General features: G+C 41.3%; 1 protein-coding gene across 1 annotated transcript; it reads left to right on the top strand.

Annotated features, from left to right (window-relative positions):
- The first annotated feature begins 21585 nt into the window (after positions 1 to 21585).
- Positions 21586 to 63727, top strand: LOC122561837 (rab GDP dissociation inhibitor beta). Its single transcript, XM_043714064.2, has 11 exons — positions 21586 to 21743; positions 45176 to 45283; positions 49875 to 49974; positions 50921 to 51055; positions 52406 to 52604; positions 55490 to 55621; positions 57009 to 57108; positions 60063 to 60234; positions 60800 to 60944; positions 61760 to 61814; positions 63044 to 63727. The coding sequence occupies exons 1-11, from the start codon at positions 21699 to 21701 to the stop codon at positions 63197 to 63199; spliced, it is 1347 nt and encodes a 448-aa protein (XP_043569999.1). The 5' UTR covers positions 21586 to 21698; the 3' UTR covers positions 63200 to 63727.
- Positions 63728 to 63933: the final 206 nt, after the last annotated feature.

Here is a 63933-nt window from a genome sequence, read left to right as displayed (position 1 = left end):
ACTTGATTAGATACTGAAAGCTGTGTCATCAGGAATGATTCTGTTGACATGTTTAACCATGGTCCAAGTTCTCTGTTCGGGTAAATGTAAAAGGGAAAAATTCAGCTATTTGAAAGGGAACAGAGTTATCTGTTTCTGGACCACAATCATCTCTCAACAAAGATCATCTAAACTTGTTTAATCATATGATATTTTTAATACTTTTCTAAGTACAAATTCAATGTGTTTGCCTATTTATTTGTAATTGCATTGCAAAATAGTTCATTAACTGTGAATTATATAAGGACATCCCAAAGATATAAAGGTGCTACCTACAGCATATATTAATTTTTTAACTTTAGTGTAAATTGTCTCAAGGAAGTATAAATTAACAGGAAACTGAATGTGAAAGATGCCAAAGGAGATTTTAGGGCAGGGAATCAAATGCTGCATCAAAGATGTAGGTTTTGAGCAAGGTCTGAAAGAAGCAGAGTTGGGGAGTCAAAGATTTTGGAGAGAATTCCAGGGCTTTTGATTTAGTGAACCCAAATTATTTGATTGTATCTAATGTCCTGTCATTTTGTAAACATGGTAACTGATGGAAAGTGGAAAGCAGGATAGTTAGCAGAATGAGCAAATGCACTTGCAATGCAGTGGGGATAACTACATTGTGTTCCCTTCACCAATGATTTACAAATCTCTTCATCATGAGATAACCATGTAGTTGGCAGGAACCTCCATGTTTGTGTATAAAAGGACTAAGTCAGCAGTTTCATAAATCCTTTCCTGTCTCTGTTGTCAGCACCAATCGCTGTTATCTTAATGCTTTTGTCTCTTGTGTGAGGAATGCTGCTGACAAGGTCTAAACATTTTTCACATCAACACAAGCAACAAACTTCATCCCTGTTCATGATTTATATGGATGCAGCCAGTGTACTCACCTGCGTAACTGAGGAATTTCCTGTCTGCTCTTTGGCGTGAGCTATTAGGATGAATTTCCACAATAGTCATCTTAATAAAATGAGTAATCAAGTTTTTATGAAACAAAGATTGGGAGGAGAGTAAGTTCTGAAATGACATAAGGATTCCACAAAAAAAATTGACAATTAAAACAAAGAAATCCAGATACTGGAAATCTGAAACGAAAAGAGAAATTGCTGGAGAAACACAGCAGGTCTGGCAGTATCTGTAGAATGAAAACAGAGTCAACATATTGACTTCAGAGACTTGAGCCAGTGACTCAAAACAGTCACTCAGCTTTTTCTCCACAGATGCTGCCAGACCTGCTGAGTTTCTCCAGCAAGTTCCAGATAAGTTAATTGATTGGCAAAGATTAGACAGATGGAGTATAATGTGGGAAAATGTGAAATTTTATATTTTGCTAGGAAGAATGTTAACGAAGAATCGTATCGAAATGGTGAGAGATTGCAAAGATCTGTGATTCAGAGAAAGATCAAGGCATCCTAGTTTGCGAATTGCCAAAGGATACCATGTAGGTACAACAAGTACCTATTAGACAGACGAGACCTTTGTCCACTGGAGTTTAGAAGAATAAGAGATGACCTGATTGAAATATATAAGATCCTGAGGGACAAGTGGTAGATAGGCTCTTTGTATGCAAGAAAGTAAAAGATAATTAGAGGTAGACTGGGCTAGAATTTATTTGTGATCCTTAGTTATCTTGAGAAAGTGCTGGTGAAATGACTTCCTGAATAGTTGCAGTCCATTTGGCAGTATGTGCACCCTCAATGCTGTTAGCTAACGTGTTTCATGGTTTTGACACTGCAACACTGAAGGAAAAGCAATATACTTCAAAGTCAGAATTCTAAGTGGTTTAGAGGGTAACTTGCAGTTTGGAGTGATCGATATATGTGCTGCACTTGTACTTCAAGGTTTGGAAGGAGCTGTCAAATGAGACTTGGTGAATTTCCCCAAAGCATCTTATAGATGGTACACATTGCTGTTTCTGTGCAATAGTGGTGGAAGGACTTCATGTTTGAGATGTCAATCAAGCAGATGGCTTTGTCCCGGATGATGTGAAGTTTCTTCAAAGTTGGTGTAGCTGTGCTCAACCAGGCAAGTAGACAGTATTCCACCACAGTCCTGACTTGTGCCCTGTAATGGTGGACAGGCTTTGGGAAGTCAGGAGGTGACTTACTTGCTGCTGGTTACCTAGGCTACGATCTGTTCTAATAACCATTGTATTTATATGGCTAGTCCACGACAGTTTCTGGTCAATGGTAACCCCGTACAGGATATTGATGGTGGGGCATTCAACAATGATCATATCATTGAATTTCAAGATGTGAAGGTTAGATTCCATCCTGGAGATGATTATCACCTGACACTTTTATGTAATGAATGTTACTTGCCATATCAGTCTAATCTTGAATATTGTCTGGGTCTTACCACCTTTCGGTATGGACTGCTTCAGCACCTGAGGAATTGTGAATAGTGTTGAATCATCAGCGAACATCCCTACTTTGACATGATGATGAGGGAAGGTCATTAATGAAACAGTTGGAGATAGTTGGGTCGAGGACGCCACTCTGAAGAACTCCTGCAGCCATATTCTAGAACTGAAATGATTGACTTCCAACAACCACAATCATTTTTCATTGCACTAGGTATGACTCCAGCTGGTGAAGAGTTTTCCTCTGATTCCAATTGACTCCAGTTTTGCTTGTACTTTTTAATGACATTCAGTCAGCTGCAGCCTTAATGTCAAAGTCATTCACTTTCACCTCACCTTTGGAATTCAATTATTTTGTCCATATTTAAATCAAGACTGTACGGAGGTCAAGAGCTGAGTGGCCTTGAACCCACTTGATATCACTGTTGATGATTCCCTCCATCACTTTACTGGGCAGTAATTTGCTTGGTTGGCTCTGTCCTCCCTTTTGTGCATAAGATATACCTTGACAATTTTCCACATCGTAAGGTAGATTCTAATGTTGTTTACACCTATTGTGTTGTTTTGAATGAAAGTTGAGGATTTTAAACCAGTAACAGTGATGGAAGGATAATATATATCCAAATCAGAACTTTGAGCTTTGAGCAGAACTTTCAACTGTTGGTACCCTTGTTCATCTTGGTGGGAGGGTTTGGTAGATTTGTCAAAGAAGGCTTGGTAGGCTGCTGCAGTGTATCCTTTAGGTATTGCATCCTGCTGCTTCTGTCTGTCAGTTATCCAATGAGTGGTACATAAATTTGTCTGCATCGCAATGCATGAAGCATTCTGGAAATCATAAATAAAAGGAGAAAACCTTAGAAGTGTCTTCAAGTATTTCCTAAGCAATTTTGGCAAAGTAGAGGCAACATGAGAAAAGCATTATTTTTGTCCGAGAGTGATAAGCAATGAATAAGTTCAATAGCAGCCTTTGAAGGGAATGTCTATGACTGTTGTGGATGGATTGGGATACCAATTGTCATGACTAGTCAAAAAAATCCATTATCATTGTACCATGTGATATCCAGATTGGTAGATGGCGAATCTCTAATTGTTGTGGTTGATCTATTTCCACTGTGAGATAGATTTCAGTACAAATCCTATACTTTGTTTGGAATTATGTTCAACATGGACTGGTTGGACTGAAGAGTCTATTTCTGTGCTGTATGACTCTATGTGCTTTAATCTCTAAATCAACTATAGTCTCAGTGGCAAATAACAAACATATAACTTTTCCATGGAGCAAGTGAGGACTACAGATGCTGGAGATCAGAGTCAAAAAGTGTGGCACTGGAAAAATGCAGCCAGTCAGGTAGCATCTGAGGTGCAGGAGAATCAATGTTCCGGGCATAAGCCCTTCATCAGGAATGTTGGGGGGTGTGAAGGGGGCTGAGAGATAAATAGGAGGGTGGAGTCGGGGTGAGGTAGCTGAGAAGATGACAGGTAGATGCAGATGGGGGGGTGATGGTGATAGGTGATGGTGAGCAGAAGGTGGAGCAGATAGGTGGGAAGGAATATGGACAGGTAGGACAGTTCAACAGTGTGGTGCCAAGTTGGAGGGTTGGATCTGGGATGAAGTGGGGGGAGGGAGAAGCTGGTGAAGTCAATGTTGATGCCATGTGGTTGAAGATGACACCTTCTTCCTCCAGGCATCAGGTGGCTTGGATTTGGTGGTGGAGGAGGCCCAGGACTCTCATGTATTTGGTGGAGTGGGAGGGGGAGTTGAAGTGGTTGGCCACAGGGCAGTGGAGTTGTTTGGTGTGTGTATCCCAGAGATGTTCCCTGAAACATTCCATGAGTTGGTGTCCTGTCTTTCTATTGTAGAGGCGATCACATCGAGAGCAACAGACATAGTACATGTTTGGATATGCAGGAAAATCTATGCTGAATGTGCAAGGATCCTTTGGGGCCTTGGACGGAGTTGAGGGGGATGTGGGTGCAAGTTTTGTATCTCTTTCAGCGGCAAATGAAGCTGACAGGAGTGGAGGGTGTGTTGGTGGGGGGAAGGGTGCGTGGTGCTAGTGAAGGAGTTAGGGAGGGTGTGGTATCTGCGGAATGCCGATGGGGTGGGGAGAGAAATATATCTCTGGTGGTGGGGTCTGATTGTAGATGGCAGTAATAGTGGAGGATGCTGCGCTGTATCCGGACAGTAGTGGGGTGGAAGGTTCTGTCCTTTTTGCAGTTGGAGGGGTGGGTTCAAGGGAAATGGAGAATACATACTGGAGGGCATTGTCGATTACATGGGAGGGGAAATTGCGGTCCTTGAAATAGGAGGCCATCTGGGATGTCGTGGAGTAGAAATGCTCCTCCTGGGAGCAGGTATGGGTGGAGGGATTGGAAGAAAGTTATGGCAGAGGAATTGGGAGCAAGGTGCAGCAGAGATGGAGGAATCCCACAGTTACCTGGACTACACCACCTCCACCCCACCCCCCCCCCCAACCCCCACCCCACCCCCCCCCCCCCAACCCCCACCCCACCCCCCCCACCCCCCGTAAAAATGCTACCCTCTACTCCCAATCCCTCCACCGTATCTGGTCCCAGGAGGAGGTGGAATTAAACCTGGGTCCCTGGTTCTGTGAGGCAGCACTGCACTGAGCCACTGCATAGATCTTCAAGACTCCAATCATCTAACAGTGATATTTTAACTAAAATGATTGTATAATTTTCAACAATCTCATTAACAGCTGAGAAGTACCTGATTTATCAATATGAAATTGATATGATTCCAGAAAATGGTGCTAAGGCATGCCAGTTGGCAGCAAGGGTTAACTGTGTGGCAGTTTTTCGAGTCCCTACTACCCACATGACCATTTCCATGGTTTCCACTGCTTAACATACCACAGCATGATGTTTGTTGTGTGTGAACAATGGCTGTTAAATCTCATCAGTCATTTGTCTTTGGCAATTGTACGATTGCAGTAAGGAACTGCTCTACAATGACAATGCAATCACAAAGCAAACTGGGCTGATTTTTGTCAGAAAAAAGGTTATCTTCAACATATGTCAATAGAGAGAGAAATAGCATATAAATTGGGCATGAAGACTAGCAGACTGAACACCGTGTTCCCATTGCTTGAGCCAAAAGAATAGGAGCAAAAGAAGGCAATTTGGCCCTTCAAGCCTATTCCTAACTGAGCCATCACGCTTTTAAAATGAGAACTAAAGTGAAGAGTTATGGTCTTAGTGAATGGAAAACGGAGGATAGGTAAACCAGGACAAATGCCCCTTTCCTGGTACTGTTAGGTGGAATTGAAAAATATGGTGATGAAAAAACACAGCAGGCCAGGCAGCATCTGAGGAGCAGGAGAATCGACGTTTCAAGCATAAGCTCTTCTTCAGGAATGAGGCTGGTGTGCCAAGTGGATTGAGATAAAGGATAGGGGGGGAGGGAATTTGGGGGAGGGGCGCTCGGAATACGATAGGTGGAAGGAGGTGAGGGTGAGGGTGATAGGCCGGAGAGAGGGTGGGGGCGGAGAGGTCGGGAAGAAGATTGCAGGTCAAGAGGGCGCTTCTGAATCCAGGGGTTGGGACTGAGATAAGGTGGGGGGAGGGGAAATGAGGAAGCTGGAGAAATCTACATTCAGACAAATCTACATTTTACTGTGAGGTGGACCCAAGGACCAGCGTCTTCCCTCAGCACAGCTTGGTGGTGTAGTATTACATATGCATCTGCAATAGGCCAATCAGCCTCTCAAGCTTGCTGTCATTCAATAGGATCATGGCTGATCTGTTTGTAATCTCAAATCCACATCCCACCTACTCGTCATAACTTCTAACCTCTTGCTTAACAAGAATCTATTCAACTCTGCCTTCAAGCTATTCAATGACTCTGCTTTCACTATCTGTTCAGGACGAGAGTTCCAAAGGCTCTGAATCCTCTGAGAGAAAAATAAATTGCCTAATCTGTTCCAAATAGGTGATCTCTGATCTGAAATTGGCTAGCTGATAGAAGACAGGGGGTCGTGGTTGATTGGAAATGATCATCCTGGAGTTCAGTTACTAGTGGTGAAATGCAAGGATCTGTTTTGGGTCCATTGCTGTTGGTCATTTTTATAAATGACCTGGATGAGGGCAGAGAAGGATGGGTTAATAAATTTGGGGATGACACTAAGACTGGTACAATTGTGGATAGTGATGAAGGATCTTGTAGGTCACAAGCAGACAGAGATAAGCTGCAGAGCTGGGCTAAGAGGTGGCAAATGGAGTTTAATGTGGAAAAGTGTGAGGTGATTCACTTTGGAAGGAGTAACAGGAATGCAGGATACTGGGCTACTGGTAAGATTCTTGGTAGTATAGATGAGCAAAGAGATCTCGGTGTTGAGGTACATAGATCCCTGAAAGCTCTACTCAGGGTGTTAGGGTTGTTAAGAAGGCATACGGTGTGTTAGCTTTTATTGGTCGAGAGATTGAGTTTCGAAACCATGAGGTCATGTTGCAACTGTACAAAACTCTGGTGTGGCCGCACTTGGAGTATTGCATACAGTTCTGGTCACCACATTATAGGAAGGATGTGGAAGCTTTGGAAAGGGTTCAGAGGAGATTTACTATAATGTTGCCTGGTATGGAGGGAAGGTCTTACGAGGAAAGGCTGAGGGACTTGACACTGTATTCATTAGACAGAAGAAGGTTGAGAAGTGACTTGAGACGTTTTAGATAGTCAAAGGGTTAGATAGGTTGGACAGTGAGAGTCTTTTTCCTCGGATGGTGATGAATAACACGAGGGACATAGCTTTAAATTGAGGGGTGATAAGACATAGGACAGTTGTCAGAGGTAGTTTCTTTACTCAGAAAGTAGTAGGGGTGTGGAACACACTGCTTGCAACAGTTGTACACTTGCCAACTTTAAGGACATTTAAGTGGATAGGCATATGGACGAGAATGGAATAGTGTAGGTCAGACGGGCTTCAGATTGGGTTCACAGCTCAGCGCGACATCGAGGGTCAAAGGGCCTGTACTGCACTGTAATATTCTATGTTCTATGTTCTTGTAATTAGTGACCACTAGATTAAGAAGGAAACAACATCCATCCTGTCAAAACCCCTCAGGAGTCTGCCTCTTTCAATCAAGTTTCGTTCTCTTCCAAACTCCAGTGGATGCAAGGTTAGCCTCACAAGGCAACCTACCAATTCCTGATATTAGTTCAGTGAATATTCTTTGAACTGCCTCAAAAACATTCACAACCTTCCTCAAAATAATTACCAATACTGTAACAAAGACAGAAAATGAAGGAAGTCAACAAGTTTGGCAGTATGTATGGAGAAAAAAGTATTAATGTTTCAAGTTCAGTGACCCTTCAGCAGAACAGATTATGCAGATACAACAAAGAGGAAAGCTAATAATTTATCATGAGGGTAAATTAATACAAAGGAGATGTTTTGCTTCAGTTATACAGAGAGCTGGTTAGAACACATCTGAAGTACTGAGGTGTTGGTCAAATAAAAAAGAACTGCAGATGCTGGAGATATGAAGCAAAGATAAAAGGTGCTGGAGTAGCTCAGTAGGTCCAGCAGCATCTGTGGAGAGAAAAACAGAACTAACCCTTCCACAGTTCTTTCTTTGATTTAATCAATGTTGTACTTGGTGCTCCAGATGTGGTTTCACCAGTGCTTTGTATAACTGAAGCATGACTTGCCCACTTTTGTATTCAATTGCCTCATGTTAGTTTTCCTAATTAATTTTTGTACCTGCATAATCTTCAGTGTTTCGTGCACAAGGACACCCAGATCCTTCTGCACCTCAGAGCTCTGCAATCTCTCATCATTTATATGCTTCTTTTTTATTCTTTATTGATCACAGTTACAAAGACAGAAACCTTGCAGCGACTGGATCCTTACAGACATTAGCACCACTAATAGGGCAGATACAACTAAAGCCCCAATGAATTCCAGAAATCAGTCCATTTTATTTGGAAGCACTAGCTTTCGAAGCACTGCTCCTTCATTAGTTGGTTGTGGAACGGGGCCATAAATCGCAGAATTTATAGCAAAAGGATGACAGTGTCATGCAGCTGTTATGATGTATTAAACAAATTTAGATTAAGTCTTTCATCCTTTAGCATCGGATATGCTAGATTCAGTTCTTTGCTATGTAAATCCCAGAACTCCTTTTAAGTTACATTCTCAAGATAACTTCAGCTTTTCTAACAATAGGTGCCATCTCCGCTCAAACAATGCATGAAAGGTGTGAAGTTAAAGTCTGTCTGTGTCCCAGTGTTGAGTCAGACTGGTTCTATTTCTAAAGCTAGTGATTCCAAATAAACCTCATGATTTGGAGATGCCGGTGTTGGACTGGGGTGTACAAAGTTATAAATCACTCACCATGAGGTTATAGTCCAACATGTTTAATTGGAAGCACACTAGCTTTCAGAGCACTGCTCCTTCATCAGGTGATTGTGGAGGACACAATTGTAAGGCACAGAATTTATAGGAAAAATTTACAGTGTGATGTAACTGAAATTATACATTGAAAAATACCTTGACTGTCTGTTGAGTCTTTCATCTGTTCGAAAACCATGATAGTTTCACTTCTTTCATGTGTAAATCACAAAACGTTTTTTTACAAGTTCCATTCTCAGGTTAGCTGTAACAATGGGTGTTAGCTAGACAATATGTTGAAGGTGTTAGCTCCCATGTTCTCTGTCTATGCCATGATGTTTAGATTGATTCTAATCTAAAAAGTGAGATGACAGAGTTTTACATGAATTCATGCAATTTTTGAGCAAAGTACAATGTAACTCTGCAAGTACAAATTCACCCCAAAACATATGTGTGCATGTGGGTCTTTGTGTCTGTCTGTCTGGGTTGGGGGTTGTGAGTGTGAGAGAGAGTGTGTGTAGTGAGTGTAGAGTGTCTTAAGTCTGTGAGGGGGTGCACGTGTGAGTGTGGGAGTGTGTGTCTGGGGTGGGGTTGTTGTGAGTGTCTGTGAGAGAGAGTATATGTATGTGCATGAGTGTAGAGTGGTGTAGGCCTCTGAGAGGATGCCTGTGTGTGTGGGAGTGTGTGTGTGTTTGTAAGGGTGTGTGTATCTGTGTGCATGTCTGTGTATATGTGTGTCCATGTGTATGTGTGTGTATAGGAGTGCCTTTGTGTGTGTGTAGGAATGTCTGTGTGTGTGTGTGTATAGTGCAATGGTGGTCACCTGTAGAGAGACATGAACCCAAGGTCCCGGTTGAGGCCCTCCCTATGTGTATGGAACTTAGCTATCAGCCTCTGCTTGGCCACTTTTCGCTGCTGCCTGTCCCGAAGTCTGCCTTGAAGGATGGTCACCCAAAGGTCCGAGGTCAAATGTCCTGGACTGCTGAAGTGTTCCCCAACTGGGAGGGAACACTCCTGTCTGTTGATTGTTGTGTGGTGCCCATTCATCCATTGCCATAGCCTTTGCTCGGTTTCCCCAATGTGCCATGCCTCAGGGCATCCTTGCCTACAAAGTATAAGATAGACAATGTTGGCTGAGTCACATGAGTACCTGCCACGTACATGGTGTGAGGTGTCCCCACGTGTAATGGTGGTATCCATGTCCACACTCTGACACATCTTGCAGCACCTACCGTGACAGGGTTGTATGGAGTTGTCCTGAAAGCCAGGCAGCTTGCTATGAGGTTTGGCGGTTGTTTAAAGGCAAGCAGTGGAGGTGTGGGGAAGGTCTTGGTGAAGTGCTCATCCTCATTAATAATGAGTTGCAGTTTTGTGATTTACACATGGAAGAAGTGAAACTATCATGGTATTCAAACAGATGAAAGACTCAACAGACAATCAAGGTATTTTTCAATGTATAATTTCAGTTACATCACACTAAATTTTTGCTATAAATTCTGTGCCTTACAATTGTGTCCTCCACAATCACCTGATGAAGGAGCGGTGCTCTGAAAGCTAGTGTGCTTCCAATTAAACCTGTTGGACTATAACCTGGTGTTGTGTGATTTTTAACCAAATAAACCTGTTGGACTATAACCTGGTGTTGTGTGATTTTTAACTTTAAAGTAAACATGTCAGACACTGTGAATTGCATGTCCAAAGCTTGAAATTCAAGCCAAAAAGAATGTTTCAAGTTACCCCGCACCCTATTATCTCTCCCTGGTCATGTTCCTGAAGCTCTTCAACCATGTCGTGAAACAAACGCGCTACCACAGCCACATCTGCTTATGCTACTCTCTCCCCACCCCCACCCTCCCCTAGCTTATCTCTCCACGCTTCAGGCTCTCTGCCTTTATTCCTGATGAAGGGCTTTTGCCCGAAACGTCGATTTTGCTGAAGCTCCTCGGATGCTGCCTGAACTGCTGTGCTCTTCCAGCACCATTGATCCAGAATAAAGAAATTGAGGGTTTGGTTAAGAAAAAGGAGGAAGCATATATAAGGTATAGACAGGATAGATCGAGTGAATCCTTAGAAGAGTACAAAGGAAGTAGGAGTATACTTAAGAGGGAAATCAGGAGGGCAAAAAGGGGACATGAGATAAAATAGAATTAAGGAGAATCCAAAGAGTTTTTACAAATACATTAAGGACAAAAGGGTAACTAGGGAGTGAATAGGGCCCCTCAAGGATCAGCAAGGCGGCCTTTGTGTGGAGCCACAGAAAATGGGGGAGATACTAAATGAGTATTTTGCATCAGTATTTACTGTGAAAAAGGATATAAGAGATATAGACTGTAGGGAAATAGATGGTGACATCTTGCAAAATGTCCAGATTACAGAGGAGGAAGTACTGGATGTCTTGAAACGGGTAAAGGTGGAGAAATCCCCAGGACCTGATCAGGTGTACCCGAGAACTCTGTGGGAAGCTAGAGAAGTGATTGCTGGGCCTCTTGCTGAGATATTTGTATCATCGATAGTCACAGGTGAGCTGCAGGAAGACTGGCGGTTGGCTAACGTGGTGCCACTCTTTAAGAAGGGTGGTAAGGATAAGACCAGTGAACCTGATGTCGGTGGTGGACAAGTTGTTGGAGGGAATCCTGAGGGACAGGATGTACATGTATTTAGAAAGGCAAGGACTGATTAGGGATAGTCAACATGGATTTGTGCATGGGAAATCATGTCTCACAAACTTGATTGAGTTTTTTGAAGTAACAAACAGGATTCAGGGCAGAATGACATCCATGATCGATATGGTCTTCAGTAAGGCATTCGACAAGGTTCCCCATGGGAGACTGATTAGCAAGGTTAGATCTCATGGAATATAGGGAGAACTAGCCATTTGGATACAGAACTGGCTCAAAGGTAGAAGACAGAGGGTGGTGATGGAGGGTTGTTTTTAAGACTGGAGGCCTGTGACCAGTGGAGTGCCACAAGGATCGGTGCTAGGTCCTCTACTTTTTGTCATTTAGATAAATGATTTGGATGCGAACATAAGAGGTGCAGTTAGTAAGTTTGCAGATGACACCAAAATTGGAGGTGTAGTGGACAGTGAAGAGGGTTCCCTCAAATTACAACAGGATCTTGACCAGGTGGGCCAATGGGCTGAGACGTGGCAGATGGAGTTTAATCCAGATAAATGTGAGGTGCTGCATTTTAGGAAAGCAAATCTTAGCAGGACTTACACGCTTATTGGTAAGATCCTAGGGAGTGTTGCTGAACAAGGAGACCTTGGAGTGCAGGCTCATAGCACCTTGAGAGTGGAGTCGCAGGTAGATAGGATAATGAAGAAGGCGTTTGATATGCTTTCCTTTATTGGTCAGAGTATTGAGTACAGGAGTTGGGAGGTCATGTTGCGGCTGTACAGGACATTGGTTAGGCCACTGTTGCAATATTGCATGCAATTCTGAGCTCCTTCCTATCGGAAAGATGTTGTGAAACTTGAAAGGGTTCAGAAAAGATTTACAAGGATGTTGCCAGGGTTGGAGGATTTGAGCTATAAGGAGAGGCTGACCAGGCTGGGGCTGTTTTCCCTGGAGCATTGTAGGCTGAGGGGTGACCTTATAGAGGTTTACAAAACTATGAGAGGCATGGATAGGGTAAATAGGCAAAGTCTTTTTCCTGGGGTCGGGGTGTCCAGAACTAGAGGACATAGGTTTAGGGTGAGAGGGGAAAGATATAAAAGAGACCTAAGGGGCAACTTTTTCACACAGACGGTGGTACGGGTATGGAATGAGCTGCCAGAGGAAGTGGTGGAGGCTGGTACAATTGCAAATTTTAAGAGGCATTTGGATAGGGATATGAATAGGAAGGGTTTGGAGGGATATGGGCTGGGTGCTGGCATGTGGGATTAGATGGGTTGGGATATCTGGTCAGCATGGACGGGTTGGACCGAAGGGTCTGTTTCCATGCTGTACATCTCTATCACTCTATGATCATAAAGACTTTAAGCAAATCTTTTTGATGGATTACACTTTTCTGGCTAACAGGTCCCAATCATTCAACTTATCATGGAAAATGAGGGCCTTTAAAATAAGAAATATTCTGTGGCCTTCTTCACATTTTATGAACAAAAAAAGGTTTCGTAATAACCACAATTAACTGTGTGGTTAATTGTGCACTCTAAACCCGAAGTGCACTTCCCAAAAAGCAGCCTCGTAGTTTATATACTTTCTTTTGCACAGAACAGATTTTACTTGATGCACTTCAACACATTTCAATTTGGCTATACATCAACAGTATTCAAAATTCAAAAGTATGTACAAACTATAATTAATTTCCTAATCATTTGCTCACATCCTATTATTTCAGTTATAGTGGAGTCTGAGCTATCATCAGTGCAATGTTTGTTGGTAACTATCATTATCATATTTGACTGCATTGAATGAAAATGTCAGTCTTTCAATTTAATAAAAAAGCATCAAAAGGTGGTGGAAGCTGGTCTTAACTATTTTTATGGCAGAGGTAAATAGATTCCTGATAAAAGGGTGACATGTTAAAGGGGGTAGGAGGAAGTGTGAAGTAATCAGATCAGCCGTGATCTTACTGAATGGTGGAGCAGGTGTGAGGGGCAAGTGACCTGCTTCCATTCTTAGTTTGTATGTTCATAATCATGACTTTAATGGTTAACTGACTTCTATGTGCTTTTCAAACAACCAGTTGCAAGTCTGATACTTCATTGAAATATACTCTTAAAACACACATTTCCCACAAAATACATCAAACTTCTGTCATCCTGCACATACTGTGTATGCATGCTGGAAACAAAAGCCGAGAAGATATAAAATTCAGTCTATTTAAATAGTTAAGTTTCCATGCTTTCAACTTTTTAGTATGGACATCATTTTACAAAGTTTAATAACACAGCAATTGTCATTTTTAAGCTGCAACTTTGCACTTTGGATCTGCAACAATTCTAGTAAATAACATTGTATTTTCCCAGAAATGTGGCAGAGCAATGTTTATCCTGTCCACTGCAGTAAAGCTGAGTCTTGGTGTGACACATGGCTGTACAGATAAAACCGACTCTCCATCGTGAATTCTTCATCTTCTTCAGCAAACGTCAATCACCATACACTTTGAGCAAACCTTCATTTTTACCCTCTTGAGAAATGGTGCTTGAAAGGTGAAACTGAAAGGTTGCAAAAACAATGAAGGACGACCTCTGTTCAGAATTTATATTTAGGATTTGAACTTTGAACAATCCCTAAATTTGATGGATGAGACCAAATAGGGAAGTGTTAATTAATCCTGAGGAGAATTGAATGGCAAGAACACATAAACTGAACAGGAGTTTTTTGATAGTGCCTTAGCTAGTACAGTTTATCAGCAAAACCCAAAACATGCAAGAGTACATAAGTGGGCTTAACAAAACGCTCCTTAGCACTAGCTGACAACACCGGCCAGCAACATGAGATGCCTACATATCTTTGCACGTCATTTCCAAAAATGGCTGCTCAGTCTTTCATATCACCAATCATCTCATTTTCTTTCCTCCTTTATTTGTGAAACGATAACAATCATTTTATAAAGTGCCTTATAGAGTGGAGGTGTTTCACAGGTAGTAAATCAGGAAAATAATAAATAAAATCAATACAAAGGAAGGAATATTTGGACAGTGGCCTGATGTTCAGTCAAAGAGGTAGTTTTTGACGAATTTCTTAAAGGAAGGGAGAAATGGAGCAAAGAGATTAGATTAGATTACATTACAGTGTGGGAAACAGGCCCTTCGGCCCAACAAGTCCACACCGACCCGCCGAAGCGCAACCCACCCATGCCCCTACATTTACCCCATACCTAACACTACGGGCAATTCAGCATGGCCAATTCACCTGACCTGCACATCTTTGGACTGTGGGAGGAAACCGGAGCACCCGGAGGAAACCCACGCAGACACGGGGAGAACGTGCAAACTCCACACAGTCAGTCGCCTGAGGCGGGAATTGAACCCGGGTCTCTGGCGCTGTGAGGCAGCAGTGCTAACCACTGTGCCATTAGGTGAGAGATATTTAGAGTTTAATATAAGGAGGATCTGACAAAAAACCAGGACCGCAAACATCAATGGTGTATGTTTATTTACATATTTATCATCCAATTCTCATAAACTGACCAATTTTAATAGGACTCCTATCCAAGGATATACATACTATTGAAAGGAGAGGTAGATGGGCATAAGGCGCAGAGTTACCTTGTTAAAAATACAATTAAATCAATAGCACAAAGTGATACAGAATCAGAAGGAGTAGAATTTTTGTGGTTAGAATTGAGGAACTGCAAAGGATAAAAGACCCTGGTGGGAATATGTACAGGCCTTGCAGCAGTAGTCAGGATGCGAGGTAGAAAATAAATCAGGAGAAAGAAAAAACATTTAAGAAAAGCACTTTATCATGGGGGACTTCAATATGCAGATTGACAAGGAAAATCAGGTTGGTGACAGACCCCAAGAAAAAGAACTCTTGGAATGTCCACAAGATTATTTTTTGGAGCAGGTTGCAGTAGAGCCCATTCAGGAATAGTCAATTTTGAGTTTAGTGATGTGTATTGAGGCAGACTTGATTAGGGAGCTCAAGGTGAAGAAAGCCATGGGGCCAGTGATCACAATATGATAAAATTTGTCCTGCAGTTTGAAAGGGTCAAGTTGGAATCAGATGTAACAGTACTACAATTGAGTAACGGTGACTACAAAAACATGAGGGCGGAGCTAGTCAGAGTCCAAGACAAAAAATGATGGACAATAAATGCTGGCCTCGCCACCGATGTCCACATCCCTTTCAGGAACAAATAAAAAAGGGCCTATTTGGAAAAGTACATATACCTTTTAATGTAAAACAAACTTGTTTCTCGAAAAAGTTCTAAGTGCATAATCTCCCAACACTGAAATCCTTATCCTTGTATTTAAATACTTCCAGGTGTCAGCCCTTCCCCCTCTCTGTAATTTCTCCAACTATACAACATCACAGGTCCTATATCACTGCCCTGAACTTTGAACTGCATATGTAACCACACAACAGGTGAGAACTCCTACATTTATATAGATGCCATTAAAATGAATTCATTCATTTCGAGTTGCTCTGAGATGTACTTAGAATCTGATAAGGTACCATAAAGATGCAAAGTTTTCCTTTCCTCCATTGCTAACGGACACAGCTGGATCTGTGATCTCTATAGTGCCCTACCATGGCTATTTGAAATTTTCAGGCCTCCTTGACCACATCATGAGTATGAGAGGGAGCATAAACTTCCTCTGTTTAAACAAAAATAACTATCACTTGGGAAAATATGGGTAATAAATGATAGCCAGCACAATTTATTGTTCAAGGTCCCTTTCAAGTTGCACACAATCAGATTTGGTTTTAACATTGTTTCTCCTTTCCTGCTAGGTTGAAGTCCAGGAACCTCCTATCTAACCACAAGTAGGAGTAGGTTCACTATTTGGAATGTTCATTGCCACATCCTCCTCAAGGGTAATTAGGCAACCAATGCTGGTTTTGCTAGTGATATCGTATTTGAAAATTTGAATTTAAAAAGTGTAATAGTACATTCCATGCTCCAGTTCAAGAAACAACTATTTATGATTAGTCTTTGCTTCCTCTGTTAATCTGGTATCCACTCTGCTACTGTCCCTTATATTTCATTGACATACACTTTGCCTGCAATGCCAGCTAACACAACAGCTCTGACAATAGATATACATTAAGATTGTTATTCCGGTCTGTTAAATTGTCTATTTTTTCAAAAACGTAAAGTTGGTCACCTTTGTATCTTAACTCACATTCTTAAACTACATCATAAGTAAGATTTCATAATGATTGTCAGCTTGGTTTAATGATCATTGAATATATTCAGCCTATCTAGTTTAGTCTGCTCCTCTAAAGCAGCAATTCAACTCATGCCAGCCCCTTGTCTTTTTCCTATATTTCTGCAACTGCGTTTTCAGGTCCAATAAATTCTCATTCAAAACCTTAATTGACACCACCTTGAACACACTCTCAGGAAGTGCATTTCAGATTTGCACCACATACTTCCTGGGGAAAAAAATTCTCATGTTGTCATTGCTTTTTTTTCCCAATTACCTTAAATCTGCGTTCTCTGGTTTTCGATGCTTCCATGAATGTGAACAGTTCCTCTCCATCTATTCTGTCTAAACTTTTGATGATTTTGAAGTTGTCAAATCTCCTCTCAATCCCCTCTTCTTCAAGAAAATTCACAATCAACCCTCCCTCTGAGCTGCACGGCTGCAGTTATGTGCAGCCACTCTGATGTTCTACATGTGGTGACTAGCATCAGCATACCAATCGCAGTATTGGCTGTTGGTTCCAGAAGTTTCTGCCACACAGGCCCATGCAGCTGGTTAAAAAAATTAGAAGGAATGCTGCTCACATGTTCTGCAATCTTTCTATGTGAATGAAGTTCCACATCCCTGGAATCATTCTCAGATTTTCTTTTCTGATGCCTTCACTGCTTGCCTCAAGCATGGCACTCAGAATTGAAGACAGTATTCCTGTTGAGACAGCGTTATGCAGGTTTATCATAATTTTCTATTCTACATCTTGTTTTACAAAGCCCAGATGCTGAATGTCCTTTTTACCACGTTTTTAACTTCCCCTGTCACCTACAATGATTTGTGCACCTGTTCCCCAAAATCCCTTTGTTCCTGCATCTCCTTAGAATTGTACTTTTTAACTTATATCATGTCTCCTCATCTTCCCACCAAAATGAATCACTTCACACTTCTACAAATTAATCTCATCTGCCATCTGCTAGCCCTATCCACTGACGACTATGTCCCTTTAAAGTTCTACTTAATTCTTCACAACACTTCCAAATATTGTATCATCTGTAAATGTTGAAATTCTGGCCAAACACTAGGATACAGATCATTGATATATATCAGGAAAAGTAGGAATCTAAACATTGATGTCCTCAACTTGTAAATGAATTTAAACAAAGTAAAAACTGTTCCAGTACATTCTTTGCTCCAGTTCAAGAAACAACTATTTATCATTAGTCTTTGCTTCCTCTGTTAATTTGGTATCCACACTGCTACTGTCGCTTATTTTTCATTGACATAAACTTTGCCTGTAAATCTGTTATGCAGCTCTTTATCAAATGCCTTTTGGAAGTTCACTTTCAACACACCAATAGCATTAACCTTAAGCATTATTTTTAATTCTTTCATGGAATCTGGGCATCACTAACAGGCCAAAATTTATTGTCCATTCCCAAATGACCTTGAAATGGTGGTGAGTGATCTTTTTGAATTGCTTGGGATGTAGGTACGCCCAATGTGCTGTTAGTCAGAAGGTTCCAGGATTTTGATGCAACAAAGTTCTTGGGCGGCACGGTGGCACAGTGGTTAGCACTGCTGCCTCGCAGCGCCAGAGACCCGGGTTCAATTCCCGCCTCAGGCGACTGACTGTGTGGAGTTTGCACGTTCTCCCCGTGTCTGCGTGGGTTTCCTCCGGGTGCTCCGGTTTCCTCCCACACTCCAAAGATGTGCAAGTCAGGTGAATTGGCCAAGCTAAATTGCCCGTAGTGTTAGGTAAAGGGGTAAATGTAGGGGTATGGGTGGGTTACGCTTCGGCGGGTCGGTGTGGACTTGTTGGGCCGAAGGGCCTGTTTCCACACTGTAAGTAATCTAATCTAAAAAGTTGCATGAATAGTGATAATAGCTCCAAATCATACTGGTTTGTGATTTGGAGGAGAACTTGGAAGTCAGTTATCCCACACATCTTGTCCTTCTAGATGATAGAGATTGTTGCTTGGAAGGTGAATTGTTGACACACGAAGCGTAAAAGATACACATATAGTGGCACTGTGCATCAATGGTGAAGGGAGTGTATGCTCAATGAGATGGATGGTGTACAAACGGGCTATATTTCCCTGAGTAGTTGTCAGGATTTCACAGCATCCTCAGAGGATCTTCAGCCTATCATGTTCACATTAGTCATCAAGTACTTAGCTATTGTATTCCCATTTTCCAGTTCTTGGCCCATGTTTTTGTATTCTTTAGTGCTTCAGGTGAACAATTCATAAATGTTGTGATGGTTCCCATCTCTACCAGAATTTCAGGCAGGTGACAAAATTTTTCCTTTGATCCTGAAGAAGGGCCTGTGCCCGAAACGTCGAATCTCCTGTTCCCTGGATGCTGCCTGACCTGCTGTGCTGTTCCAGCAATAAAGTTTCAACTTTGATCTCCAGCATCTGCAGACCTCACTTTCTCCCTTGTGAACCTCCCATTGTTTACCCTAAATCTATGCCCTTTTGTAACTGATTCCTCTATTGAGGGGAATGTTTTCTTCCTATATACCCTATTTATGCTCCACCTAACTTGTATACCTCAAACAGGTCTCCCTTTAGCCATTTCTGCTCGAAAGAAAACAACTCTAGCTTATCTGGTTCTCTCTTCATGACTGATTCATTTCATCCTAGACAATATCCTTGTGAATCTTCCTCTGCACCTGTTCTAGTGCGATCCCATCCTTCCTATAATATAGTCACCAGAATTACAAAGTACAAAAAAAGCCCTTTGGCCCATTGAGGATATTGCCAAAACTGTGCTAAATATACTCTTGTTCCACTTTTCAGCTCTATAGGACCATAGCCTTGAACGTTATGACATTTAAAGTGAGTCTGGCATGGATACTAGTAATGTTTTTCAGTGCAGGAATTGAAACCATAACTTTGATGTTCTTAGCATTGCTCACTAGCCATTTCAGTTTACCAGTCACCAGTTATGGCCTAATGTGTGGAGACAGGCCATTCATCCCAACAAATCCACACCAATCCTCTGAAAAGCATCCCACCCAGACCCATTCCCCCTACCCTTTCCCTGTAACCCTATATTTGTCCCTGGTTAACCACCTAACCTACATATCCCTGAACATTATGGGTAATTTAGCTTGGCCAATCCACCTAACTTGCACATCTTTAGACTGTGGGAGAAAATTGCAGCACTGGCAGAAATCCACGCACACACAGGGAGAGATTGTGTGCAATTTTTGAGAAGATTTGTAGCTCACGTTGAGGTTTATGTTGTAAGTTTGCTCATTGGGCTGGCAGGTTTGTTTTCAGACATTTTGTCACCATGCTGGGTAACATCTTCAGTGAGCCTCTGGTGAAACACTGGCGTTCTGTCCCTCTTTCTATTTATGTGTCTTGCTCTGTTAAGGTGGAAGATATCATTTCCTGTTCTTTTTCTCAGAGACTGATAAATGGGGTCCAAATCGACGTGTTCGTTGATGGAGTTCCAGTTGAGGTGCCAGGCCTTTAGGAATTCCCGTGCGTGTCTCTATTGAGCCTGTCCTAGGATGGATGTGTTGTCCCAGTCGAAGTGGTGTCCTTCTTTGTTTATAAGGATACCCGTAATAGTGGGTCATGCCTTTTGGTGGCTAGTTGGTGTTTGTGTATCCTGGTGGCTAGTTTTCTGTTTGGCTGTCCAATGTAGCATTTGTTACAGTCTTTGCAGGGTATTTTATAAATTACATTCATTTTGCTGGTTGTTGGTGTATGGTCCTTTAGGTTTGTCAGTAGCTGTTTCAGTGTGTTAGTAGGTTTGTGGGCTACCATGATGGCAAGGGGTCAGAGTAGTCATGGTGTGGCTAGAGTTTCTGGGCATGTTGTGTCTATTTGTTTGGGTTTGTTGTTTAAGAATCCGCAGACTGTGTCTATCAGGGAGAATGTGCAAACTCCACACATACAGTTGCCTGAGTATGAAATCAAACCCAGGTCCCTGGTGCTATGAGGCAGCAGTGTTAATCACTGAGTCACCGTGCCACACCCCATCACCCCCCAAGATACTATCAAATTATACAGCTCCATCATAATTTCCCTGCTCTTGTATTCAATGCCTCGATTAATAAAGGCAAATATACCTCCTTAACCACCTGTGTCTCCAGTGTGGCTGGAGCTGCTCTCAATTTTTGAGAATATTTGTAGCTCAGGTTGAGGTTTTGGATGTAGGTTTGCTCGCTGGGCTGGTGGGTTCGTTTTCAGACGTTTCATCACCATACTAGGTAACATACAAGGAAACTCAAATATATAAATAGAAAGTGGGCTACGCCACGGGTGCCTCAGTAGGAGGCTCACTGAAGATGTTACCGAGCAGGGTAACGAAACATCTGAAAACAAACCTTCCAGCTCAGCAAGCAAACCTACATCCAGAGCTGCTGTCATCCAGGTAGGTGGGGATTACATCCAAACCAAAAACAGGGAAGCTGCTGAAGAAACTCAGCAGGCCTGGCAGCAAATAGAGAAACAGAGTTAATGTTTCAGAGTCCACTGTGCCCCTCCTTTCCACAATCCCGACTTGTGCATTTGGACGTGAGGAATTGGGAACCTCAGGTATTCATCAGGAATACCTGATGAAGGGCTTTTGACTGAAACGTCGATTTTACTGCTCCTCGGATGCTGCCTGAACTGCTGTGCTCTTCCAGCACCACTAATCCAGAATCTGGTTTCCAGCATCTGCAGTCATTGTTTTTACCCTTTAGGAGATTGGGGAGGGCTGCCGAAGTTATCGATGACCACCAACCGTCAAGCGTTCGTCCGCACGCGGCCTGCCCATAGCGGCGGGAATACCATTGCGCCTGCGCAACCACACCTCCTTCCCACCCATCCCCTAAAACCTGTAGTTTCTGGAACTGAGGTACTTGACGGCTCATGGGCGGGGCGATCCACCGCAACGCGCCTGCGTTAAAGGTCCTCGGGTGCGGCAGTGGAGTTCTACGCATGCGCCTTGGAGCCTGCGTTTCCGCCTGGCAGGTTTTCTCTCCCTTACAAAGAGCGCGTAGTGCGCCTGCGCCCTGCTTCAGTGACGGGAGAAGGGGGACAGAGGTGGAGATTGTTCCAGGTCCGCGTTCATCGCCTTTTCTCTCTCTCTTTCCCCGAAATTCGGAAGAAAGAAGTAATCGCTCTCGGCCAAGATGAATGAGGAATACGATGTTATCGTGCTGGGCACCGGTCTCACGGTGAGTCTGCCCTCGGCTTTGATGGTCCGCTGCTTAGTGAGCGGTAAGGGGCGAGGCTGTTCGGCAGCGCCCGCCTAGGCCTCAGGCCTCTCTCCGCTTCTAGCTGAGTCAGGGAGAAGGGAGAGAGAAAGAGGGGGAGGGGAATGGAGAGGTTTGGGCAAAGGGATCAACTCCCGGTGGGGGAGGGGAGCAGAAGCTGTCTTTTCCCCCCTGAATTTACTCACCTAGGTCTCCCATGTAGGAGAACATCATCCTTTTGCTATTGCAAGGTTGCCGTGGCACGGTTTCTCTTTGGACACCGGAAGCTTGAGGTTGGGGAAATGGTTGGGTGATGGGAGCTCTTTGACTTTTTTTTTTAAATATCTGGGCAGTGCATAGATTTTTTTTCGCATCAGCAAGGTGCTGCGGATACTGAAATTCAGAACAAAATGGTCGATTGATCGGCGGGTTTTGGCAGCAACTGAAATGTTCGGAAGAAAGGGCACAGTTGAAAATGCTAAAACCTATTTTCGGATACTGAGCATGTCCAGCGGTGTCTGCATTCATTTTCCCTGGTTTTGGTAATAAAGATGTCTAGAATGTGTGACCGCAATGAATGCGTGAAAGTTTTTACAGGGCAGTGCCTCCTAATTCCCAGCAGTCTGTCCACCATCTGCAAGACACGTATCAGGAGTGTGATGAAATACACACACACACTTGCCTGGATATGTGTAGCTTTTCCAACAACCCTCCATGGACTCGAGACCATCCAGAACGAAGCCTATTTGACCAGCAAGAAAATCGACGTTTCGGGCAAAAGCCCTTTTCTTGCTCATCAGATGCTGCCTGAACTGCTGTGCTTTTTCAGCACCACTCTTCCAGAATTTGGTTTCTCGCATCTGCAGTCATTGTTTTTACCTATTTGATCAGCAGCCCATCAACATTCAACTCCCTTCACTACTGGCGCAAAGTGGCAGCAATCTATTACTGTATGATGCACTGCAGCACCTGGCCAAGGATCCTTCAAGAGCAAGTTTTAAATTTGTGACCTCTGGGAATATGAGTTCATCTTAGTCCCACATAATCCTAATTTGGGATGAAATCACAATTCCTTCAGTTATTTTCAGTCACCGAAGTTGATAGCACTGGGCAAGTAAATATGTTGCCTATATTCCTAAATATTATTTATATACTATCTCTTCATGTAGACTTGTGGTGATCTGTGTTTTGGGTACAAATTATATCCTCATGATTCAAATCTGTTTTGATCAGTGCGTTTAGAGGGTCAACAGTTGATCTAGTTGCATAACAACAGGACTTCTGACCTGTTTTTCTGAAAATCAGTGAAATACAGTTTGAGCAACGCAATTTACAATTTATACCCCTCAGTTGAGTGCTAACATTGCAGCTACCATTCCTTCTGCCCTTCCATTAAGAAAACACGTGCATTGGTGATTGCATATTGTAGAAAATATATTTTAATTTTTCAGAAACAGCTATTCTACTATTTTAATTTGTCATTGGATGCATTTTGATTTGGTTTCTGTTTAATAATTGAAAACAACGATTTAAAAAGTGAAAAAAATTAAACCCCTACTGTTTTTCTGAACAATGTGAAGGAAATGGTTAATGGTTCAGGACTTGGGAGTAAATGCAAGTTTGTGGTCAAGCTGTAAAAACTAACTACCAAGTTACCATGTAATATAGGAAAGAAGAAAATCTGTCGTTAAATACAACACTTTACAACTTATTATCCCAAGGTGCATCACAGCCAATGTATTCCATTTTGTGATGTGGTCGTTTGAAAATGTAGGGAAGGACCGTTGCTAACTTGCACCAGAAGACCCCACAAATTCTACTCAACTTGTTTTAATTGAAGGATAATGGCTGGGACATCAGGAAAACAATGTCTTGCCTTTCCAACAGATGGGTCTTAATTTCATTTGAAAGACAGTTAGAAACCTCATTGTAATGTGAACTCAGACATTGTTTCATTCCTGAATGTGCCACCATGGATGAAAACCCCAGTGGTTCAATGATGAGCACTGCTGCTTAACAGTGCATGGGACCTGGGTTCAGTTCCAGCCTCCGACTGTGTGGAGTTTGCACGTTCTCCCCATGTCTGCGTGGGTTTACTCCAGGTGCTCTGGTTTCCTCCCATAATACAAAGATCTGCAGGTTAGGTGAATTGGCCATGCTAAATTGCCCATAGTGTTCAGGGATGTGTAGGTTAGTGTATTACTCTGGGGTGAATGTGGGATAATAGGGTGGGGGGTTGGGGCAGGGAGAGGTGTTATTCATCAGAGGGTTGGTGTGGACCTGTTGGGCCAAAGGGCCTATTTCCACTATGTAGGGATTCTAGGATCTAGAACTCAAGACCTGGATGGATGCTGCCACTGAGTTGAGACTCTCCTGGAAGAGAAAGTGGAACAGATGGGCAGAACTATATTTAACAAAAACTAGTAACCACTTAACCCTCAATGTTGGGAGTAGCATTACCCAAGATGCACCAAGCAAATCTATCATAAGTGGAAGTGAAAAGCAGTGTTTGTCTGTTGGATAATGTAGTGCAGCTGGTACATGGTTTGATTGTGGAAGTCTGAGCTAGTCAACTCTCAGTTCTGCATTGAATTGGGACTTGTTTTGATTATCTATATTACGAAAGCACGCATTAGGATGAAATGGTTTCACAATTGCACTCTGTGATTTAACAAAACAATATTTAAAGGCTGTATGAAAACTCATTGTTATCTTGGTCTGTTGTTTGATATTTGCTTTAACTTTATAACTTTGAACTTTTGTATGGATTTAGATTAGCTTTGTTGCTGAAATCCAAGAATGCTGCTCGGTTAACCAGCCTTTGCATACCAGCAAGAGAAGGTGGTAAAGGCTGATGCAGTTACTGCATTTTAAAAGGCATCTGAATGGATATGTGAATAGGAAGCGTTTAGAGGATTTCGGGTTAAATGCTGGCAAATAAGACTAAATCAGATTAGAATATCTGGTTTGTGTGTATGAGTTCAACTGAAGGGTCTGTTTCCGTGTTGTATATCTCTGACTCTAACTGCGCGTATTGCATGCATCTGATACTGGAGTGGAAGCATTGCAGTTGTCAGATTGTTGCAAAAGTAATTTCAAACATTTCAATTGTCTGGTGAGAGTAATGCATGTTGACAAGGTTTTTTTCAAGGTTTTTAACAGCAAACTGCTAAATTTTAAAATGAGATTGTAAATGCTAAAACTTAAAATGTGCTTTGGCAATTTGTTTTTTTAATTTAGAAAAGCACCTTATTAATTTCCTTGCCTTTTTAAGGATCTATCGTTTTGTACTGATCATTTTGACACCACCTTAGTTGCCACATCAAATATATTGTGCATTTAACATTGGGAGGAATTAACAGGCAAATTTCTTCTCTCCATTTTTTTTGGTACCTGAAGCGCTAGAATCTTTGCTTTGAGTCTTTGTTACAGGTATACTTTTTATTATGTAGAACTTTTTTGGCTGTACAGATATGGTTAGCATTCAAATGGCACACATGGTAGCCATTTTGCACATTTGGCAATAGTGTATTGACTAGTGAATATCTTTTGTTAGTGGTGATACTGAAAACTTTGGCTTGAAAAATACACTTGCTGCCTGCATTCTACTATGTACATGAAGTAAAAAATAATCTAACTCTACTGCGGACTCTTTCATTGTAGTGACATCTTGAGTTCAGCAACCATTGGCAACAATTTCATTTTCTTGGGTCATGTAAATTAGGAAAGGGGTCTTGGAATATTTTAAATCGTTGAACTATGGGTTAGCAACGGTCCTCTTATTCATGTACCACTTAGTATTCTGCTATTTGTTTGAGCAAATAGATTAACCTAAATGTAACTAGTTATTCATTGCATCCCATATGGTGGTTGCCTTTGGTATTGATGCTTTTCTGCCTTGCTGTTATTTTAATTCAGATTGATTTGAAATATTAGCATTTTATCTGCAGGTCAAATATACCAATCACATAGCTCTGCCATCAAAAACCTTTGTTTTCACCTCTAATATCACTCAATTGTGTTTTGCCTTACTACCTTTGGCTGTTGAGCCCCATGGGGTGGCACAGTAGTTAGCACTGCCTCTCAGCACCAGGGATCTGAGTTAATTTCCACTCTCGGTTGGCCATATGGATTTCCCCATGTCTGCATTGGTTTCTTCCACAGTCCAAAGGTGTGCAGGTTAGGTGGGTTGACCATGCTAAATTGTTCTAATGTCCAGGGATGTGCGGTCTAGGTGGATTAGCCTTGGGAAATGCAGGAATAGAAGATGAGTCTGGGTGAGGATTTCGGTGGGTCGATGTGGACTTGATAGGTTGACTGGCCAGCTCACACATTGTAAGGATTCTGATTTGTCCCATATTGTGATGTAACTGCAAATCAGATCTAAGTTTGATATTTGCAGCATCTGCTATTTTGCTCCTAACTTGTGTCAAGTTAAGAATATTCACATGTCTGCCTATTGTCTGGTCTGAGGCTGTTACATAAGACTATACTGCACTCTCCTTAAGGCTACGATCTCTTCAGCATAACGGGCACTTCCTTCCAACATTTCTTATCATATCCATGTATGACTAATTTTTTTCACATGTAACTCTCCATTATCCTATAAGAAGGATATTGTTAAATTCAGTTATATAGCACAGAAGCAGACTCATCAATACTGACCAAGTTACCCCAAACTAGTCCCACTTCCCTGCATTTGGCCTATATCCCTCTAAGCCATTCTATTCATGTACCTGTCCAAATGGCTTAAGTGTTGTAAGTGTACCTGCATCTCACTTCTGCAGTTCATTCTCTCTCAAACCACCATCTGTGTGAAAAGGTTGCCCCTCCGGTTCCTATTAAATCTCTCTTGGAGTTAAAAGTCCTCTAATTTTGAACATGCCTAACCTTTACTATTCAATTTATCCAACTGCTGAAGTAAAATAAAATGGTTAAAAAGAAATCTGCGACAGTAACTGTAAAACCAGACATTCAAGTACAGCAACTAAAATAAACAGGGTACAGAAATTGGCCAAAAAGCAGGTATCCTAGTAATACCTCAATCCAAGACACAGACAAGTCTGCCTAGAGAGAGGCCCTGCAAGATTCAAGACCAGAGAATTGAAAATGAGAGAGGTAGCAGAGTACATTAAGAAGTGTAAAAGGGCTGCTCAACAATACCTGAAAAACAGATCACCGCTAGACGCATAGGGCAGATGTGCCTCAGTAAAACAAAATACCAAGTGCATATTCTGGGCCAAAACCGGACACCCAGGGCCCAAAGCAGACCAATCAAAAGGGTTTGCTGTTTGCAAGCTATTTGAGGGGGTGCAGAAAAAATTTACAAGGTTTTGGTTGGCCTAGAAGGTTTGAGTTATAGGTTGATTTTTCTCCCTGGAGCATTGAAAGCCGTGGGGTGACCTCTAAGTTTATAAAATAATTAGAGGCATGGATAAAATGAAATATTTTAAAAAGGTAAATGTAGAGGGTAATGGCTGTAGTATGAACAGCCAAGTTTTTGATATTGAGACTGGCTCTAATGCAACGAAGGAAACATTAGGTTCTAAGAGATTGATTGATTGTGTTAGGAGACTGTCTAGTCTATGGCACAGACAGACGTTTCTGTGGCCAGCAGTGAAAAATCAGAATGGTGTTGCCTCCTGAGTGCCAGGGTCAAGGATGTCTCAAGGGGAAGAGGGCCCAGCAAGAGGTCATTGGTTCCAATGTGTACAATGACATAAGGGAAAAGGATGAGATTCTGAAGGAAGAATATCGTTAGGTAGGAATTTGAAAAGGAGGTCCTTGAGTAGTAATAGCCAGATTACTCCTGGTGCTATGTGCTGGTGAGGCTAGGATTAGGAGGATAGAGCAGGTGACTGAGGAGCTGTTGCCTAGAAGGATTCACATTTTTGGATCATTGGAATCACTTCTGGGGTAGAAGTCTTCTGTATAAGAAGGACAGATTGCACCTGAATTGGAAGGGGACTAATATACTGGCAGGGAGATTTGTTAGAGCTGCTTGGGAGGATTTTAAACTGGTACGGTGGGGTGGGGGTGGGGGGGGAGAACCCAGGGAGATATCGATCTCTTTCCTCACTGAGATGGGTACAATTGAGAAAAGTGAGTCAAACAGTCAAGGACAAAGCAGAGAGCAAGGTAGGACCGGTAATCAAATTAAGATTTGTAGCTCGGGTGCTCGTTGTTGTGGTTCTGTTCGCCGAGCTGGGAATTTGTTGCAGATGTTTCGTCCCCTGTCTAGGTGACATCTTCAGTGCTTGGGAGCCTCCTGTGAAGCGCTTCTGTGATCTTTCCTCCGCCATTTGTAGTGGTTTGAATCTGCTGCTTCTGGTTGTCAGTTCCAGCTGTCCGTTGCAGTGGTCCTGTGTTTACTGTGGAAAAGGACATGGAAGCTATAGAATGGAGCAAAATAGATGTCAACATCTTGAAAAATGTCCATGTTACAGAGGAAGATGTGCTGTTTGTCTTAAAGCATAAAAGTGGATAAATCCCCTGGACCTGATTAGGTGTACCCTAGAACTCTGTGGGAAATGATTACTGGGCCTCTTGCTGAGGTATTTGTATCATCGATAGTCACAGGTGAGGTGCCAGAAGATTGGAGGTTGGCTAACATGGTGCCACTGTTTAAGAAAGGTGGTAAGGACAAGCCAGGGAACTGTAGACCACTGAGCCTGATATCAGTGGTGGGCAAGTTGGAGGAAATCCTGTGCAATAGGGTGTATGTGTATTTAAGGGGAGAAAGTGAGGTCTGCAGATGCTGGAGATCAGAGCCGGAAATGTGCTGCTGGAAAAGCGCAGCAGGTCAGGCAGCATCCAGGGAACAGGAGAATCGACATTTCGGGCATAAGCCCTTCTTCAGGAAGAAGGGCTTATGCCCGAAACGTCGATTCTCCTGTTCCCTGGATGCTGCCTGACCTGCGCTTTTCCAGCAGCACATTTCCGGCTCTGTGTATTTAGAAAAGCAAGGACTGATTAGGGGTCATAAGCATGGATTTGTGCTGGGAAATCGTCTGTCAAACTTGACTGGAGTTTTTTGAAGTAGCAAAGGATTCCGGGCAGAGTAACATCCATGATCGATATGGACTTTAGTAAGATGTTTGACAAGGTTCCCCATGGTAGATTGGATAGCAAGGTTAGATCTCATGGAATATGGGGGCAACTAGCCATTTGGATACAGAACTGGCTCAAAGAAGACTGGAGGGTTGTTTTTCAGACTGGAGGCCTGTGACCAGTGGAGTGCCACAATGATTGGTGCTGGGTCCACTACTTTTAATCATTAATATAAATGATTTGTGAGTGTCTGAGGAATAGTTAGTAAGTTTGCTGATGACACAATTGGAGGTGTCGTGGACAGCGAAGAAGGTTACCTCTGGGATCTTGATCAGCCCATCTGATCAGCTGAGAAGGGGCAGAGGAAGTTTAATTTAGATAAATGAGGTGCTGCATTTTGGGGAAAACAGGGCTTGCACACTTAATAGTAAGGTCCTCGTGAGTGTTGCTGAACAGAGACCTTGGAGTACAGGTCCATAGCTCCTTTGAAAGTAGTGTCACAGGTAGATAGGATAGTGAAGAAGGCGTTTGGTATGCTTTCCTTTATTGGTCAGAGTATTGAGTACATGAATTGGGAGGTCATCCTGTGGCTGTACAGGACATTAGGCCACGTTTGGAATATTGGGGGAAGATACAAAAGAGACCTAAGGGTCGTCATTTTCACGCAGAGGATGTGTGTATAGAATGGGCTGCCAGAGGAAGTTGTGGACGCTTGTAAAATTGCAACATTTAAAAGGCATTTGGATGGGTATATGAATAGGAAGGGTTTGGAGGGATATGGGCTAGGTGCTGGCAGGTGGGACTAGATTGGAACATCTGGTTGGCATGGATGAGTTGGACCAGAAGCTATGTTTCCATGATGTGCATTTCTGACTCTATGACCTGGGGGTAACATTTTCAGGCAGATGGTGGTGCATATATGGAATGAGCTGCCAGAAGTGGTGGAGGTGGGTACAAGTAAATATTTTAAAGGTATTTTGGGTATATGAATAGGCAGTGTTTTGAGGGATGTGGCCCAAATGCTGGCAAATGGGGCTAGGTCAGATTAGGATGTCTGGTGTGGAAGAGTTGATAAAGGTGTGTTTCAGTGCTGTGCGACTTTATTCTTTAAGCAGTCTAGCATATGCAGCTTTTCAACATTTTGCTGATTCACATTTTCAGTATAATGGCAGTGAAGTTATTTCTGTAAACTTGAAGCTTTGTCACAGAAAATGGTCTTTTTTGAATACAACTATTTTGAGAGTAATAGTACACAATGATGAGTACTTTTCACAAAGTTTTATATGTGCTAGAGGGAGATGCAACAAGATGAACTTTTTCTTGATTTTTATTGCTATAATGCAACCGAAATCCATGGTTCAGCATAGGCTTCTCAATTGTGCATTTGTGTACTGTTTTGAAACAGATGTGTATGTGTTTGGGATGAATAGAGTTAATATTGGTGTATACAGCTGAAGTAGAATTAACAAGGAAATAAAGTCCCAGACTTGCTAGTAAGTCTTGATATCTCCTTTTCAAAAGAAATCATAATTTTGAGCATCTTCATAATTTTGTGTAAGCTATAACTGCAAACTGCCTGTACATATCTATAAGGATTGCAATTGATGTGTGAGATTACTGTGCTGTCATGCTCTGCAGACAGGAAAACAGAACAAATGTGTAATGATTGTTGTACTTTTAAATATTGGGAATTGCTTTGAGATTTCGGTGTTAAATTAATATGTAAGGAATCTAATCAAATATTAAGAGTTTTTGATTATGCTTGATTTAACCTGAAAGGGTTGATGCAGGGCATGTTGCTAAGTGTGCATAGGGTATAAGCAGGTAGGGAAAGAGTTAAGTTTTGAGATGAGGTTCAACTGAGCATGACTCAACAACTTGCAGTTAACAATGGGGTACTAGAGGCAAGGGTAATGGGTTAACAAGGTGGGAAGGCATTCATTATGTAGAGCCATTTAACAATATTAGAAGCAGTCAGTATTTTTTTAAGGTTTGTTGAACATGGGTGAGAAGTATTCATTGTGTGAAATTTTTTTCTGTCTGCCCCCTCTTACCAGGATAGATTTTTTAAAAAAATCAGAGGAAAGTGCTATATTTAGTGCTTTCCTTGTGCTTGAACTGAGTGACTTCAAATAGCTCAGACCTCTTTTAAATTGGATAACCTAAAGATTTTAAAATGCTAGAACATGGACAGTTATAAGTATATCAAGACCTTGAGCAAAATCTATTTGGAAGGAATGGTTTTCTCATCAGAAATGTAATAGTCCTAACTGTTGCATTTCATGCCAATCAAAATGAATATTTGGATACTGGGATCAACAGATAAAGGGCAGGTACAGACTGAGATCATATGCTTTGTGAAATATGGATTTCGAACTATTGTCTGGCTAGAGAAGAAAATTGGGGGGGATCTAAGATGGTGGCGATCTGAGCAGATCACACTGCAGAGCTTCGCATCGTAGCAGGAGCAGGATGGTCCTTTAACCCACCCAACCCAGGTCATCAGGATTTCTTGGGGCGTTGGAAAGATTTGTGGAGCCCCAAGAAACATTGACTTACCTGTATTTTCAGCTATCCAGAAATGCCTAAAAAGGAGCATCTGAGGCCGGGCCTGCAGCAGCCTCTGAGCCAATTACTCTCCAGGACCGGGTGAGCCATCTCGTGAGATGTTGGGGAAACAGATTGAAGAGAAGCTGGCTCCAGTCTCTCTCATGGTACAGAAGCATGCGCACAGCTGGGAGACCTGGTGAAGAGGACGGATGAGGTGGAGCACGGTCACAGTGGTGGAAGCTGATGCCAGTTCATTCAAGGAAGAGATCCAAGCCCTGAGGACGAAGTTTCGTAATTTGCTGATCCAAGTGGATGGTCTTGAAAACTGGTAGGAGAAAAAACATTCGGATCATCGGTCTGCCTGAAGGTAAAGAAGGTGAGCGGCCTGCAGAATTTGTTGAAGATTGGCTTCTGCAATTCCTTGACTTGGCGACTGGCATGAGAGGATTGAAGATAGAGGGCTCACCGGGTCGCAGCATGGAGGTCGTGTCTGGGTCAACGCGCTCGTCCTTTCCTGGTGCGGTTCCATCATTACCGGGATAAGGAGAGAGTACAGAGGCTTCCAGACTCCAGGGGAAGGATCCAAAGGCCCTAATTTACAAGGGGTCTAAGGTCATGTTTTTTCAGGACTTTTCAGTGGCGGTGATCCAGAAACGAAAAGTGTATGATGGCGTCAAGAGAAGATTTGAAGGAGCTTGGGATTCAGTGCACAGAGATATCCGGCAGTGCTTCGGATCTCCTTAGATGGATCCATGCATCTCTTTGACGCATCGGAGAAGGCAAGACACTTTGTGGACAAACTAACCTAATTTAAACAATTGTAGTATCTATAAATATTGTTGCTTGGGTACGTGTTTATCATTCTGTAAAAGAAATGGAGGAAAACCGGTTGGAGCTTTGACTTTCCTCTCTTTTTCCCTCTATTGATAGTTTGAGCCAAATTATGTCTGGTGGTGGTTAAGATGTAAAAATTTTTAAATTTCTAAGTTAGGACATACCCCACCCATCCTTTGGTATTTATTTGTCCATTTTTATAAATTTTTTTTTTATTATTCATTGATATTCTATGGGGTGTTTATTCTTTTTAGCTTTGTGCTTGCGATGTGGCTCTAGCTGGGAGAAGTGAAGGTGGTTGAGATGCATAGATGCCTATTTATGGGCAGTTGGGAACAGGTAGTTGCCCCCTCCAGGCAGGGGGTGAGTTCCCCTACTCAGTGCTGTTGGTGCTTCATATGTTGGTTTGTTTTCTGGTTTTTGGTGTTTTTTATTTTTAATAACTTATGTAGTTTTTATATTTTGTGGACCATGTGACACTAAGGCTCAGCAATTTGTGGTTTGGGTTCCTCCTCACTAGAATTTAAATATAATTGCAGAAGATTATGGCTAATGATTTGATTTGTGGTGTACCAAGAATATCAAGGGAAGTCACTCTTCAATTAAGAGGAAGAAGGTACTCTTGAATCTTAGAAGGTGGATATTGCTTTGTTACAGGAGACACATTTGGATGACGAGGAGCATCTGAAATTAGAGCAGAATGGCCTTGACAGTTTATTTTTCATCATTTAATACCAGAAGTAGGGGAGTGGCTATATTGGTAAGGAAAAATCTCTCTTAAATTGTTGTGTTAAAGACATACAGGAGGTTTGTAATTCTTAAAGCCTTGATAAATGGGGAAGAATATGGCATTTTAAATGTTTATTGTCCCCCCAGCTCATCCTCTTAAATTCTTGGTAGATGCTTTTTCTAACTTGCTAAGTCTTAAGTATCAGCACATCATTATAGGGGGAGATTTTAACTGCCTCATGGACCCCACAGTAGACAGGTTGCCTAAAGTTCCCTCAATACTCTCTGCACAAACTAAACAGTTATTGGGTTTGTGTGGGGAATTGGGATTGGTGGACGTCTGGAGGTGTCTCCACCCTACAGGTAGGGATTTCACATTTTTCTCCAATCCGCACAGATGTCATGTGAGGATTGACTTTTTTTTTCTGACCCCTGCAGTAACCCTAGATCTGGTGGGGTCCTGTATGATTGGTAATATTGCCATCTCTGATCATGCGCCAGTGTACCTCATGGTTAAAATTTAAGGATGTTAGTGGCTTCAAGGTACTGGCGAATGGACCCCTTTATTCTCATGGATAGCAAGTTTGTGGAGTATATTTCTCTAGGGAATTTCGGGCATTCCTAGACATCAACATAGGCTCGGTTGATAGCTCATCTGTTCTCTGGGAAACTGCCAAAGCTTATGTCAGAGAGTCAGTTATTTCATATTCCACAAGTAGGAAGTGGCAGAAGGGTGAGCAGCAACATCTCCTTGAAGCACGTTGAAGGCAGTCGGAAAGGCCTATTTTGATGGACCCTCGTTGGTCAAACTACAGAGGATTACAGCACTGCAGTCTGCACTAAATTCCGTGCTCACGCAGACGGCAAAGAAGGAGCTGGCTTTTGCAAAGCAAAGGTTATACAAGCATGGTGACAAGCCAGGCAAATACTTAGCATACCTTGCCAGAAAGAGAAGTGCCCACAAACCATTACAACGATTTAGGGAAGGGTCTGGGAACCTAACGTGATTCTAAAAAGATTAATGTGGCGTTCCAGAGATTCTACTAAGTTAGATCGGTCTGAGAATTGAGGTGGGAAGGCCAAAATGGAATCCTTTCTTAGAGATCTGAAGCTCCTGGGTGTGACTCCCAAACAACGGTCCTTTCTCAATGCCCCATTATCAGACCAAGAAGTGCAGGAAGCTGTGAGGCAACTTCAGAGTGAAAAGGTGCCCGGTCCTGATGGACTTCCCAGTGAATTCTATAAGGAATTTCTAAGTATATTGTCAGGCCCGATGCTGAATATGTTTAATGATTCATACAGTCATGTTTGTCTCCCACCATCTGAGAGAGGCCAATATTTCCTTAAAGGGAAGGACCTGGAAGACTGTGCTTCATACAGGCCCATCTCGCTCTTAAATGTGGACTTTAAGGTCCTCTCTAAGGCTCTTGCGTTAAGGCTGTGAGACTGTGTTACCCTCTATTATTAAAGAGGATCAGACGGGCTTCATAAAGGGTCACAGGTCCTCCATAACATTAGGAGGCTGCTTAACGTAATCCAAGTATGCCAACAGCAATTAGTACAGGGATTGGTGATTTCTTTAGATGCAGAGAAGGCATTTGACTGAGTTGCGTGGCCGTACACTTTCTATATCTAGACCGGTTTGGTCTAGGCGAAGTTTTCATAAGATGGGTAAAGGTTCTCTACAGTGTACCTCTCGATGCGGTCATTACCAACGGGGTACAATCCAGCAATTTTAATATTTCTAGGGGCAGCCGGCAGGGCTGTCCCCTTTCACCATTACTTTTTACGTTGGTGATTGAACCGTTGGCAGAGGCCATTCGTAGGGATCTCCATATATCAGCTCCAGAAGTGGGGTCAAAATTACATAAGATCTCGCTGTATGCAGATGTTCTAACTTTCTTGACAAATCCAGCAGTCTCTGTGCCTTGCCTGATAAAATGCATTCACGCATTTGGAGCTTTTTCAGGGTATAAGATTAATTTTGCTAAATCAGGCTATGCCTATGGGTGGTCTTACGAAAGAGTTGGCTCTTGAGTGACTAGATTCCCATTTAGGTGGTCACAGGGGTTGTGTGTATTTTGGGCATATTCATTATTCCAGTTCTGGATTGGCTGTTCAAAGCCAATTTTTACTCCATTATTTGAAAAAAAAATTAAACAAGATCTCCAAAGATGGGAGGCACTTCCAGCCTCATGGTTGGGTCGGATAGCGCTTATTAAGATGAATATTCTCCCTAGTTTGCTATACCCTATATGGATGCTCCCCCTGATTTTTCAATAAATAAACACTCAGGAGACTGAACAGTTGGTTCAGCTCTTTATCTGGCACCGTAAACGGCCCCTCATTAAATTAGCCAAATTGCAGTTGCCTCACAGATTTGGGGGGGGGGGGGAAGTAGACCTTCTGGACATTAAAAATTACCAATTAAGCTTGTTTTTGATCTCCGTAAATGATTGGATTTGTGGAGACCCTCTTTCAATATGGCTAGATATCGAAGTCTCCCAGGCAAGGTGCCCCCTTACCAGTTTGCTGTTTTTGGACAAGGTGAGGACAGTTAAGGAATATTGCCATAACCCAATAGTCATCAATACTGTTAAAGCATGGAGGGCAATTCAGCAGAGGGAAGGTAATAATATTGGCAAAACATCTTTGTTTACACCTTTAGTGGGTATGCCGAGTTTTCAACCAGGTATGATAGATTCAGGATTTAAACGTTGGGCAGCTAGGGGTATATCTTGCATGGGTGGTTTATTTGAGGGAGATGTAATGATGTCCTTCGATCAGTTAGTACGGAAGTACGAGTTGCCTAATAGAGACCTCGTTCGTTTTTTTTTCAAGTTAGGGATTTTATTCAAAAAAGGACCCCACTTTTGACCCCTACAAATCTGACAGAGGGGTAATAAGGGCTAAGAGTACACGGTCAGTACTCTACCAATTGGGGGGGTGCCACCTCAGGGTCTGATCGACTCTGCAAGATGTGGGAAAGAGAGCGTGTTGAAGTTTCTTCAGAGGTATGGGAGGATATTTGGGAGAATGCAAGGAAGATATCAATTTGCAATAGGACCCATGCTTTACCGTTGAAGAATCTCCACAGGGTCCACTTAGCCCCAGACCGTTTGTCAAAATTTAAACCAGGGGTATCTTCAGTATGCCCCAAGTGCAAGATCTGTACGGGTACTCTTACCCATTGTCTTTGGTCTTGTGACAGGCTTCAAACACTTTGGAGCACTGTGGTGGGTGCAATGGAGAGGATTTTAGGTGTAGGGGTGGAGGACTCTATTTCGCTCCTTTTGGGCCTACCTATTGTATTTCCTGCAGACTCGCATAAGGCAAAACTTCTCAATATTCTTGCATTCTGTGCAAGGAAGAATATCTTGCTAGGTTGGATATCAGAAAACCCCCCCAGGCCTGTCGGGTTGGCAGAAGATTGTTATGGAGCATATTCCCCTAGATTTTCTCAAATATGGTACACCACAAAACTGAATTTTTACAAGACATGGCAACCCTTTTTGAAATACCTGGGCACAGATTTATCTGCCATACTAACCAGGACTTTTATATAGCCGTAATGTGTGTTTCATGAGTCCAATATCCAGGGAGGAGGAACTGTGATGTATGAGTGTTTTGTTTGGCTGGGCTGAGTTATTACTATTTACTTTGTTAGGTATTTAGTTAGTTAAATAGCTAGTTTAGGTTTTTTAATTTTATACTTTTCTATATTGGTTTATACATTCATATAGGAGGGTGGGTTGGAGAATTGTTTTTTATTATTTGGATTTAGTTTTGTACTATTTTTGTACTGTTTTGAATTGCATTGTTTTGTATTTGTAACATTTAAAAATTTATTTTTTCTTAAAAATATTTTATAAAAAAAGACAAATTGCCTTGAATGTTATCTGAAATTTGATTTGCTAGATTTTCAAAAGTGACAGGTTTTTCTGACCTGAATGCAAATTTTTAAAGGAGCGAGAGTTTTAGTTAGAAAATAACTAAAGCCTATTCTGATAAGACCCAACTGGATTTGGCAGAATTTGTTTTTGTGGTTATGTTCAGAAGTAGGTTAAGCTTAGTTGCTGCTTGTTCATGATTTGAAAAATGAATGTGGAAGTATGTGCTGAAGGTAACATTTTTTATCTTTTTTATAGTTTGATTCATTCTTTATTTCCTAAGTGCATATATTAGAAATGAAGTATGGTTATCATGTGTCACTTATAGAATGCACAATTGCTTGCATACTTTATCAGTCGTAGTTAGCTATTAAAGGGTAATTGTCAGTATTTGGCAAACCGTTCTATTCATTGCACACGACAGGATTTCTTTCTCACTAAGAATTTGGTTAGCTTGTAATGTATGTTAGAGGAATGCATAAATTGACATCTGTACAGAGAAATTCTTTTAAAAGCCTTTGCAGCTAGCTGCAGATCTATGCAATCTGCATAAGTGGTATCCTTGATAAGATTGACTGACTGTAGACCTGCAATCAATTATTCCATTTAGCCAGTTGCTGAGAAGTATGCTTTTAGAGTCAGTCATAGAGATGTGCAGCGTGGAAACAGACCCTTCGGTCCAACCTGTCCATGCCGACCAGATATCCCAACCCAATCTAGTCCCACCTGCCAGCACCCGGCCCATATCCCTCCCAACCCTTCCTATTCATATACCCATCCAAATGCCTCTTGAATGTTGCAATTGTACCAGCCTCCACCACATCCTCTGGCAGCTCATTCCATATACGTACTACCCTCTGTGGAAAAAGTTGCCCGTTAGATCTCTTTTATAACTTCCCCTCTCCCCCTAAACCTATGCCCTCTAGTTCTGGACTCCCCGACCCCAGGGAAAATACTTTGTCTATTTATCCAATCCATTCCCCCTCCATGATTTTGTAAACCTCTAAGGACACCCCTCAGCCTCCGACCCTCCAAGGAAAACAGCCCCAGCCTGTTCAGCCTCTCCCTGGAGCTCAGATCCTCCAACCCTGGCAACATCCTTAAATCTTTTTTGAACCCTTTCAAGTTTCACAACATCCTTCCCATAGGAAGGAGACTGGAATTGCATGCAATATTCCAACAGTAGCCTAACCAATGTCCTGTACAGCTGCAACATGACCTCCCAACTCCTGTACTCTATACTCTGACCAATAAAGGAAAGCATACCAAACACCACTTTCACTATCCTATCTACCTGCAATTCTACTTTCAAGAAGCCATGAGCCTGCACTCCAAGGTCTTTGTTCAGCAACATTCCCAAGGACCTTACCATTAAGTGTATAAGTCCTGCTAAGATTTGCTTTCTCTAAATGCAGCACCTCGCATTTATCTGAATTGAACTCCATCTGCCACTTCTCAGTCCATTGGCCCATCTGGTCCAGATCCTGTTGTAATCTGAGGTTGGCAAGCCTGGTAATGTTGATGAGCTATGAGGAATCACTTTTTGTTTAGTGTGTTGCACTGTTTATTCTGGAATCTGAGCTAATATGGTGGAATGGCCTTAAAATATTTTCTAGTATGCATTCAAATATGGAACAGGAAAAATTGTCTTTATAGAAAGTCAGGTTTTTAAGGATATTTGGAGACCAAGAAAAGGGAGGAATGTAGAATTCTGAAGAGTCTTGAATGCTCACTCCTGCATACCTTTTCTGGCTTTGCCTCTTTTTTTTGTATATTAGAGCACTGGAAACTATGTACCTTCAATGTAATGGAGTGAAAATGGGCATCAGTGAGAACCGCTGTTGAAGGCAGTTCATTTTTGAGTCACTGAGCTCCTGCTGAAAATTACAGTGGGGTGTCAGTACAGTAGAATTGTTTTTGCAATGAAGATGCAGTGAATGAGGAATAAATGCATAATACAAATTGGTAGGCTTCATTTGAATGGCTAGTGTTCAAATTAGGGAGGGGGTCAGTGGAGGGGAAATGTCATTTGATCTTTTTTAAAGAAAGCTTTCAGATTCAAATTTCAGTTACAATGCAAATAGTTTGACAGGTTTAAAATTTTGATGATTTTGAATAAAATATTCTGATCCTGCATTTACTAGTGACCTACATTGTGAATTCTCTTAAGGCCTTCCTAGAAGCTAGCTATGTAATGCAGTTTTGCATTAAGTGCAAATTGTTTCACAGTTGTTTCTGTGACTATTTAGAAATGACTTCTATGTCCCTAGTTCACTAGGCTAATTGCATTCTTTGACTTGCAGCATTATGGGTATTTCCAAAATACAACATGTCTCTATGGTTATCGTAAGACCATAAGATATTGCAGCATAATTGGGCTATTCAGTCCATAGAATCTGCCCTGCCATTTAATCATGGCTAATATCTTTCTCGACTCCCACTCCCCTGTGTTCTCCCCGTAACTCTCTTGATCCCATCTTTAATCAAGAATAACTGTCTTAAATGCATTGCAGCAGAGGGCAGTGAAGGCCAAGTCATTTGAGTTCTAGAGATTAACCACTATGGCTGAAGAAATTCCTCATTTGAATTTTAAAGGGTCTTCGAGTCCTTGTTTTCACTCAGGAGAGACACCTCCATGTCCGCTCTACCTGTGCCCCTCTGTATTCTAAGTTTCAATGAGATCCTCCTCATCCATCTAGCGCTCCAACACACCACATCCTTTCTTGGAGATGGGGCCCAAACACTGCTCAAATTTCCAAAATCTGGTCTGACCAGATCCTATACAGCTTCAGCTGTATACCTCTGTGCACGTATTCTAGCCTTGAAATAAAGGCTGACATTGCATTTGTCAACTAAACCTGCTTCTTAACCTGAGCAGAATCCTAAACTAATTCCCTTTAATGCTTCAGATTTCCAAAGTCTTTCCCCATTCAAAACTTTTTAGGGTGAATTTATCCTATCGTGGTCACTGTCCCAAAGGGCTTTCTTCACCTTAAGCTTTCTAATCCAGTCTGCCTCACTGCACATCTTCAAATCAAGGATTGTCTGTACTGGGCTAGGTTGTACTGCAAACTGCTTCAAAACAAAATCTTAGACCATCCAAGAATTCTTTTACTTGGGATCTGCTACCAACCTGATTTTGAACCTGCCCATATATTGAGGTCACCCATGATTATTGTAAATGTCCCTTTGTTTCATGCCCCTTTTTTTTTTTACTCTTGATTTTTCCTTCCTACATCCCTGACTACTGCTAGGAGGCCTATACAAAATTGTCTTTTTGTTTCACTTTGCCATTCCTCAACTCTGATTCTACACCTTTGTGCTATCAATTTTAATTTCATTCTTTAATAAGACAACCCACTCAGCAAGATGGCAGCAATTCTGTAGAACTGCCAACAGTCAAGGCATATTGGTGATTTTTTTTTGCCATCCCTGGCCAACAAATGTGGAGGAGGTATTAGTTTAAAACCTTTTCAGAACACACTTATTAATATTTGGGAGTGGGAGGGGTGCCAAAAGGAAAGAGAAACAGCAGCAGGGAGGATACTCCCCGCAGCACCGGGCACACCAGAGGCCACAGCAGCAGTCTGTCCCGAAACCCCAGAAAACCTGACCAATTCTCAGTAATTGGTGACGATGGCGAGACTTGGCTTGAAGGTTGGGGCTGTAATTGAGATCCGTGCCCACTGCATCCATGCTGCAGAATCATGAACGGGAGCTTCAGGAGCAGATAGAAGTGGAAGGTCGAACCACTGTCTCGGAAGCACTGATTTGAGTCCTCATCCAGTTGAATCCAGATAGTGGAGCCGGAGGTGCAGGCCTTACAAGACCAGGTTGACTACTTCTGATTGAGGTCAGGGGATGAATCTTTAGATTGTCTAGCTCTGGGAGGGTGAAAAAAGGTGGGCAGCCAGTCAGCTGCTTAGAAAACTGGCTGCTGTGGTTCCTGGGCCTTCAAATAGTCCACCTGGCTGCAGATTGAAGGGGCCTATCTGATCGCAGTGCACAGGTCTGTGCTGGTACAGTGCCCCTGCCTGGTCTTGGTGTGTTTCTAAGGACAAACAAAAAGTGATTTGAAGCCTCCAAATCCACTGGGAAATTACCCATAGGCACTGATGCACATGGGGTCAAACATTTTTGGCAGGATTTCTCTGCAGCTTTAATTCGAGGCAGGTCATCCTTCGAAGAGGAGGCTGAGGAACCTGAGCATCCGGTACTCCGAGGTACCCTGCAGTGCTCCGTATCAGCCACGAGGACTCAGTTTATACTTTTGACTCTGTGGATAAAGCCAAAAACGTTGTAGACCCTTTTCGGGGTGGGGGGAAAGAGTCTCCCATTCAAGGTTTTATAGTTGTCTGTCTTTGTAGCTTTTTTTGGTAGCAATAGTTGTTTGTATTATGATTTAGTAGTTTTGCATACGTAATTCTGTGAGTATTTACTTCTGCTTGGTGCATTGTAACCAGGGTTCTCCCTCCAGGGGTTGAAGCATGTCTGAAAGGAGATATGGTTGTCTTGTTAAATGGTGCACCTGGAACATCAAGGGAAGTCATTTGTCTGTTAAAAGGAAAAAAAGTACTTTCTAGCCTTAAGAGGGAAAGGGTTGATGTTGCTCTGTTTCAGGAAACCCATCTTTGAGAACACCTGAAACTACAACAGGGGGTTATGACTAGGTATTCTTTTCATCCTTTACTACTAAAAGTAGGGGAAGGCAGTACTTATTGAGAAAAATCTTCCGTTCACATTATTAGAGCAGGTGAAGGATGAGTACGGGTGGTTTGTGACACTTAAAGTGCTGATACATGGGAGGAATATGGCATTTAAAATGTCTACTGTCCTCTGACGCATTATTGGTTAGTGCCTTCTCTAAGTTGAGCGCTTTCAGAACACTGCACATTATGGGGGGGAATTTTAATTGCCTTCTGGATCTGACATTGGATAGATCCAGGCCCCCAAATATTCCTTCACTGGCTAAGCAGGTGGCTGGCTTGTGAGAAGTTGGGGCTGGTGGATATTTTGGAGATGTCCTCGCCCTACTGGTGGGGACTTGCCTTTTTTTTTTCAAACCTGTGTAAATGTCACGTGAGGACTGATCTTTGTTTGGCTCCTCTACCTTTTTGTGGGTTTAATTATGGGTTGTAAAATTGGGAACATGGCTATCTCTGATCACATAACAGTATATTTGGAGGTTAAGGCCAAGAGTGAGGGGCTAGGTTTGCAGCACTGGCGTCTGGATTCTTTTCTCCTTGAGGATTCCAAATTTGTGAATACTACTTGAATGATTTTCAGGAGTTCTTGACTATCAAATCAGACACTGCCAGTAGTCTATGCTATAGGAGACCACGAAGGCCTTTTGCTAAGGGATTGCTATTTCCTGTTCGGCCAGCTGGAAACGACAAAGGGGGAACAGCAGCGTCTACTTGAGACATGGTTGAAAAGTGCCGAGGGAGCACATTTTGAGTGGCCTTCGGTGGCTAAGCTACAGTGAATCACAGCCCTCCAGGCTGCCTTGAATTCAATACTGACAAAACTTCAAAGAAAGAACTTTTGCTAGGCTTGGGTTTTTGAGTATGGGGATAGGCCAGGAAAGTATTTGGCATATCTGACTAGGAAAAAGTGTGCTCCCCAATCAATTACCGGGGTCCTTTACATATGATGCCAAGAGGATTAATGAGGCTTTTCGGAGTTTTTACTCTGAATTGTATCAGTCTGATGATTGCGAGGACAGGTGGGTTAACTGGAAGCCTTTTAAGAACCTGGGCACCTCGGGGGTAACCTTGGAACAGGCCTCTCTCCTTAATGCCCCCTTGACAGTTCAGGAAATGCAGGAGGCAGCTAGGCAACTTCAGAGTGGGAAAGCATCTGGCCCTGATGGTGTCCTGCGTTAGTTTTTTTTAATAAGGAGTCAGGACTAATATTGGAGATGTACAGTCACTCATATACATGAATGCTCACTACCAGCTTCTGAGAGAAGCTAATATTTTCCTCATTCTTAAGAGGGCCAGCCAGGTTTTATAAGGGGCCCTAAGTCTTTCAATATGGTTAGAAGGTTGCTGAATATGATCCAAGTTTGTCAGCAACGATCAATTTCAAGGGTTGGTGGGTTTTTTTAAGATGCCCAGAAAGCATTTAACTAGGTGGATTGACTGTATCTCGTGTCTTAGAGCAGTTTTGGTTGTGTGGGGTCTTTGCTAGGTGGATGCAGGTTTTAATCATTGCCCTCTGGCCACTGTTACCCACAAGGTGAAGTCAGGGAGCTTTAGGATTGGCGGGGGTGATATCAAGGCTGCCCCCTTTCACCATTGTTTACATCGATGATCGAGCCGCCGGCAGAGGCCATTCATCAGAATGTCCACATAACTGCTCCGGAAGTGGGATTGAGCATACACAAGATTACACTTTTATGTGGATGATGTTCTTCTGTTTTTATCGAACCCAATAATCTCTGTACCCCAATCTAATATAATGTATCAATTAATTTGAGGCTATTTAATTATTTTAAGTCCAACTTTGCAAAATCTGAGGCTATGCCTTAGGACAACCTCAAAGTGCCAGAGGTTGAAGGTGGCCCTAGGTTCCCTTTTTAAGTGGTCATGAGTGGGGTTTCAAAATCTGGGCATTTTTATGACCCCAGTGTTTGATCAGTTATTTCAGACTAACTTTGCTCACTTGCTCAGCTATATTAGGCGGGATCTCCAGAGATGAGGCTCTTCCAATTTCATGGTTGGGCTGATGAAATTATGTCTTTCAAGCAAGTGAGCCACAAGTATGAGTTGCCCCGCAGAGATCTTTTCCATTTTATTCGGGTCAGATTTCAGAAGGAGACTATGCTTCTCACGAAGTCCAAAAGCCTGATAGAGGTTGCTACATGCTGCAGTCACTCTTTTGGTTAGTGCCCTCTATCGTCTGCTGGGTAGTAGGACCTGGCAGGATGTTAACTGGTCATGAGATGTCTAGGAGCAAGAGCTAGGAGTGGAGATCTCTTCTGAAATGTGGGAGGATATATGGAGAATGTGCGAAAGATCTCCGTCTGTAATAAGACGTGCTACGCATTTAAAAGTTCTGCAGTGTTCATCTGGCACCAGACCATCTGGTGAAGTTTTAAAAAAGGGCCAACTTCAGTGTGCTCCAAGTGTAAAATGTAGGCACTCTTACCCGTTGTTTCTGGACATGCCACAGACTCTGGGGGGGGGGGGGGAGCTCCTGAGTTAATACAGGTATGTATACAATGATACCCATTCTTTTTGTTTGGGAACTTTACATCGAGCATAGCTATTGTGTTGTTAGTCACTAAGTTATTTATTGGTGTCTTGCTCAGTTAGATTTTATTTTGTATTATAGGATAGGTTAGTAGTTAGTAAACAGTAGTATTGTAATTTTTTTCTTTATGATGCTGTTATTTGTTTGTATTTTCAATGTTTATTGCTAATTTATAAAAAGAAAGCAACTCCAATCCCCCCTCCCTTTTCCTTGTTGTCTTCGTAGAATTTGCCTCTTTATAAATATTTAGTTCTCAGCCTGTGCCAGAAGTTGGATTCCTGATCATTTCCATACTCTCTTCTGGAAACTTTAAGCTCCAATGAGCCCCCTCCCACTATTTAGTTTAAAGTCCTATCTGCAGCCTTCGTTATGCAATTTTGTCAGGTCTCTGATCCCATTGTGATTCAGAGAGAGCTCCACCCATTGGAACAGCTTCCTAGTTCCAAGTACTGCTACCAATGTACCATGAGTTTTGAACATGTTTCTCCCACACCAATTCTTGAGCTGTGCTGACTTCATCTTGTTGCTGTGCTGATTTGCTTGTTGTTTGGGTTGTATTTCAGAGGCTTTTTGGTTCTGTTTTTAATTTAGCCTCCAGTTCATAATTCCTAAGCAGAACCTCTCTTCTGTTTCTGTCTATATTGGTACCAGGTGTGGATCTCAACAACTGGATCTTCCCCCTCAAAGTTCCTTTTTAATCCGGATGAGATCCTGAACTGGGCACTGGGCAGGCAACCTAACATTGGGACTCTCTATCCAGTGATGTCATTTTTGTGCTGAACTCTTGATCCTGGACTTCAATTTAAATGTTTTTTTAAAAAACCTTACAAACTAGAGAAATGCACCTCGCTCCCCTTGTGCATCACATCCCACGCTGCCTCCAAATTCTGTAAACTATATACTCATTCAGGCACACTCTCACTGGGTGGGATCTCTCCTCCCTGACTATTTGTAATTTGCTATTAATCCATTCTTAATGGAATGAAATGGACTGCAACAAGCCTTACATTGTGACATTGCTTTCCAGTAAGGAATAATGTGGTTGATTCAATAGCTGTTTCTTATGAATAATCTGGATTCTGACTTTCTTAATTTTTTTTACAGGAATGCATTCTTTCTGGCATAATGTCTGTGAAAGGGAAGAAGGTCCTGCACATGGATCGCAACTCTTACTATGGAGGTGAAAGTGCATCCATAACACCACTGGAGGATGTAAGTAATGAAAACTACTTGCAACTTAACATAATATGCACTGTTACGCCTCTCCATTTTTAGCCTTGATACTTTAATAAAATGTGACTTGAAAGCAATGTTAAGAGCTAGAATATTGATCTGTGCTCATGGACTTGAGCACCAGCTGTTCAGATATATAAAGTCTGAAAGGATTAGACTGGGTGGAATTTTTAAAATGCATTCAGGTTATCAAAACATTCTCCTAGAGATGGGGTAGTGCTAGACATAATCTGAGGGAATGAAGCTGGTCAAGTGGCTGAAGTTTATGCCAGAGGAATTAGATTAGATTCCCTACAGTGTGGAAACGGGCCCTTCAGCCCAACAAGTCCACACCGACCCTCTGAGTAACCTGTGAGGCAGCAGTGCTAACCACTGAGCGTCTGTGCCACCCAGATATCATTTTGGAAATAGTGACCACAACTCAGCCTTTATGGAAGGGGATAAGGATATTTACAGAAATTAAGTATCTAAATTGGATAAGGCAGGTTTCAATGTCATCAGATAGGATCTGACAAACACCGATTAATAGCAGCTGCTGGCAGGCAAGTCTATATTTGGAAAGTGTGGGTCTTTTTAAAAGGGTAGTGGGAATTCAACGCCAGTGTCTTTTTCTGTGATTCGCAAGGGCAGCAAGTCCAAGAATATTAAAGAGCTTAAAGGAAACAATTGTCAGGTACAGTGCACTTTAAAAACAGGGAGGCACTTCAGAAGTATAAAACATAAGAAATTGCCTGAAAAGAAAATTAAGAGGAGCCATGAAATATCTTTGGTAGATGAGATCAAGGAAAACCCCAAGCCTCTGTATAAATATATTGAATAGGATTACCTGAGGGAGTGGAATATATTAAGAGACAAAAGGGCAACTTGGTTCAGGTCTTGGTACTTCTCAACTATATTTGCAGAGGAGCAAAGATATTGAGGCATACACAATATAGGAAGCATAAATAAGAGTAGATTGTGAGAACCTTTTTTCTCTGGCAGACACATCTGAGACCTAAGTGCGTAAGTTTGAGGTGAGGAGCAAGTAGTTTGGATGAGATCAGAGGAGATGGGGAAATATTTAACCTAGAGGGTGGTAGAAATATGGGACTGACTGCCTGAAGGGGTGGTGGAGGCAGATACTCTTGTAACAACGATTACATCTGGATGAGTACTTAAAATGCCAGGGCATAGGCTATGGCTAAAGTGCAGGTAAATGGGATTAGTGTAGCTTGGTGTTTTGGTCAATATAGACATGATGAGCTGAAGGGCCTGTCCCTATGCTGTGATTGAGTCTAATTAAACCACAGTTTAATTAAGGGATCAAATTTTGTTTTCCAACTTGCTGTGAGGTGAAAGTAAAGAGACTTCAAGGTGACAGTCAAGTTGAGTGAGTTGGCAAATACAGAATAATGCGAATAAGAATCAAAAGAACTGTGGATGCTGTAACAAATTGCTGGAAAAGCTCAGTAGTTCTGGCAGCATCTGTGAAGAAAAGGTTAGTTGTGTTGTGAGGAAGGGTCACTGGACCCAAAACGTTAACTTTGATTTCTGTTCACAAATGCTGCCAGGCCTGCTGAGCTTTACCAGCAACTTCTGTTTTTGTCACAGAATAATGTTGGTAAGTGTGAAGATATCCACTTCAATGGGGGAAAATAACAGAATATAGTGTTTTATTTAAATGGTGATTGGGAAATATTCATGTGCAACCAGACCTCGTCCTTGTACACCTGCAGAATTGTGCAATTTAGATCTCATTACTCAAGGTGTGTAAATGACCAATTAATTTTTTAAATTAAATTATAAGGAAAGAAAAATAAAATTCACGGCAGTATTTGAATAAATGCCAAGAAGCTAGTGTCAAAAATTCAGGATTCTCAAGGACATTGAAGACTTGACAGTTGAAATAGCTAATCACCTGTGGCAAGAAACACTTAGACCTCGGAGTCTCAGTCATAAAAAGGCAGTTCAAATAAGTGAAAAGGGTACGTTTTAAAAATTTTTATTGGTACATAATAAACGACTGTTTAATAGCCACAAAAGGTAAAACTTAGATTAGATTCCCTACAGTATGGAAACTGGCCCTTCAGCTCAACAAGTCCACACCGACCTGTCAAAGAGTAACCCGCCCAGACCCATTCCCCTACCCTATATTTAACCTCTGCATCTAACACTACGGGCAATTTAGCATGGTCAATTCACCTGACCTGCACATCTTTGGATTATGGGAGGAAACCCACGCAAACACTGGGGAAATGTGCCAACTCCACTCAGTCGCCCATGGCAGGAATTGAACTCTGTTCCCTGATGCTGAGGCAGCAGTGCTAACCACTGAGCCTCTGTGCTGCCCTCAATCATTGAAAATCCATTGGAAAATCTTGAGCTAGCCAATATAATGGGTAAATAGGTCAGGCATCGTGGGACAGAAATGGGTTGAGTTCGCCATCAATTTATGCTGAACATTGAGACAGGCATTCTAAATAAATTGTTCTGGATTTTGTGTGGCTTTCTTTGTTTGATTATCCAGAAGAGGTTTTAAAGTAGTGTTATAGACAATCTTTGACATTCACTGACGCTTTTTATTGTGAGAATATAGAATGTTTGTTTGGATTATTCTCCCTCAAGTGAATATCTTCAATGGTTGATAATAGTCATCTTTTTGTTATAGTGTAATTTAGAATTGATTCTCTCTAAATATTGAGTTGTGGTCTGTACTAGTAATATATCATCTGTTAATATATTCCACCCTGTGATGATTTTGGCTGGTTTGAAAACTCCTAGGAGTGTCTTCATCAGACTCAGTATTTTAGCTTTCCCAGGTATATAAGTACCTTGGTAAGCAGGGCTGCTGGGGACTAAAGACAGAAGAAACTTTTTAAGTAATGCTTGTCATGAGAGTATGGTCAAGGCTTAGTGGTCTGATCCCTGGGTAGTCGGTTTATTGTATGAGGGGAGTTTGGGTTGAACAGGTCTGTATTTGCTGGAGCCTAAAAGAAAAGGGGATCTTGTTTGAGTGCTAAAAACTCTTGGCTGATATTTGGACCGAGTGAATGCAGAAATGATATCTGGTGGATTATTTAGGATGAAGGTGAGTTTTTTTTTCACTCAAGTGATGAATCTGGAACTCTCTACCATAGAAGGCTGTGGAGGCTAAGCTGCTGAGTATATTTGAGAGAAATACATTTCAGGGTGCAAAGGGTTACAGCGAATGGGAGTGCAGTGTTGAGATAGAGGATTAGCTATGATGCTATTAAATGGAGGAGCAGGTGTGATGGGTGTAATGGCCTGTTCTTGCTCCTTTGGTCACAATTGGAAACAGAACTTTGTCCAGATGTAAGTTTCAATATTTGATTGCTTCAATGTTAGATTTTGTTTGCTCTTGATCAGCATGCTCATTGAGACTATCTTGCACTGTCATGCTAGTTTTGGTTGGTTGCTACTCTCCAAGTTTTATATATGCAATGAATTTAGAATTGGGTGTGTTGGAGAAAATGAAGTCATAGGTTGTTAGGAATTTTTTAGTATTTGATCTGTTTACATGGAGTGTGGATGTTTAGCATTTGCCTTAGACTGAAACTGTAACCTCTCTTCCTTCAGGACCAGAAATTGAATTTTGGTCAGTGTTCCCCAAAAGGCAAAATTGGAGTGCATCAGTGTCAAACCTTAAACCTGGATTAGGAGGCGTCTGATGTCTTCCACGTGCTGCTTAGTTTAGCAATGTATTCAGTGTTGCACCATTTAATAAGATGTGGCTTACCTATACCATGTTTCATTCTCATTGTTGGCTTAACTTGGTTGGAATGATTTTTGAGACCAGGAGTTTGTAGATACAGCATGTCTCTGTCCAAATTAGGATAACCCTTCCATGAAGTTCTGAGGAAAAAAGTTGTTCAAAATGTCATTAGAAATATAAGGATTATACTTTGGAGATACATGTGCAAGTGAAACATTCATATTACCAGTAACAGCATAACAGATTGAATGTCTGCAATGACTAAGACAAAGACCATGACATCATTTGCCTCTGCAGCACTGTTTCTGGAATGGATGAAAAGTCTTTTATAAATGGAACTGATGTTTATATGTCCATAATGTTCATCTAAGCTGGGTAGTAATTTTTACACAGCCTGTTAAGGCTAATGTATGCATCAAGGGCTCAATATAATTTAATGTAACATTGGCCAAGTCATTGAGTGAAGTGACACGCCATAAGTTTCTGTCTTCGTCCTTGATTTTAGCAATGAGGTGGAGTATACCCCATTTCCCATACAACAAATAAAAAGATTCCATTCATTTAATGCTATAACCTTGTCACTTTTCACTTCTGACAATTACAATCATGAGTTGTAATTATGAAGACCTAGTTCTAGCCCCTGTTTCGTAACATTCCTGAGATTGCCCTCAAAGATGCTGATTATTCTATTTTTGCTATACTAAATCTTTAATGCTGCTATAGACTACAGTCTACTTGAAACCTGGCTTGAATAGAGTCTGATGTCCTGATTTTTCTAACAAAATCAGATGCATGAGAAAATTGTGAAGTGCCCATATACTTTATGCTTACACTATGCTAAATTCATCCTCTCTTCAGCTGTACAAAAGGTTTAATATCCCTGGTTCACCACCTGAATCCATGGGCAGGGGAAGAGATTGGAATGTGGACCTGATTCCAAAGTTTCTTATGGCAAATGGTAAGTTGCAAATGTATTTCTGTATAACCTACAGGACACTTTTTTTTGTTTAAAGATGTCATTAACTTAGTGGCACGAGTGACCACAACCACCGCTGAATGTAAAAAGAAAAGAAGGTAGACGGCAGTCGGAGTCCAGGGTTTGGTAGCCTGAACTCTAACTACAGATGGTAGTGGAATAGCAGTGCAATGTCTGCGATGTGAAATGTTCTCCCACGGGGTAATGATTGTCTGGAATTCTCTGCCACGAGTGTCATGGGGGCTAAATCTCCAAAAGAATTTACAGAAGAGATAATAGATTCTTGAAATATCAAGCAGTTTTTATCTATGTTGAACCAAAACACCGACAAAGTCATGCCTAGCATAGATATTCATTATCTTGATGAATGGCACAACAGGCTTGAAGGGCCAAATGGTGTACTCCTTCAGGCTCTTGGGTACTACTGCCTGAACTCCCCACAGATTTCTCAAGTTATGTCAACCAAGTGATTATGCACATATGGGCTGGTGCTATCTACAACTCCTCTGTCTGCTAGTGGATATTTTTGCTAACTTCACAATTCCTTATTGCTACTGGACTGAATAATAGCTAAATGGAATTCACATAACGGTATATAAAGATATGTCGACTGTGTAATTAGGGTAATGTTACAGGTGCACAGGAAAAGTAGGGTGTTCAAGTATGTCGATCATGACTTGGTTGTGCATTTGCCTCTGATTCAGAAGATCTTGGTTTCAAGGTTTAAACCTAATCTAGGCTAATAATTGACAATGGCCTGAGGTTTTGAGTCCTATATAACTCTCCCTCCCTCCTTCTCGTTCATGCCTTTCTTCCTACCCCTGTACTTCTCCCTTCCTATCCTGCTATGGTAGTTCTTTGTAATTGTTTTTTAATTAAAATATGTACAAGCATGCATTCTAAAATGTAAGATGCTTTACGTTTTTAGGGCAACTTGTAAAGATGCTGCTGTATACTGAAGTCACCCGGTACCTGGACTTTAAGGTCGTTGAGGGCAGCTATGTTTACAGAAAAAGCAAAATCTACAAAGTGCCATCTAGTGAAAGAGAAGCCTTGTCATCCAGTGAGTAGGAATTTAAAGATAAAGTGGTTGCGATTTAAGAGGTGGTCTGAAAGTTTATAGATGTTATGACTCTGATCTTTTCTAGCAATTGAGTTCAATCTCAAAAATAGAATGAACCTGAGACCATCCTTTTGTAGCTACTCGTGCAGGAAAACAGTACTAGATGTGCAGTAGCAGTTTCCTTTTTTTTTCCTTTGTTTCAAACAGCAAATGTTCTTGTCAAGCTTATGCAGCATAGTTGCCTTCCAGTCTAGTAGAATAGCTCTTTATTCAGTCAGAACACCAATCAGATATAATACTGTAATACTGGAAAGTGCTATTTCCGAGACATTTGCCTAACCAGCTTAGTGCTCTTACCAAAACCTTCAATTTTACAGCTATTTAACTCACTTTATCTTTGCTTTTGTGCAGAATAATTTCAAAAGTTTATAATTTTCCTTTTTTAAACTTGCATTTGTGAAACTCTTGGCTTGCAATTTCAGCTAGAATTAATGTTAACATGAATGGATTGTTAATTGATCTGTGATGTTCACGTTTCAGTGCTTATTCAGTTTTGACCAAGGCCAAATGATATCATGAACTCAGTGGCCCTGGTGGGACTCCAGCTGAGCATCTCAACCCCTTCCATCCAGAGATGGATCCTCTACTTAGCACCTCCTGAAGTTTGGGTGTAAATTGCCTTGTCTTTGCACTGATGTACAGCACTGGGTCTTCACATTATTGTCCTTAAGAATATTTGTGCAACAGCCTCATCCTGTTGTTTCCAAGTCCACTAACGTTCATGACTGGGTGTGGCAAGATTATAGAACTTGATCCTTTGGGATCTCTTAGCCCTGTCCTGTTGCATGCTGTTTGCTATTAGTCATGCAAGTATTCATGTGTTCTAGTTTCATCAGATTGGAAGGAAATGTTTTAGCACAGAGGTGATGCAGTCCATTGTGTCTATGCTAGTTAATCTGTTTGTAGGTATGCCTGGTTTTGCACCTTACGCTTTTCATTTGACCAGAATTGACCACTTGGACTTAATATTGTTGGTGGAGTGAAGGGGGTATAGTGCAATAAAGTTGCACATTGTGGTTGAATGCAATTCTTATGGCTGACTGTGCCTCTTGGTGCTTGGAGTTAAGTTGCAAGATTTGCTATGTCATGTGAATTTTACCACTTATGTTTAGTCTCTTGGTGTGACTCTTTTTATTAGTAGGTTTCCAATATTGAAGTCAATCCAGACAAAACATTTTGTGAAGTATATTTCCTGAAGTGTTGAGTTGAAGCTAGTTTTAACAGAAATTTTTTAAAATTTAAAAACTAGTCTGTTTCATGTATTTACTAAATTGTTGGGTTTTTTTTTAGAGTTATTAAACTTTATGGAAAAAAGTAGATTCAGAAAGTTTTTGCAACGTGTTTCTATTTACGATGAAAATGATCCGACAACTTGGGATGGCATTGACCCTAAGAAATCAACCATGAAGGATGTATATGACAAATTTAGTTTGGGGGAAGATGTCATCGACTTCACAGGCCATGCTCTAGCCTTGTATAGGACTGATGAGTGAGTAGTTGTATATGCAAGACAAAATTACTCTAACATTTTATATATCTGTGTACAATATCGAGTCAATTCCTGCCTTGCTCATCCTTTAAATTTATATTTTAATATTAATATCCATAATATTAATGCTTCCCCCAACTGCTGGTATATGAATGTTAATTTGTTAAACCATTTTGTTATATTCTTAGTCTTGTTCATTTTTGCTGCTGTTACTGCATGCTGGGCATTATATTTTCTACTTGTATCCCTCTGAAGTGTTGTTAAATAACTGTCCCCAACCTTTGCATTTTTATTCTCTTGTGCAAATAAAGTAAGCCTCTTAATTATATATTTTGAGTAGTATTTCTGCACAACCAGGTCAAGATGTCTTGAAATGCATAAGTGGATAAATCCTTAGGACCTGATCAGGTGTACCGTAGAACTTTGTGGGTAGCTAGGAAAGTGATTGCTGGGCCTCTTGCTGAGATATTGGTATCATCAATAGTCACCGGTGAGCTGACGGAAGACTGGAGGTGGGCTAATGTGGTGCCACTGTTTAAGAAAGATGGTAAGGACAAACCAGGGAACTATAGACAGTGAGCCTGACGTTGGTTGTGGGCAAGTTGTTGGAGGGAATCTGATGGACAGGGTATTTAGAAAGGCAAGAACTGATTATGGATAGTCGACATGGCTTTGTGTGTGGCAAGTCATGTCTCTCAAACTTGAGGTTGTGTTTTTTTTTTAGTAACAAAAAGGATTGAGGGCTTAGTGACAGACATGATCGATGTGGACTTCAGTAAGATGTTTGACAAGGTTCGCCATGGGAGACTGGCTAGCAAGGTTAGATCTCATGGAATACAGAGCGAACTAGCCATTTGGATACATAACAGGCTCAAAGGTAGAAGACAGGGTGGTGGTGAAGGGTTGTTTTCCAGAGTGCAGGCCTGTAATCGGTGGAACACAACAAGGATCTGTGCTGGGTCCACTCCTACTTGTCATTCAGATAAATGACTTGGATGTGAGCATAAGAGTTAGTTAGTTAGTAAGCTTGCAGATGACACCAAAATTAGAGGTGTTGTGGACACTAATCTGAGGTAACCTTCTTCAATGGGATCTTGATCAGATGGCCCAATGGGCTGAGAAGTGGCAGATGGAGTTTCATTCAAAAGAATGCAAGGTGCTGCATTTAGAGAAAGCAAATCTTAGCAGGACTTATACACTTAATGGTAAGGTCCTTGGGAGTGTTGCTGAACAAAGACCTTGGAGTGCAGGTTCATAGCTCCTTGAAAGTGGAGTCGCAGGTAGATAGGATAGTGAAGGTGACGTTTGGAATGCTTTCCTTTATTGGACAGGGTATTGAGTACAAGAGTTGGGAAGTCATGTTGCGGCTGTATAGGACATTGGTTAGGCAATTTTTGGAATATTGTATGCAGTATCCTATTGGAAGGATGTTGTGAAACTTGAAAGGGTTCAGAAAAGATATAAAAGGATGTTGCCAGGGTTGGTGGATTTCAGCTCTAGGAGAGGCTGAACAGGCTTGGGTTGTTTTACCTGGAGCGCTGGAGGCTGAGGGGTGACTTTACAGATGTTTATAAAATTGAGTGGCATGAATAGGATAAATAGACAAAGTCTTTTCCCTGGGGTCGGGGAGTCCAGAACTAGAGGTCATGGGTTTAGATCTCTTATATCTTACCCCTCTCACCCTAACGGGCAACCTTTTTATGCAGAAGTAGGTGCATGTGTGGAATTGGCTGCCAGAAGAAGTGGTGGAGACTGGTACAATTGCATCATTTTAAAAGGCATCTGGATGGGTATATGAATAGGAAGGGTTTGGAGGGATATGGGCCAGGTGCTGGCAGGTGGGACTAGATTGGGTTGAGATGTCTGGGCAGCATGGACGAGTTGGACTGAAGGGTCTGTTTCTGTGCTGTACGTCTGACTATGATTTTATACCACATCAGTCCTCTGATCAAGTGTTATCAGATACCAGGACAGCATCTTTCATGTAGTGAACTATGCAGCTTATGTATATTATCAAATTGGATTCTCACTAGTTGGGCTTTCTTTTGCTCTGACACATCTTTGACTTCAAAGAACATAAAGGTGTTCATACTGCTTTTGGTCTGTAATGATTGTGAATTTTCTATTTTCATTTAAATGACAGTTTACTAGACTATTTCACTGGATAGTTTGTGCTTTTCCATTTGATCAACTTGGTTTATTTCCTAGGTGTCAGTGAAATGTGAATGCTGTTTTTGAATACTGCATTCAGTTCTGGTCTCCCTGCTATAGGAAAGGTGCTGTGAAACTTGTAAATCTTTTCTCAACCTTTTCAAGGATGTTGCCAGGGTTAGAGGGTTTCACCTATGGGAGGGACTGAATAAGCTGGGCCTGTTTTTCTCCCTGGAACATTTAACATCACTCCTCAGCCTCAAAGGTTTATAAGATCATGGGCATCTATTGAGTGAATAGAGAAGGTATTTTCCCTAGGGTAGGGGAGTCCAAAATTAGAGGAAATTTAAGTTGAGAGGGGAGAGATTTAAAAGGACCACTAAGTGGGTAACCTTTTCATGCAGAGGGTGGTATGTGAATGGAATGGACTGTCTGAGAAAGTAGTGGTGGCTGGTGCAATTAGAACACCTTAAAAGCCATCTGGATGGGTATGTGAATAGGAGGAGTTTACAGGAATTTTGGACCAAATGCTGACAAGTAAAACTTAAACTTAATTTAGGATATCTGGCTGGACTGAAGGGTCCATTTTTGTGCTGCACATCTGACTATGTATCAATTTTATTTTCTCTCCTTTCCCTGTGCATCTTCCGGGGAGAACTGTGGGCATCTATTTTGGGCTTTTTTTTTTCAAATGACGAAGCTGATGGTCATGTTCAAATCTTTGCCCCTTTCAGCTACATTAACCAACCTTGCCTTGAGACATTAAACAGAATTAAGCTCTACAGTGAATCACTGGCTCGTTATGGGAAAAGTCCATATCTGTACCCTCTTTACGGCCTTGGAGAGTTGCCTCAGGGTTTTGCCAGGTGAGAATTATAATTGGTAAATGTTCTGTTAAATAGTGAAATGCATTTTTAATTAGTTTAGACTTCTGGCACTGAACCGTTTTTGACTTGTGGTTTAAGACTTATTCTAGCTCTAAGCTACAAACTACTTCTAAATTTTAGATCTTGATTAAAGAGATTTACTTATGTATTTGTCAAAGTATGTTTTTTTTTAAAAAAACTTTTTGAAATAATAACCCTATCGTTAAAGACTAGCTCAGGGCCTATATGCTTGGTCTGAGACATTTTCTGCTGTCAATCATCAGCCTGCAAGGAAGTACATGTACACCAAGCATGATTCCACTTGTCCCTGTCTTTTGTGAAAGTACCAGACCACTCCGTGAACGTCCTCTGTGGTACTGAAGCTCGCATCATTGGTCAATGCCTACATTACCCAAAACAAATCAATGTCTACATTACATTTTTGATGGTTATGTCTTAATTTGTGCAAACTTAAGATTGTGTATTCCTGTCTTGTCCACCCAATCTCTAACATTTGGGAAAAAAAAAGGAAAATTTTGACACCACTCATTTAGACTAGCAAATGTACATTTTTAGAAACAAGTTTTCAAACTGGATGTGTTCAACTTTATTAACAGATTTCAGCAGTTTTAAATGTCTCATTTCAAATGTCTTTATTGAAATTTGAACCTGCTTAATCTTTTGAGCTACTTCCAAATACAGATATTGGACTGCAGTATTAGCACTCAGCGTTGTTTTATAATTAACAAAATGTCATGTTTTATTAGAAAATCTTTTTGGCTATATGCCATCAAATTGTCTAGCAATTTCCTGGCTAAAACATGAATGCTTATCCTGTACAAGACACCCTTAAATCCTCATTCTCTGCTTGGGGTGTTTATACTACTTTGAAGGTTTTGAATTTACACTTGTAAGGCATTATGTATTTTTGCATGTGTTGGAATGCAGAGTGACAAACGTGTTGTGGCTTAACATCAATATTCGCAATCCTGATTTCTGATATCTGAATACACTCATGGATTTCATGTATCTGATTTGACTCCTGGACTGGAAAAAAAGTCCACTTAAAATCTAACTGAATGTAAGAAAGTTGCTTGTTTCTTGACTTTTGTTTCAAATCACACAGGACAAAGTGCCATAGAACAGAACACACACTTGAGCAGAGCCATGAAATGGCGGAGTATTTTGCGAAATTGCACAAATTTTCCATGTCATGCATGTTTGGCAATATTTCTGAGCAATTCTGATATTTTATTGTCTCTGTTCTTATGGTCTTTTGATTTGATTCTTGAAGGTACAAAAAGGTTGCAGCCACAATCCATCCTTGGCTGACCTAGCTATTCAAAGCAATTAGCATTATGTATTAATGCTGGCTTTGTTTCCTTAGGTTAAGTGCCATTTATGGTGGGACCTATATGTTAAACAAGCCTATTGAAGAAATAATTGTTGAAAATGGGCAAGTAGTTGGAGTCCAGTCTGAGGGCGAGGTGAGCGCTTTAAGCCTTTGAGCAAGAATTAGTATTTGAAGTTAGCCAATGAAATTTTTTTCTATGTTGTAAAGAAACTCTATTGAGTCTTCCATTTACAATTGGAAGGTGACAGACCTGTGATAGTTCTGCAATCATAAGATTTCTGTGTAAACATTTTACATCCTTTCTGTGGTTGAGATTTTTAAAAATCGTTTCCATCATTCAAAATAGTGATATAACCAAGGTTGAAGTAACTACAAATAGTGCTTGATGCCCAAGACTCCCACTTAACAATTTACACATTGGATCTGCCATGGAGAGCTATTGTAGTCTAAACACTGCTTTGAGTGGCGATGCAGACTATCTTGGTTGTACTTGGATAGTCATTTGCAGTCCAGACTGTTTAAGTCTCTCCAGCCGATCTAAGTGATTTATTCAATGTTAAATTGCAGATGTTCCATATGCAAGACCTTAGTTAGCCATCACTTACTTCTACTTAGAGTCATAGAGATGTACAGCATGGAAACCGACCCTTCGGTCCAGATATCCCAACCCTATCTAGTCCCACCTGCCAGCACCTGGCCCATCTCTCAACTCCTCCTATTTAAAAACCATCCAGATGCCTTCTTGAAATAAATTTTCAAAACCTCTTTAAAAAAGTGATCTGCTATGACAGCTCTATATACACCAGCCTGTCCATTGAGATTTGAAGCCCAACCCCTCAGCTCAAACATCTGACACTAAAACATATTTTTTTTCTTTTCAATCCCAAAGCACATTGTCTATCAGACAATGAATCATTAATTTCTTTGTGAAGAAGCAGTGTACACAGGATTGAGGGACGTTTCAGGGCATATTTAACAAAATGAATTCACGTAAAGTTACAAAGAAATGACAGGCTGAACTAGCAGATACAGTCAATGGCCAGGCTTTTCATAAACTACTTCCCAATTTCTAAATTAATTTGATGTAACTAGTCAACAGAATACAGCTTAATGTAATATGAAAACAATCAATAGAGGAACATTTTTGGCCATTTGTAGATTATTTTTAAGTAAATATTTATCAGTTAATGCTAAAGTTTCACTTTGGTCACAATGTTAAACTAATCAACTTCCTTTTTTACATTACTGATTTATGGTGTATTATGTTCTGTTAGCTGAGTTTAGAATTGAGACCTTAGCTTTACTGTTGGAACATTTGGAATGTCATCATTTTTAATCACCTGAAGAGCAGAGTAATCCTCAAAACAATCCATGGATTATTTGTGAAGATGTCATTTGAGTTGGATACCCTGCCATAAACTGTTGGCAGCAAAACTATTGCATACTGGCAGAGGTGCAATGGACCAAATATCTCTTTATGATACAAAGTATGAACAGATTCGGCAGGTCTGTGTGCATCAATCCGAGAGAAGAACTGTTGACGTTTCTAGTCCAGTGGCCCTCCTTCAGGACTGAATAGCTGGGAAAAGGATGGTACTGGTAATGAGATTTTTTTTTTCTAGTAGGCATGGGTGGGGTTTGACCAGAGTAGATGGTGACTGCCCAGAGAGATCAAGATAGTCAAACAAACATTGATAAGCTGAGAGAGAAGTGCTGGTAGGATGCTAATGGGAAGTGTAAATAAGACCATAAGACACGAGAGTTGGGTCATTCCGCCCATCAAGTCTGCTGTTCCTTTCAATCACGGTTGATATGTTTCTCAACCCCATTTTCCTGCTGCCTTGTAACCGTTGATTCTGTTTAGTCAAGGGTCTATTCAACTGTCTTTTAACTGTCCTCATTCCTGAGGAAGGGCTCATGCCCGCAGTGTCGATTCTCCTGCTCCTTGGATGCTGCCTGACCTGCTGTGCTTTTCCAGCAACACATTTTCAGCTCTGATCTCCAGCATCTGCAGTCCTCACTCTTTCTCCCTGTCTTTTAAGACACTCTGACTTGATCTCCAAGGCCTTCTGCAGCATTGAGTTCCACAGACTTACAATACTCTGGCTGTAGAAATTCCTCCCCTCAATTCTAAAGTGTCTGTGGCTATGCTACAGTGTCTCCTACTAGTGCAAAAGCTACTCCTGGTATATCCAAGGCTTCGTGCAACCTCCCCATTTCCTCAATGATACCTGTCTCTCCACCTATCACCTTGTAATCTGCAAACATAACTAAGTCCACCTGTTTCTTCATCCAGATTGTTAATGTATAGCATGAATTGTTGTGGTCCCAACCCTGATTCCAATAGGATGCCACATAGTCACTAACTGCCATCCTGTAAAAGACCCCTTCATCCATACCATGCCTTCTGAGAGCTAATCTGTGTGTCTGTGCCATGTACCTTGCCACTAACACAATGGGCCCTTTTTCTTATTGACCAGCCTCATGTGTGGTACCTTGTGAAACGCCTTCTGGAAATTCAAATGGATAGTGTCCACTAGCTCTCCTTTGTCACTTGCTTGTTATGAATAGTTGAATGTGGGTCAGAGCAACTAGGGGTGTCAAGAGAAAGTGGTGAATATGGGGTGGAAGTCCACGCTCTGAGATTAAATACATTGAGTCCATGATGGAAGATGAGGTGTTATGCTGGAGTACTGCAGCATGTCTGAGACAAATGGTGTTATGTTGAAGTGGCAAGCAGCTGGAAGCTTGGTCATTTTTACAGACCTAGCATGGGTGTTTGGCAAAGTGGTTGTCTCATCTATCTGCTCTCCCCTGGCTTGTCTCCCCAGTGTACAAGAGTGAGCAATGAATTCAGTAGATTGGATCAGATGAAATGTTGATAAGTCGATGCTCCACTAAAATAAACGCCTTTTTCCAGCATTTTTTCTCAGTCCTGATGAAAGGTCACTGACTCATACTATTAGCTGTTTTTCTCTTGCCAGATACAGTCAGAGTTTCCCCATTCTTTTCAGTATCCATAGTTGTTTTTTGCTTTTGAGATTAAAATTTAACAGTACCAGAATTTGTCAAATTATTTATTTTCAGATTGCTCGCTGTAAGCAGCTGATCTGTGACCCTAGTTATGTGTCTGACCGTGTGAAGAAGAGTGGCCAGGTGATTCGAGTTATCTGCATAATGAGTCACCCCATTAAAACCATAACTGATATAAATTCCTGTCAGATTATTATTCCCCAAACTCAGGTCAACAGAAAGTCTGGTGAGTAACTTTGATAAATCTGCATTTTATTCTATCCTAGCAATAGAATTGTGCACACTACCTCTTTTGGTACCATGAGGTGTCGAAAGTCATGTTCAACTTTTGATTGCAGAAGTGTTTTCCACAAATGAGACCAAGTAGTCTGTGGCAATTTACGGCTAGCTTATTTAGCATGAGCAAGGCCTACAAATGTTGCCTGTTTTGCTTGTTGGTATATATTTAAAGGATCAATTTGCACAAGATGGGAGCAGAGTGTAAAGGGTCCAAATTTTTTGACAGTAAAAGATTAGATAGTCATAATTTGAGACTAGGTACACTTGCAAAGCAGAGGAGTGCTGGTTAACTTATTGTTCTAGTGCCAAACTAGTGTTAATGAGGCATTGAATCATCAAGCTGAGGTAATATACGATTTTGTTTATAGAACTGAAAAATTTGAAGTGTGAAGTTTCAAATTGAAAATGAGAATTTCTGGAGCAGTAAATATCGTCAATTGTCTTTAGAAATGGAAGACTTGTTTCAACTTGTTTGACTTAGCAGTGTTTTTTTATATAAAATCATTCCTTAGACATCTACATTTGCATGATATCCTGTGCACACAATGTGGCTGCTCAAGGAAAGTACATTGCTATTATTAGCACAACAGTGGAGACCAACGATCCAGAAAGTGAAATTAAACCAGCGTTGGAACTTCTGGAACCTGTGGAACAAAAGTATGCTTAATATTTTTGAATTGTTTTGGAGCTTTTGGACAATGCTTAATTCAAACTATATAGAGTAAGCTTGCTTTTTGACAGTATGTCTAACATCCTGGCCTTATTTTAGTCCAACCTTCTTGATGTAATAGTCCTAAGGTAAATAGTCAGCTGTCCCAGACCACAGTGTAGACGAGAAGCTCTTAAAAAGAAATTGGTGTGCCATGAATAGCATTCGTTTAAGGACATAACCAGTCCTTAGCACCAAAGCCATGATGTAGTTGCTCAGATATTGGGTACAAGGGTGGGAAAGCCCAACGAGACTAAAGCTAGAGGACCTACTTTAAGACTAAGTTCATTTGTTTCAGGATGTGTGAATTTTTATTTGTGGGTTGTTAGTGTGGAATCCTGTTGCCCAGGATGTAATAGCAGATGAGTCATTTATTCAAGGATAAGTTGTACATTTTAAAAGAAAAAGGAGTTGAAGGTTAGAATGTTGGGGCAAGACAATGGAACTGAGCCCATCACTAGGTCAACGTTTGTTTTATTGAATGGTGGAGCAGGTTTGAAGGACCAAATAGCCCACGTTAGCTGCTATATGCCTTTGCAATACTAACTAAATACTTTCAATCTTGTACAAACTTACAAGTTTGCAGCTAAATTTAGGTCACAGCATAAAATTACAAGTTTCATGCACCTATTAATGGAATGGCTCCAATAATAATAATGACTTGAATTTTGGCTCTTCCCATTAAAGATAAGCAGGTAGTTCAAATTGTTACCAAAGTAACATGAATTTTCTGGATAATTTGGTACTTTTGTCTACTTTTCAGATTTGTTTGCATCAGTGATATGTATGTTCCAACTGACATGGGAACTGAAAGCCAGGTAAGAATATGACAAATTCTTTACATTCTAGAATCAAATGTGAATTAGTTATTTAGCCAGTGGAATTAAAGGTTCATAAGTTTCTGGCAACTGACAAGTGCTCACTGCTTGATCACTCTTGGTAAAAGTTGTATGATTTGTTTAGTCTAGTGGCAAAATAAAGGTGGGAGATTGAACTCAACCCTACTTTTAAAGCAGTCATTGTTGAAATGAGGTGGAAGCAGAGATTCAGCTATTCCAAATTGAGTGATGTGCGGAAAGATGGCCATAAGTTTGGGAGGCAACATGCTCAGGCTCTTGAGGCACTAGCAGTTGGAGAGTGGTTTTCCTAGAGCTCCACATCTTAGTCCCACTTTCCCAGACGCTTAAAAACTTTCTAAAAAAGAGCTGAGTCTGTGCTTGAGTAGAAATCACCATTTATGAACCAACTAGCATGGTGGCCATGAAGAGAAGTTGTCTAGTGGGGATGAGGATGACACAAGGTAGTTATTAGTCATGGTGAATTCAAAAGGTATGTGAAGAGATGATTGTGTATTCAAGGTTTGGACCATAGGAAAAACTGAGGAAGTTTTGACTTTGCAAAGTAATTGAACAAGGAATCTCCATTTAGCTGACATAAATGGATTGAGCTTGGATGTTAAATAAGATTTTGAAGAGGTAGAGGAGAGACCTTAAGGAGGCAACAGGAAGCTGATGCATTTCAACATGAGCAGTGAGCATAGAGTTAATGAAGTAGTTAACATTTAGCAGAGTTGATCCAGATTTGGTGGTTTTGTGGTCTAACTTGATCTGGTATTGCTGTTGTGCACCATACCCGTTCCATCACTTGGTGCGATCATGCTCATCTGAGACTTTACTCCCTACCCCCTTGGTATGGTTAAGGTTTGCAGGAGCAAAGGATTGGAAAGTCTAAATTTTAAATTGGTTGATATCTGCAGATGTGTAGATATTGATTCCCTAATGCTGACTGGGGAAAGGGTATGGATGAAGATGGGGCCAAGTTTAGATTTCATATGGATTATCTGAAGTGATGGCAAGAGAAGTCATTGAACAAAGTACCCTGGCTCCAATCAAGTGGGTAACAGCCAACCTAAATGTAACTGGCTCAGAGTTGGATAATGAGGTGAGGTCTTCTATAGTTTAGATAACAGGTTCTATATAACTAAGTGGAAAACTGCCATGCAGCAAACTCATTTCTGAATTAACTGATTATTTTTATCTTTCAACAGATTTTCATTTCAAGAACATATGATGCAACCACACACTTTGAGACCACTTGTGATGACATCAAAGATATTTACAGGAGGATGATGGGGGTTGAGTTTGACTTTGAAGAAATGAAGCGGAAGCAGAACGATATCTTTGGAGAGGATGAGCAGCACTAAGGTTCAAAGTCTGAAGTCTACACCTAATTGGCAGATTCAGTGTGGGTCTCATTAAGGAAACTAGTGAGCGCTGCAGAAAAGAAAGTTAATATTGTGGGTCCTGCTTATTTTTTAAATCGCGTCTTCAAGATCCTGACAAGTATTGCACTGATTTCTAGATGGAAATGCCATCAGTTGTCTTTGGCATCATGTGTAAATTTTGCTGATATCTAGGGATGTTGTCCAAAGAAGACAATTTACTGATGTCTGATAGGGTTTTGGAGGCAGCGCATTGGGGTGGGGGGTGGGTAGCAGGTATTTGGGAAGCCAGGATGTAATTCGATGCATTCTTTGCTGTAAACGTGGAAAATTGTAAAATGCTAAATCAATATTCCATTTTTGTGGAAATATTTACTGCCGTCTGCTTTAACATCAGCTCTAACATTTAATGGGTTCAAAGTTCATTTGTGTAATCGACTAACAGTTTATGATGGATTGATTCTATGTAGAACTGCAACTTCATAATAAAAACATGTATGTATACCACCAGCCATTTATAAACATGAAAGACACTTGTATAATTTTTAATCTTGTTTACATTTCTGGGGGTTTCAAATAATCAGCTGGCACCATTTAAGCTTCCTGCAGATCCAGTTAACTGAAGAGTTCAGAGGTGTCGCTAGTCTATTAAAAACCCTAATGTAACCTCGGGCATTGAATTGAAGTAATCCAATGTACATTAGAGCCAACTTGAA

Source organism: Chiloscyllium plagiosum, unplaced genomic scaffold, assembly GCF_037043375.1.
Source record: "Chiloscyllium plagiosum isolate Xiang-an unplaced genomic scaffold, Cpla_swu_hap1 HiC_scaffold_23, whole genome shotgun sequence".
Classification (NCBI taxonomy): Eukaryota; Metazoa; Chordata; class Chondrichthyes; order Orectolobiformes; family Hemiscylliidae; genus Chiloscyllium; species Chiloscyllium plagiosum.
The sequence above is the reverse complement of the archived record's forward strand: the minus strand, read 5'-3'. Positions and strand labels throughout refer to the sequence as shown.

Excerpts from the sequence above, each read along its gene's own strand:
- LOC122561837 (XM_043714064.2), top strand. The coding sequence starts at position 21,699 with ATGAATGAGGAATACGATGTTATCGTGCTGGGCACCGGTCTCACG. Across the intron at positions 21,744-45,175 it reads TGCTGGGCACCGGTCTCACG|GAATGCATTCTTTCTGGCAT; the intron begins GTGAGTCTGCCC and ends TTTTTTTTACAG. Across the intron at positions 49,975-50,920 it reads AAAGTTTCTTATGGCAAATG|GGCAACTTGTAAAGATGCTG; the intron begins GTAAGTTGCAAA and ends TTACGTTTTTAG.